This window comes from Saccostrea echinata, unplaced genomic scaffold (assembly GCF_033153115.1).
Source record: "Saccostrea echinata isolate AGI-Se365-2 ecotype Australia unplaced genomic scaffold, CSIRO_AGI_Sech_v1 ptg000054l, whole genome shotgun sequence".
Classification (NCBI taxonomy): domain Eukaryota; kingdom Metazoa; phylum Mollusca; class Bivalvia; order Ostreida; family Ostreidae; genus Saccostrea; species Saccostrea echinata.
In genome coordinates, this window is record NW_026889803.1 from 59,125,753 (window position 1) to 59,195,225 (window position 69,473).

Consider the following 69,473-nt stretch of genomic DNA (forward strand, 5'->3'; position numbering starts at 1 on the left):
CGGTCAACGGGGGATGCGTACTCCTCCATGGCACCTGATCCCACCTCTGATACTTTCAGAGGGTCGTGTTTGCTCTGCGCACAAATTGTACTGTTTTTATCGGACTTTGGAGCATGATTACTCAGTTAACAAATTATGTTATCTCATTTCATGTACAGATTGTCTTTCTGTATTTTTCAGTTGTACATTGTATGATGGCTCGACAGGTCCACTTGTAAAAGTTTGACTTTGTTAGAAACCACAGTCGGGCTAACACACAACTCACTGTCAAGGTAACTCAACAAAAAACGCTGTCGTGCTTATGCAATGCGTGTATATGTATTAGCGTTAGCGTGACAGCGTGTTTTTTTATTAGTACGACGGCGTGATGTGTAAGGCGGCTTTTATTGTCTAAGCACTGTTACACATTTGCAAACAGTCGTATAGGGACATCATAGCAATGTTTCACTCAAATTAAAAAACATGTATAATAGTTCTCATTTTCAGGCTGGTCTGGTTATAAAGCAAAATATAAAAACCCTATAACTTGATTTATTTTACAGTCACAAAGAGTTTTGTTAAAATTATGCAGAATTCTGCAAGAAGAGAAACATTTTAGAATTTCATCGTTTATGAAAATTTAAAGTCACGCTGTTCTGGACTTTGACCAGTTACAATGAAAGGTTTATATGATTTAAAACATGCCCCAGAGTCTGACACATCTGTTTCATATTTTGATATTTTATTAGAAAAAGACTTGAGTGGTAACCTAGCAACAAAGCTTTATGATAAACGTGATGACTTCATTTTTTCGATCGTCAACTACCCTTACTTATCTAGCAATATACCCTTATCATCTGCATATGGAATTTTGTCTCCCAGTTGATTGGATACGCAAAAGCATGCTATACGTATGAACAATTTCTAAAACGAGGCAAGCTATTGACAAACAAGTTGATGAAACAATGATATCAAAGTCTCGTTTGAAATCATTATTTCGCAAGTTTTATGTTATACAATGATCTTGTCAGCAAATTTTGATAAAACCCATCATTAAATCAAATGCTGACTGATGCTTTTCATACTAATTGTTAGGCCATTATTTACACACTGAATTTCTACGGATTTTTCCGTTCTCCCGGAAGCAAGGAGCATACGGCGGGTGTGATCGGTCGGTAGGGATACTCACTCCTCCATAGCACCTAATCCCGCCTCTGATGGTTTTGGAGGTCCATGTTTGCTCTGCTCTTCAATGTCAGTTATCCTAGTCGTGTCTTCTTCTACTTTTTATCAAAAACATTAATATAAATTCTCAGACTTAGAAAATGTTATACAACAAACTTGTCAATGACACGTCACTGAAGACAATAATGTTAATTAACAAGCGAAAATCCAGTAGTCCTCAAAATCAACAGACAATTTCCTAGATTCTTACAAGATAATCAAACTCATTGAAAAATGCAGCAAACTTCAGAAATGAATCATTTACCGGAACTTAATTGAAATAATTGTAAGCAACGTAAAAGTTTTCAAAATTTTACTGATTGGGCATATTAATCAATGAATCAATCAACCAAAACTTAACACGAATTTGATTTGTCTTCCTTTCCTTCTTTACTTACATACATTCAGAACCCCATTTATCTGTATACATGTGTTCTTAAATCTAGCAGGAAATAAATGTAAAAATTTTGCAATTCATTGCTAACAGTAGAATCCGCCGGGACGGGAAAAGTTTGATTCGACACGAGGAAACAAAATCATTCGCCTAGTGTGTGATTAGCATTGTGCGTACGCCTACATTTACACTAACTTTAGGGCGGAAATTGTGACCATAGATTAATTTTCTTGTCAATTAACCAAGACTCTTAGTGATTGATTTTCTGTAAAAAAGATCTTTTTTTATTTAATTTGTTCTTGATAAAATACATTTTATTGGATAATTAATAACATAAATCTACTGATAAACGCCGTTTTGCAGACATCTTTGTCTTTAAACAGGACAATATGTCCCGTACTTATTTAATCAAGTTTTTCAAGATAGGGGAAATGTGTCAAGGGTACAGTTTTATTTCGACTCTTGAGGTATTTTGTTATTTTTTGAATTAGGGGATTAATTAGAAGAGGAAATTTGCACTTTGTAAATTGTTACATTTACTCACCATGATTTATCTGTGTTCGACTTGCTACACATTACTTAACAAAATGACAAATTTCTGTATAGTAAAACTAAAAAATTCTTATTTCCTTTTAAAAAATATAGCTTTACAGGATAAAGTGTCTCCACAGCCTTGATCTTAACTGAAACCATTTTGGACAATCAAAGTTGTGAGGAAAAGAACATGCCATAAAGGCTTCACACGACTGGTCACCGAAACTCATAAGGCCACACACGGTTGGTCATTGAAACCATGCCTCACACGATTAGTCATTGAAACATCATGTGTAATTTTCAAAAAGGAAAATAAAGCTGATGATGATGAAGACCTGTATCACTGTAAAAATCATAGGAGTTATAGGTTAAATAAATTAAGGGAGGATTTCGGTTCTGTAATGAATGCTACTAGCTGTAAGCAAGTGGAAATTCGAATTGAAAAAGTTGTGAAAATCCCTATTCCCCGACTAGCTTTATTGTTAAGTTAAAATTCAAAAACGAAATCCCTACCAAAAAATTCTGAGAAAATATTTGGTTGTGCATAAAGATACTTGTTATATTGCTGGGAGGCTTAATACACATTCTTGTTTGCCATTACCCTTTTTGGTATACTGTCATACATGTATTATAATTTTTGTATTTACTACCACCTGGTAAAAAAAGTACAATATCACAAAACTTTAAACAATATGTTGGTTTGTATGGGGGTGAAGCGATGTAAACAAGATATGTTTGTGAAACACTGATGCCCCCATATGGCAACTTATAGCAAAGGTTAAACTTTCTCAAATGCAAATCAAATACATGTATGTTGGTACCCAAAGTAAGGTCTTGTCTCGAGGAAATATACCTGTGAAATATGAAAGCCCTAGCAGCAACCATTGAATAGATATAGAAAAGGTTAAAGTTTTTCAAAAGTAAGTCAAACATCAAGGTCAAGGTCAAATGGTCAAAATTAATGGTGCCATAGGAAAGGCCTTCTCACAAGAAATATACAGGTGAAATATGAAAACTGAAGCACCAATCGTTCAAAAGTTATGACCAAGGTTTAAGTTTTTCAAAAACAGGTGAAACTCCAAGGTCAAAGGGTCAAAGTTGTTGGTATCCAAAGGAAGGTCTTGTCACAAGGATTACATATATTAAGTATAAAAGGCCTAGCACCAACGGTTCAAAAGTTATGACCAAGGTTAAAGTTTTTCAAAAGTAGGTCAAACTCCAAGGTCAAGGTCAAAGTTGTTGGTATCCAAAGGAAGGTCTTGTCACAAGGATTACATATGTGAAGTATGAAAGGCCTAGCACCAACGGTTCAAAAGTTATGGCCAAGGTTAAAGTTTTTCAAGAGTAGGTCAAACTCCAAGGTCAAGGTCAAATATGGTGGTACCCAAAGAAAGGTCTTGTCACAAGAAATACACATGTGAAATATGAAAGCCATAGCTCCAACGGTTCAAAAGTTATGGGCAATGTTAAAGTTTTTGCGGACAAACAGACAACCAATTGTAATCCATTGACCTTGACCTTAGAGTTTGACCTACTTTTGAAAAAACTTAAACTTTGGTCATAACTTTTGAAAGATTGGTGCTTCAGTTTCCATATTTAACCTGTATATTTCTTGTGAGAAGGCCTTTCCTAAGGCACAATTAATTTTGACCATTTGACCTTGACCTTGATATTTGACTTACTTTTGAAAACTTTAACCTTTTCAATATCTATTCAATGGTTGCTCCTATGGTTTTCATATTTCACAGGTTTATTCCTCGAGATAAGACCTTACTCTGGGTACCAACATATTTGATTTGCATTTGAGAAATTTTAACCTTTTGCTATAAGTTGCCATACGGGGGCATCAGTGTTTCACAAACACATCTTGTTTTCGTTAAGCGATAACTCAAACAATTTACAGAGAAATATTTTCAAATTTTGTACAAAAGTACAAAACTATGAGAGAAAGACATCTATACATTTTGGTGTCCTAGCTCTTTGTCTTTCTATCTGTACATACTGTAAGTTCTTCAAGGTTAGGATTAGGGATTGGTCTGACCAAGAAAGAATTAATTGAAATAGCTATTTCTTGATTATAAACCAAAGGTTATTGACACTATTGTACGGAATCTCCTTGTAGATATCAATAGCTCATCTAGATGAATGCTTTTCAAAAACGCTATTCATTGGAATATTATTTGAGAAAATCTATTCCTTGCATTTATAAAAAGCAAATTAGCAAGATAAGACTGTCATCACATAATTTGGCTATAGAAAGTGGACGCCAAAAACATATTTTACGCAAAAAATGTGAACTGTGTAGATCTGAAATTGAAGACGAATTCCAGTTTGTTTTAAAATATATACGATATAAGGACTTAGGTATAAAGTATATTTAAAAAATTTACTGGGAAAAACCATCTATGTTTAAATTCATATAATTGTTATGTGCACACTATGTTAAGAGCCTTTATAATTTGGGAAAGTTTCTGTACCATGCATTTTAATTGCGTAATGAATGTCACAATGTCTTATAAATAAATTTAAAAAAAAATAGTTTGTGCGATTACGCTAAGTTTCCATCGTAACGTTTTAAAATGTTGTACAGAAATACTTTACTCTCAGGGGGAATTGAGTCAGTTTGATCTTTGTCAGTCTGTATGTACATTATTGAACGTATATTGGTTATCTCAAAAACTCTTTAAAAAAAAAAAAAACTTTTTAAATGCTTTATTTCGAAGCCTTTTTTCATACCTATATACAAACACACACCAATTTACACCCACTCACCACCACACTAACACACACTCACACAGTATACAGTACACTTCCTGTTTAATAAACTAATGTAAATGATTATAAATATATCACAGTTGATCATGCAATTTGTCCAAAAACGAAAAGACCAAAAAATAAAGATAAAGAAAATACAATTTTGATTTTTCTTCACTTGTACACATTATCATACAGGGCCCATTTCTAAGTATTTTGTCCTTACACTGAATTATGTTTTCACAATAATATTATCTGTTTCTGTAATACTTAAATAAACTTACTGCATCAATTAATGTTGGCTTAAAACCTTATGATCTTGAATAATAAACTTTTTTACAACTAATATGAGAAAATTTCTGAGCAACAATGACATTAAAGCATTGTACAAAGTCATTCCAATATCATGTTGTAAATTTTGCATTTACCTCCCCCTAGTAAATTCAAAACTTTTTTAGTCAAGAAGTCTATTTTATTAAGTATAAAAATAGAAATTTAAATTAGATTTCTTTATTAATTTCTACATTCTTTGAATCTTTTAATTTTTGAAGGTATTTTTGAAACCAGATGAAAGTACAGTGTAGTTTAAAAGATTATTAGTACCAAGCACATCTTTTATCTCATTGAAACATTTTATTTTTCCATTTTCTGACACTAGGTTGATCAGGTTTTGACACCTTTTTCAACTCATGTTGTATAAAATTCCCACTTATTGACCTCTACATAATTTCTTTTATCTAAGTACAAATAATCTAATACGTGTTCAGGACTTCTCTTAACTCTTATCAATGCTTTAATAACATCTTTCCAAAAATTATTATCAATAATTTAAAGAAACTCAAACAGTTTGTTTCAAACTATTTCAATACCATACAGAAGGAATTGACCATAAAAAAAGATGCCCGAAATGGGTCTACCTGTTTGTCTGTCAACACTTGTATTGACGTGATAACTCAGGTAAGAGTCCCTATCATCCCTATGTGGTATATTGTGTTATATTTACATTTCCAAGTATTTTTCCTTAACGAGGTTCGCTCCTGAGCTTTTGAGCAGATTTTTATTTTAACCTATATTTAAAAAAATCTGCGTAATGTTTTAATTCTTACAATAAATTTGGATTCTACAATGACAAATAAACTATATTCAGTTAAAACTCCAAGATTAAATTCTGTACCAAAAGCATTAAATGAGGAACTATATTTCATGGCGGAAGGTTTTTTAGAAGAAAATGATCATTTTTTCTCTTTCGAAGTATTTAAAGTATGTTAAGTTTGGATTCCTATTTTTACATGCAGTCTGCACACAGAATTATTTTGAGCAGTGAACTGTTTTATACTGGTCCTAAATTATTTATTTAATAAACTGTCATGAATTCAATCATCATATCTGATAAATAAATGAAATATATTGTGAAAATCAAGAGAAAAAATAGCCCTTAATTTAAGCTCAAAAATAGCACTATTTTAGTAATATCTAAAAATTAACATCACAGACCCCCACTTTTAACTTTCTTTTCTGAATATACAAGATACTTTTTATCATTCTTCTTAAATTCAGTAAAATGTCATTACTTTTAAATGAATTTTTTGCTTGTTAAATTTGTAATGCTAGCAAAATGAAATTTTTTGAGTGCAAAAAGGTCAAATAATTGAACGTGCGGAGTAATTTAAAAAAAAATTTCGTTGTCAAAAATTTTAATGGGTCCCTTCAAGATGAAATAAAACTGTGTTTGTTCCCATAACTTATTTGAATAAAAAATATCGGAGGAAAAACTTTAAAAATTGATTCATGCGTAAGATTTTTTACAGTGCAAAAAGGTCAAACTAAATGCTCTGTAGCGCCAAAACAAGCGCATTGACCCCAATTTTTTGTTTTGATTTTTAATTAAGCTATGTGTATAAATTCTAAAAATATACTTGATAAAAAATTCTCATTACTTTTGATGTCAGGATCCAACCTCCTTAAGATTCTTTGCAAATTAAAAGATTGTTCTCATGAACTACCATGAGATGAGCATGAATATCTCTATTGTTACGTCATAATACCGTACTTGACGTCAAAACTATAGTGCAAACGGTTTTGCTTCAAAAATGACAGTTGAATGGTGTAACTTGTGGAAACGCATCAAAACAATAATGTAAATATAAGAAATGAATTTCATTTTTGAAAATTCATGAGGTACATGAACTACAACGCTTCACGCCGGCATATTTATCATGAAGCGCTAACGCGCTTCATGAAATATGCCGGCGTGAAGCGTCGTAGTTCATGTCCTCATGAATCTTCAAAAATGAAATTCATTTCTTAATTAAACACTGGAATAAAACGTACAGTTGTCCTGTGACAACCCTAAATGGGGCCCTCGCTGACTGTGTGGATTTTCTAGTTCTAGTAGGAAAGCAGGGTTAGCAATTAATGGACAGAATTAATATGGCGTAAGAATTTTGTTGTTTGTTTTTTTTTCAAAGCAATGAAAAGAAAGTTGGTCATGAGTATATGTAAAAAGGTAAGGATTTGTTTAAGAAGTTTGTGAAAAAAGGCTGCTAAGCACGTTTCTCTCAAACAACTCTATATTGATTTTAGTACTATGTAAATTCATTATTGTTAGTAAACAATTGCTTATGTTGTTGATTCGAAAATAAAAACACTCTCATATTACTTAAATACAGATAAAAACAAAACAAGTGACGTAATCTTTAAATCAATATTTAGAAAATGCGTAATTAATTTTAAAAGAAAACAAGACCTACTCATATAAGTTCGTGATTCATTCTTTTTTATTAGTATATTGTCGTACTCGTCTTTTGTTTGCCTGGGAGTCGGTGCACATGTTTACCTTGTTACTCCGTGCAATGTCGTCAGTATCTTCCAATTACCTATCAACATAAAAAAGTATTTAAGGCTTCAGGTTTTGTATCGATTCCGGATCAGGTGGCCCCCCTTTAATTAAGCGTGGTCCTTTTTTCTACGGGTGTACATATTTATGAATGACACATGAGGAACGTGAATAAATAACCGTTTGTATTGATTTTTTCCCCTTTATATTAAAAGTTCAGCAACGTAAAATTGACCAATCAGCTGTCAGTGCAGTTTCTTCGCGGCCGTCTAAGCAATATAAGCTCAGCCTGTCATAATAACCTCGCAATTTCATGGAGTTTTTTATGATAGTGTTTATTATTTGAGCAAATATTTATTTTCCGCATCATACTTTGTTTTAACTGATTGTCTTATTTTAATATTTTGTATATTTATTGCCTTTTCATAAGTGAACTCTGTCCACAATAAGTTTTGCATACTAACATGTGCATGACGATTTATGTTTCTAACTTTGAATAAACACACAACTTTAGGAGTGTGATTGGCAGTTAACTTTCGCAGCATTTACGACAAAATGGAAACGATGTGTTTGTTTTGATCTAGAAATCAATGCCAATGAACGGATTAAGCATCACTGACAACGACAGACACAAGAAGGTTACCAGTCCAGCCATGGCGGAGATTGCAATGAGGGCCCTGCACGTGTCACCAAGACCGCGCGTGCGATCTACGTCAATGAAAAAGCCCAAAGTAAGACCGCCTGAGGACTTCGAGCTCGATGATATGCGTCCTAGAACTAGCAGTTTGCCCTCTAAAAGTAACTTTAAAAAACCCAACCTTTTAGCAATCAAATCAGCGGGGATCTTATATGAAGATAGCGAACATGATTTGTACAGACTCAGAAGCTTTGAAAAGACAGCCAAAGGTTTGGTCAATCGTGGGGACTCCCTGATATCAAGGAGTAATAACAGTATTTTTTCTTCGGAAAGTGAATATGGTGCTTTGTCCCAAACATCGAGCTCAACGTCACAGACAAGTCTAACGGAGCATCAGAAACCTTATCGGATCCTAATGATGGGAGCCCAGGGGGTGGGGAAAACAGCCTTAACACAACAGTTCATGACCTCGGAATACCTCGGTGGCTTTGATACGAGTGTCGGTAAGCTTGCTTTGTTTATTGTTTGTCTTTTGGCATAGCAGTTGAACTTCATATATAACTTACTGTTGAATTTATTTCCGTTAAATTTATTTTAAAGAACTTTTAAAGAAACCAAATGTTCGAGGGACATCAGAAACGAGAAGGAGCCTAATTCCGTGCATTAGTATTCCATGTAGAAAATGTGATATTGTTTTGATTCAAATGTTTAAGATTATCACAAATTTGGTGGACGTGATTGTAGAGTTTAAGCGACAATATAACATTACCTTAAAAATTATGAAGCGTAGGGTAATCGTGTTAAAAAATCCAGACTTGTAAGTTTGTAAATCCAAACTTGCAATCGTTATCAGTTTCATAGGCTACATATGTAAATAGGTAATATTCCGACATCCAAACATGTAGTTTTGAAAAATTTAATACAACTGTGTTGACTTTGAGTTTATACTATGAATGTGTGTATTTTTGATGTTGTAAACTTTGTTTTCCGGAATATATTTATCATAGCTTTCTTTCTTGGATTGTTTCTCAATGAGTTCACAATCAAAATCTGTTAATTAATTACCCTGATTTTTATTGAAAAATTACATATCCTAAATTTTGCAGACAAAAATTAAACTCGAGCATTATCTTAACACCACTATGTTTCGATAATGCAAATTTACATAATTAAATGTCGAGGATTACGAAATTCAATAATGTCCCATTACCATACCACAGTACAAATTTAGTCGTATTTTGATCACAAATTACGAAATTTAGTCGCCCGCGTGGCGCAGTGGTAGAGCGTCTGCTCTAGAGTCGCGGAGTAAGGAGTTGATCCTTACGTCGCGGGTTCGAATCCCACTGTGGGACGTGGAGACCGGTCCTTCGGATGAGACCGTAAAAACCGAGGTCCCGTGTCGCAGTAGGTGCTGGCATGAAAAAGATCTCTCACTGCTCAATGGCCCTAAGTGCCGAGCATAGGTCAAAATTTGCAGCTGTCCACCGGCAAGTGGTGGCGTCTCCATGTGAGTGAAAAATTCTCGAGAGGGACGTTAAGCAACAAACAAACAAAAACAATTACGAAATTTAATTTTTCATACTTGGTATAAACTGAATTTAATATTTCGATCACTGTTCTGTCGCACTTTCATATCATGTTTAAACTGAGTATTATCAAGATATTATCTGTAAACAATAAATTAATCAATTTCAGACGAAGTAAATAGCATGTGATATATAATATTAAGTAATACCTGTGTAAATATCAGGAGGGAAAACAATGAACGGATGTAATAAAAAGATCTAGGGAATCAATTACCGCCCCTTCAAACATGGACCAACAGAAGATCAATATCGATATATGTTGCTAAACATACATGAACTTCATCTGAAGCTCAAACAAAGCGCTGTACTTGTGGGTCGCATTATCCCCTTTTATGTCTTTATGTTTCATCTTGTAAATATTAGCACAGAGAGGTACGAAAAAGGTATATTTATGTAAATGCATTCAATTTATTTTTTTTTCATTTATAACACACAGATACCCACGCAGACAAATGGAAAAAGGGCTAATTCGCTAAAGATTGTACTATGCTTATCCGTGTTAAAATCACACAAAGACAATATGTTTTAAACAGAAATAATAACAAATTATTACCATCCAAAAAGATAATTTTGTTTTACTTAAATATAAACTCAAAAGATAATAATTACTTAGTTGTTGAAAAACAGTCGTGTTTTCTTGGCTTTTGTAACATTGCAGACAAATAAAATGATTATACGTTTTACAAATATTTAACATACACTTTGTCATCGTGTAAATATATGGCAACTGGATTGTAACAAATCGCACATTAATTTCTTAAATATCAGTTTGAATTAGGGCTTATATTTTTAACATAAAGAAGTACGTGTAGATATGATACATACTACGTACATACTTATTAATTGCATTCCATGGCTTAGCTAAACTTTTACAACAACTAAGGCGACATTCAAGTTTATCAATCAAGACAAGGATAAAGCACACAACATGGGACAACTATTTTCTAATACTTAAATTTTCAGAGAATTTTCGAAACTTCTTCTCGGGGATGTTCTAGTATTACATAATTCCTGTTTTACAAGTATTGTGACTGATTAGATCAAACAGCTCCTCTAGAGGGATTGGGCGACAATGTCACATTGCAGACAAGTAATGGTAGCGACATGAACTCTGTAATTATCATTAATAATAGTGAAAAGCAAGTAGGGAGTGAAGAAAAGAACACGACAACAGATACTATGGAGCAGCTGAAGAGAAGATTAATTGTAAAATCACCAGGGTGCATTTCCGTTTCATTTTGATCAGTTCAAGAACATTCCATAAGACAGTTAGACTGATCAGTTAGTTCTAACGTAAAAATGGTGTCAGGTTTGAGTAATAAAAAAAAGAAGAAAGGCCATGTTTCTTTTCTAAATGTTTCTCACAAGGCATATGATCGATGAATGCCCTCCACATGTGTAGATTTTGTATCCACCCCTCTCTCCATTCCGAATCATTTTTTTTTCAGTTGTTGGTGTAAATGCTAACTGAAGAAGTAAATTTTGGAGGAGATGATTCTAATTTCTAAAGAAATATTTTAGTTGCTCCTCTGTGTTCTAAATACGTACATTCTACATCTCTGATTCAGTCATTTATCTAAGAATTAATTAACTTGTTCCTATATTGGATCCTGTTGGTACAATGATAATGACTGATCAAGAGCACTCCATTTTTGAATAAATAAGAGAGCTTCCATAAAATTCAGTGAATTTAAATGCAAACTGAATTTGACCAATGCCAGTTTGCAATTGTTTGCATGTTTAAGATTTACCAATTGAAATATGTGTACATGTAATACATGCTATTCGTTATTTAAAAAAAAGGTTTTATTTTTCCCATTACCTCTCTAAACATTAAAGAACAAGGAAATGGGTCGTTATTGGTCATTGTTAAGTCATAAGACAGTGCCATAGAATAATCAAACACCTGTGATTATGCAAATTCAAAAATGACCATTGATTTTAAGTGCAAAACACCTAACGATCACCATAACGCCATGACTTTTTTTTTAAAATCCACCTCACCCTACCCCAACTCCAAAATCCAAATTCTTTTTGTTATGTTTAGTTCTGCTTTAAAAATAATCGGAAAGATGCATTTTGCCTTAGAAAACCATAGAGCGCAAGCTGACATTTTTTTCGTAAGAATTTTTTTATGCCAAAAGGTAAAGTGCATGTTGTGTTTAACTGCGAACTGTGTTTTCACCAGCAAAAATGAATTGAAAATGAGGAAGTTCATTAGAAATGAGAGAAACACAATTCTGAAAAAAGGACTGAATTTGCATTGACCCTTGCTTTACTGTAACTTGTAAGTTCTGGGAATGTATAAGTTATGTTTGATATGGAAGACTGTAGACATTTCTACCATTTGAAACGTTGATACATACCAGAACAAGCTTCTTTATATTTGTGAATCTGTAAGATCTTTCAAAATCAAATAAAATGAAGTAAAATGACACAAATCGAATCTAGTGGTCAAACTCCTGGGTGTTTACGCAGCATTTCTATAGTAACATATGATATCGATAGAGAATGGAAGACAGATTCAGATTCAACCAAATTGAAAAAATCCAGAGTTTAAAGATGTATGGTGATCTTTCTTGCTTTAAAGAAATTGTTTTCATGCACTTTTATTCTGAAGGAAAGACTGGAATGTAATGCATTTATCTTTTTGAACACCTAAACACTACATGCAAATATGCTGAATTATTGATGTACAGTGTATTTGACTACGTAAGCTTTTCAAATATATAAATTTATTTGATGGAAATACATATTTTAACCTACACCCCCTGAGGAAAAATCAAAGTATAGAAACTAAGGTGATTACTATTGATTTACGATGTGGTTTATGTTCTTGGTGAAAATATTTTTTGTGTTGCAACATATACGGGAACCGTGTGTGAGAAAAGCCCTAATACAGTTAGAATATCTAAGAATTTTCACAGATGTTGCACGTCATTATGCAGTAATTAGAGCATCGGATTGAGAGTAAAATCAGCAGCTGAGCTTTCACAAGAAACTTTCTCTTGGGAAATTAATGTGGATTAATCTTTTATGTTTGGTTGAAATAACGATATAAATTAACACAGAAAATGCAAATATTTAATCAAATGTCTTTTCAGAAAGTTTTCGTTATTGATAAAAATTTAAGCACGTTCAGTTTCATAATGCATACAGAATATATTGAATTTTATCATAAAATTCATACCTACATAATCTTAATATGATATATGGGGGTTGAAATAGACTTTTTATGGTACTGGAGTCTTACATTCCACATCGATTTGTAGATTGCAGCGATCTTTGACAGCTGTTTTTCCTGAGCTGTATATAAATAAGGAATCTATCGATTGGAATAATTTTTCCACTTCAGAACACGTAAAAACATGATAGAATTTAATATCTGAATCACGAGAGAGGTTTCATGACATATCTAGTCAGATGTACAGGCTTAAGTACTGATAATTCTCGGACAGTTATGTCAGTATTAAGTGTTTCGAAGCATTAAATAACACTTTAAACAAAAAGTGCTGGGGGATTAGTACTAAAATTGTACCCGTGAAATATATGAAAATTACCAGGAAAGAACAAAGTTCACTTGGGGGCTTTTTCGGCCCTGTGAATGTCTGAAAAATTAAAATTGCAGTTTTAGATACCACTTGGACCCTTGTTTATAAAGATTATAAAAATGGTTAATTTTTGGATCGAAGGATGTGCTCTTATTTCAATTTTTTTGCTAAAGGTTCTCAAATTTACGTTTTCTGCAAATTCAAGAACATTGCAAATTTCGTAAAGCCTGTTTTCCGATACCTGGAATCTCAGAGGAAACTTTCTTATAGGAAATGAAAGAACTAAGACTTTACTTTATATTGAAGTTTGAGCAGGTATCTAGGGAATAAGTCAATTATCGAATTAATTGGTATATATGGACATTACCATGTTATGCCTAAAGTGAACTAGACCTTTAAAAGAATCTTGGAAGTGAACCTAGATCATTAAAATATCCCCGTTTTTGTCTGTTGAATATAATAATTCTATTTATGAGGAAATTCACAGAATAAATCTGCTTTTTACAGCTTGATTGAAGTGGCCGTTTGGACAATGTTTTTGTCATGCTCAATCGGGAAAAAGATGAGTTCTGCTAACGAACCATTAAGAATAAGCTTCCACTTAATTTATTTTTCAGTTACTTCAGTCAATCAAGAAAAAAAATTGAAAAGGCAGGAGCAAACATTAACGCAATAACTGATGTGCACTTAAGGTTTGATTGTGATATGTCTACCTATAGTTTGGACCTTGGAGGTCCCTCTGTCACTTTCAACCGTATGTGTATTTTATACAGGAAAAGGAAAAGAATCATAAATCCTAGCCATGAGTCCAAAGTCATGATGAGCCTTGGTCCAAAGTCATGATGAGACTAATGATTCAAATGTCCCGCTATCAGAGGGATTTAATTAAGCAGAATTAATTTAATTTTTTTGACAACCTGCAGAAATTTCATTACTACCACAGTCGCCACCTTGACCAAAGGTTACGTGGATGGTATATGGATCAAGCCAAGATACAAATTAGTGTCACCTTAAGTCGGTACAGCTATTACACCTTTTCTGATAAGGTATCTTCACGTTTGGAAGTAACATACATGTATGTATCCACAAAATTTTCAATTAATGTTGCTGTGTTACGGCGTAGTAGATATCTCGTCAAAATGAGATACATGTATATAAATTTGTCTCGATGACAAGAACACATTAAGCTTATATACACTGTTTTGCAAACTTTACACCAGAAATGCATAGCAAATGCTCTGTAAAACCACATTCTAATGCGTCCATTTACATACTCTCTGCTTTAAAATCGCTGCAGATTCGAGAGAGAGAGAGAGGGAGAGAGAGAGAGCACTTATTAACCAAATAATAATCTCAAAATAACATCAAAGGATGGATATTTCTTCAGTATATCACATCTGCATACGTTGGTTAATTTGGTGTTCCATATTCCCACAGGCACTGAGCAGAAATTGAATTTTCCTTAGTTTGATGAAGATAATTGGCACTCATCTGCATGACACACGATCAACTGACGTTGTACATAATAACTATGAGGAATGTTTGCCTGCTTTTTGCTAGGTATAATGAAATAGGTGAAAATAACGAACAGTGATCATGTTCAAAAACCTACAAACAATACAAATTTGTGAGCAGAGCATAATACACGGACCCGTGAAATTTACAATAGTGGGATCAGGTGCCAAGAAGGAGGAATAAGCATCCCCTGTCGATCGGCCACACCCGCCGTGATGTATTGTATGTACTGGTCAGGTGGACGAAGAAATCCGTAGTCAAATTAAGTATAAAACAAAGGTCTAAAATTGGTATGAAATATATGTCCGAAAAAACGACCCAATGATACGTTTTATTTGCTAACAAGGCCATTTAACGACCATAGAAGTTTTGAAATGCAAACTTTAAACAGGTTGCTGAAATCCCTGAAAAATCAACTTATGTATCAGTAGTCTGCATCATTTGAAAATTTATCGTATTCGGAGCATGCTCTTGAGTATCGAATAAGCTTGGAGACATAAACACAATATGCAGGTGATAGTGTAATATAATATATACATAAATAAGGAAAAGCTGAAGTCATCTCGTTTGTCATACAGTTAAGTTGTTAGTCTTAACAAATATAGTCAGTAAAACATCCAAATGTAAGATAGTTGTGACAGACTCTGTGTTGTCTTTTAGTTCACTGGAATATTTCGAGTCGACATATGAAGTAACTATTGTTAATTGATAAAACATCGTTTAAGACAATGTAGAGTTGAAGGCCAAAACAAGTGTTTTCTTTACTTCATGTAGAAGTCTTTTGAATAAATTCTGCTTCATAGGAATATAAAATCAGGTCCGCTAATAAAGGAACACAATTGTTCCCATCGTAAATTCAACAGTTTGTTGGAAGACCTGGTCTCCATAGACTAAAAAACTGTTGTACATGAGGAACTCCAGCATCCTTTTAATATCAGCTTCAGACTATTTGTTTGTAGAATCAGAGGGACTTTTTTTCGAACTGGTTTTAAGGATGAGCAGTCACAAGATATGAAAGATTATAGATTCCATTTTTATTGCAGAAGCTGTTGTTTATGATATCGAAAAGCCTAGTTTTTAATTTATCGTGAAAAATAGTTGTTTAAAGTGTAGAAAAGTGATACGTTTTGATGTTACTAACTTGAGAAATTCTGTGAATTTAAATTTTCTAAAAGTTCTTTGAGTTTTGAGAATCAACATTGGTTTACACCACTTATCGAACATTCTGTAGTACAGTACGTCTGAAGTTTTTCCTTTAGAGCGGTTAATATTTTAGTAAAGAGTAAAGATAGAAACTTGGTAGAACATTTGGTGGACCCGCAACGTATCCTTGTTTGTAAGAATTTTTATAAAAAATGGGAATCAAGTATAAATAGGGTTGATCAAAATCACTTTGGATGACTGGTATGTTAAAAGTTTTAAAGACTGAAATATGATTTTGAACATTTTCATCATTAGAAAGTGAACTGAGAGTATAAGTTGGATTTCCAGACGTAGAATGAAAACCAGTTTTTTTTTCTAAAATAAGTAATTAATATGAGCTTTACAAACAAAGACGATATTGTTATACAGCCTTGTCTGTTGGAAACAATATATTGTTCATGTAGTTTTTCTAATTCTTCTCATTTCCGATTTAACCTTATATAAATATCGGTAATTCGATATGGTCAGGTAGAAAATTGGTTATTCATAATTATATTTTGCACCTAGTGTACGCGTAAAAGCCTTGTAGATTGGTGGTACAGAAAAGGGCAGATATCTGCCTGTCTTGTAGCCGACGTACATAATCATGATAGTACAGCTGAGAATATAAAGACCCTTACATCTTATTGTCGATTGAACTTCATATTGCCAAAGAACGACGGCTTTCTTCTCTCAAATGCTGGGGCAATCTTGACCAAACGATATGTGGACGGCAACATCTAAGATCAGTCGAAATACACAGTATATAGCATCTCAAGACGTAACAAGCAATCGTGGCTTATCAAATTCAGTTCTTTGAACTTGAAAAAACGAGTAACTTGTCAATCTGATACTGGCAGTTTAAGGCAATGTCGTGAGTATTCAGTGAAAGTTTAAACAGAAATAACTGTACAGTAACTGATGTTAAGTTATATTCACAGTTTCGTTTATATTTAGAAAAGAAACTATAATATCAAAAATCAATTAAACACATGGTTATATACATATTATGATGGTTATTGTAGGTATGTATGTGAAGAAAACAACTGTACTCATGCTCTGAAGTCCAATTAATCATTACAAATTTAGAGCAGAACAAACGTGGAACCCTGGATGAATAAGAGATGGATGAACGAAAATGAATATTGTTAATTGATAAAATGTCGTTTATTTATCAAATTGTTGAATTGAAGGCCACAGCAAGATATTTCTTTTCATGTAAAATTCTGTTTCATATAAATAGATACCACGGGTAATAAAGGGGCAAAATAAGAGCCCATGGGAATTCCAACAAATTGTTGGGACACTTGATCTTCATTGACTACATAGATGTTGTCAATGAGAAACTCCATCATCCTTTAAATTTGAACTTTGGAATACTTGGGTTTTGAATCGGAATTTTTTTTTTGGCTCAAAATGCTTTGTAGGTGAACAATCACGATATGAAAATTTCAATTTTAACATTTTTATTGAAAAAGCAGTTGTCAATAATGTCAATGAGCCTATCATTCATTTATCGTAAGGAATGATTGTATAAAGTTTTGATGCTATTGATTTTGGCAAAATGTTGGTATTTCTAATGTCCTTATTTTTTTCTTTTGAGGTTCTTATTATCTACATTAGATTAACACAACCTCTCGAATATGTTATTGCACAGCATGGCTGAAGATATAGAATGTTTGAAAATGGTAAATCTTAAGCCATAAACATAAACTAATACTGATTTTATATCGGAAGCATTCCTGTAAATTGATTTATTTTTTTTAATTTTTGATTTCTGAAACGAATGTGTATCAGAATTCGAACCGTTACACATCCGCAAAAAACAGTAAGTTGTGAACTTCTTCATCAGCTGTATATAAATGTGTACATATTTTAATGTATGTACATGTACTGGTACCAGCTAACAAAGCAGGTAACAACATGGTTTTTGTTTGTAAGACTTATTATTTTAATTGTATTGTAGAGGAGCTGGAATTAATTGGTAATCCAGCTTATAACCATAGCTCCCTTTCTAAGAAGGAAATTCTAAAAAATCATGTATCAGTTTTAAATATTTTTAATATTCCAAGCAATCAAAATGAATTTGAATTACCATTAGAATTAAAGTCCAGGCTTTTTGACATCATAGCTGCTTTATCAGTAAAACTGGAACTCATAAATTTACTCACCTTGAAATTGATAATTTGCAAAATTATTTTGTTAAAACATTCTGATTGTACACACAATTATTCTGAAGTTGATATTAAAAAGATGCTTGAGTTTCTGATTGACAATATGTAGTTTTTGGAAATCAGGTCTTCCAACAATTAATCTGCCGGAAATCCTATGAATTCAAATAGCGCCCGACTATTAGCAGACCTATTTTTGTATTCATATGAAACAGAATTTATTCAAAAACTTCTATATGAGAAGTAGAAAACATTGCTGTGGCCTTAACTCGACATTTAGATATTCGACTACGTATTGTCAATTAACAATAATTACATCAATTCATATGTCGACTCGATATATCCCAGTGAACTTGAAATGGATATTTTACTTAAAAAAAAACGTTAATGGTAACTTACATGTAACAACAAAACTTTATGATAAACGTGATGACTTCAACATTCTTATTGTCAACTCCATCTTCCCTTACTTATGTAGCAATATATCCTGACCATCTGCATATGGGGTTTACATCTCCCAGTTGTTTCGATACGCAAGAGCAAGCGTCAGGTACGAACAATTGCTAAAACGAGGCAAGCTATTGAAAAACAAGTTGTTAAAACAAGGACATCAACAGTCTCGTTTAAAGTCATCAATTTGCAAGTTCTATGGTCGATACAATGACCTTGTCAGCAAATACAATGTATCATTAAGTCAAATGCTGGCTGACATTTTTCATATTTATTTAAAGGACATTTTTTTAAACACTGAAATGCCTACGGATTTTTCCGTTTGCCGATCATGACAATGAGCACACGGCGGTGTGATCGGTCGACAGGGGATGTTTCTCCTCCATGGCACCTGATCCCACCTCTGATGTTTTAGAGGCTCTGCTCCCAATTTGTATTGTTTCAATGGACTTCTGAGCTTGCTTGCTCTTCGTTATCTCCCTATTTTATTTTAACATTTAGAATATGTTTTTGGATTAACGTTATGGCATTCTTCTTGAACAGATTTTACTACTATATTTCAACACCCACTGATTTAGAAGATACGTTGGACATATGGTTTATGTTATACACGTTTTAACGTCATTAACAGGTTTCTTTAAGAACTTTGTTGGTCTTCCATTAGACCTGATGAACGAGGAAATGTCTTTGAACAGCTTCATATGACATGCACAAGAAAGAGTCCTTAACAGGTCAAACTGTCATTACGTAGACTATTGTATGTACGACCTCCTGAAGAGGCGGACTCTTTAGAAATCAGTAGATTTGTTTCTTCGTGCTCGATAGAAATTCTGGTAATGTCATCATGTAATTTACTAAGGCTTGTCAATATCACTTAAGTAATAAAGACAAATGAATTGATTTATTTACATCTGAAGCTTTACCAAGTAATAACTAGATAAACGGATTGATTTCTTTTACATAGCGAATTCCTTTCAGTTTCTACAGATAGATTTCTAGAAACTCAATCTATCATCATTACCACTTACTTTAGTCATGTTATTGTCAAAACCAACGTAAATGAAGGAATTATAAATATAAACGGCGTGAATCATAGAATATCGCAAAAAATTGAGGTATTTTAAACAAACTATTTTTCGACCAGTAAATTTTTTCGACGTGCACACATTCATATACAAATTGTTTTGAAAACATACAGGTATCAATGTAGGTGATGCTTATCTAAATATATATAGTTATTTATGAACCATTGTGGTAACAGATATTTGAGACTACATTGAACAATGGCAAAAGAATATGCATTCATATTTTTATAATTTATGGAAAAAACACCCCGTTTAAATTCTAAGATTTTTTTCAAAGTAAAGTACATATGTACATTTTAACCTATCTATCCATAAACATCACTGCTATATTGTATTGCCGGAAAAATTTGGTATAGAGGAGAATTATAAATTTCTGACTAAAAATTTCGAAATAAATGAATAAAGGGGGAGGGGAGGGGGGACAAATCCAGTAGCTTTTTTTTAGCATGGCGGCTGGGTCTGTGGTTGTATTAATTAATTAGTTTATGGTCCCCAGATTTAGTCATGGTCCCCAGATTTCTCTACAAAGTTAATTTTGAAGATTTCTCGGAAACAATACGGCGATTAAAAAAAAATTTAAAAAAGAGAGCTCTTTTCGGTAGTTGATGCCCTGTTGCAGTGCTTCTCAGGTACACTCTCATTGGTCACTGGGTTTACTGGTAGTACTAGTTGATTTAAGGGAAATTCTCATTGGTCAATGCTCTGTGGCAAGTACTATGTGGTTTATGATACACTCTTACTTGTCAATGCTCTGTGGCAGTACAGTGTGGTTTAAGGTGCAATCTCAATGGTCAATGCACAGTGGCCAGACAATTTGGTGTAAAGTACACTCTCATTGGTCAATGCTCTGTGGCAGACTAGTTGGTTTAACGTACATCCATTGGTCAATGCTCTGTGGCAGTACAATGAGGTTTAAAGTGCACTGTCAATGGTCAAAGCTCTGTGACATGAATACAATATAGGTGGTTAAAGGTACATTTTCATTGGCCAATGCTCTGTGGCAGAAATAGCTGGTTTAAAATACATTCTCATTGGTCAGTGCTCTGCGGCAGTATTAGGTAATTTAATGTGAACTCTCATTTGTCATTGCTCTGTGCATCAGAGAAATATATTCATTTGATTTGTAGTTTTCTTTTTCATGCAAAACTTATGGTTTGAACATATTTTATTGTTTAGATATTACAACAAAAGGATCGGACACAAGTTCTTAAAACTTAGAACGTCCTCTCCTTTATAAAAATTCATCACACAAAATAATGTTAAAAATTAAACTACACTGGAACCAAAGGTCAATACGATTATCTTACAAAGGTTGTGCATGTACAAAATTGACTTGATGTAGTATGTACAAATGAATTAAATATATAAATTCAAAAACGACCAGATCTCTTAATAAACAATTGCATATTTAAAAATAAACTTTCATTTTCAGAAATGCTACTCAAATCATCTCCCCATAACAGTACGTGAGTGTCTACAATACGTAAATTAATCATTCTAAAAATAGCATTAAACAAATCGTTTCTTGGGACAGTGTATTTCGTACAAGAAAAAAAGTAATGATATGCGTCTTCTATTTTTCCACAAGTGCATAATGGACTGTCAATGATGTTGCACCTAAATAAATCTTTATTCAGAACGCAATTGTGTCTTAATCTAGTATGAATTACATTCCAGTAACGATCACCAAAAAAAAAAAAAAAAAAAAAAAAAGACAGGAGTAGGTGTTTTTTGAGAGTTTATACAATTTTTGAAGGAACCTATAGTAGTGGATTGTCTTGTTTCAAATGGTAAAGAGTTCCATTCCCATATTGCCATTGGGACAAAAGATGATTTATAAATATTTAATCTACACTTAGGGATGCAATAATTTTGTGATTGTCTTGTTACGTAATTTGATTCATGTGATCGAATGTTTGGAAATATTTCTTTCAGATACTCGGGTACCATATTATGAAAAATTTTGTACATAGTTGTTCTTACTTTCGACATTCTTCTAATAGCAAGTGGTTCCCATCCAGTTTCAAAATAGAGAGAATCTCGCGATGCTAAAGAAGTTAATCCAGTGACTATTCTTGCTGCTGCTAACTGTAATTTTTCTAGTTTTTCGGAATCTTGACTAGAAAACCCACACCAAACTTCAGTTGCGTATTCTAACTGAGGTCTTATAAAAGTAGTATATAAAAGAGTTAAAGTTTTAGCACTTACCCTGAACTGCAATTTTTTAAGTAGACCTAATTTTTTATATGCATGGGCAACGATAGAATCAATGTACGCTGACCATGTAAGGTCGTGTGAAAAGAGAATACCTAAGTGGTTGTGTGATGATACAAAATCTAAATAACAGTCTTGAAATTTAAGCCTTGGTAGTTCGTCATTTTTCTTAGTACTAAAAAAGATAGCTTTGGTTTTCGAAGGATTAAATTTCAATAGCCACTGTTTAGACCACTGTTCAAGTTGATTTAAATCATAATTCAATCCTACTTGAATATCATGTATATTTTCAGAACAGTTCTGTAAAGAATTATCATCAGCATACAACCTGCTTAAACTCGACATATTTTCAGCAACATCATTGACATATATCAAAAATAAAAGTGGTCCCAATACAGACCCCTGAGGGACTCCAGCATGTAAAGGTTTAAAATTAGACATAGTATTCCTATGCACTACCCTTTGTGTCCTTAAATCTAAATAACTTTGAAACCATAGCAATAATTTATCGCTAACACCATAAGTTTGTAACTTAAATAGAAGACCTTTATGCCATACCCGATCAAATGCCTTAGACAAATCACAAAAAAACATACAACAGTGTTTTCCTTCATCTATGTAATTGTATGTCTCAATAAGCTGATAAACAGTTGAATGACCTGGTAAAAAACCAGCCTGATATTTATAAAAAAGATTGTTTGAATGAAAATAATTATAAACATATTTAAAAATGACTCGTTCCATAATTTTACCTACGCAGCTTAATAATGATACAGGTCTATAATTTGATAATAATGATGGGTCACCTTTTTTAAATAAAGGAAGTACATTAGCTACTTTCCACTGTTTAGGAAATACACATTCTCTTAAAGATCTATTAAACAGAATACACAAGGGAAATGAGACGCTAAAAATAGTAGCTTTTAACATTTTATGACTAATATTGTCAGGTCCTATGGCCTTGTTCACAGGGAGAATAGAAATTATATCAATAATGTCTTGCTCAACTATTTCAATATTATGAAGAACACTATTACACAATAAAGAAAAATCTGGTAATGCAGGTTCGACATCATGCGACGACGAAATCGAAGCAAAATAGTTGTTTAACGCCTCAACTTTGTCAATATCGCTATATGAAATATGCACATCGCCATTTTCTGTAATATCCTGCAGCGGTGGTATTTCGGATCTGACCTTTGTTTTGAAAACATCTTTTAATAGTTTCCAATAAATTTTATAAAACTTATATACTGTGGAGCAAGAGCAAGATCATATGTAGCTAATAATATTGGCGTACAATTTTTTTCGCAAGAAAGCGTGCCTGCACAGATTTATGCATGTATATGAACTATTTTAAGTTCTGGTCTGCACGATATATTACAATAGTACGGCACTACGGCAGATCATAGTGTATGAGACAGATATGAGTGTGATAAAGAGACTAAAACAGTATCTTTTTGTCAAGTAAATTGTGCATTAAATTTTTTTCCTCATTGTAATTAATATGTACCATAAGCCAAATTGCTATCATAACTCTTTTTACCGAATTAACAGACTATTGATACTTTACAATATTACTTACTGGTTTTAAATATTTTCAAGTCTAAATGTCTAACATTATTATTTTTGTCGAACCTAGTCATATTTTTTCAACTTGTTAGGTTCATGTATATAATATTAAAAACAAATTTGGGATATCTTTTCTGTTTGTATAATATTGTTGAGCAGTTTTTTTTATTTCAAAAGTGCCAAAATTGTCACGTTTTTATTCAGGCCTATTGCAGTCTCTTTGTGGTAAAAAAGAAATACAATGTGATAACGAAGAAGCAGAATAACTGTCTTCGCACAGAGAAGTTGAGGCGTCATTTCCCATGAAAAAAAAACTCTAGGAAGATTGTTTAAATTTTCTAATCAATGGAAAGCGATTGCTTTTTTTCTGAGGGGATATTTGAAGGCATATTCTTAATCTTAATTACGTTATGTTTACCCAGATAATTAGAATTTGACTTTCAAAAGATGTACTGAAGGTCAATGAGTGACGTAAGCGGAAATCCAATGTTTGTCACGTGCTCTTTATCCATGGGCATCGTAAGAAACACTTGCTTAAAAACGAGTTTTAAAGCATGATGCAGAAAGGTAATATCATGATATCTAGAGTATTCAGGTATCTTTACGCAGAAGGTATGCCTCGGAAAATGGTGGTCTTGTAGATGTGTGTATCGTAATTATTTTAATCCGGGAGGCCAATGGGGGGGTGGTGTTCAACAAAAATTGGTTCCCAGAAGTGTATAACATTTTATGCAGAGGTCAAATTATCACTTGGAATATTAGTGGTGTCCAGTGGAATAAGGATTTGGAATTGGCCGAAACTGTAAAACGCTTCTTTTTACCGAAGATTCTTTCATTTAAAACTGCCTTTCAAAACAAAATTATTGCTTTATTAATTTCTCTAATTTCGGGACTTGTAATAGATTTTATGATTTTGGCCATATCTTTATTCATCTTATAATTATATAATAACTATTTAGCGATGGAGAGTGCATTTATGAGCAAAAAATTTGTGTGCGGGGTATTTGTGTTTTTGACATCATTTTGTTGTTTAAAGAATTAAAAAAAACACCATGTGCATCTGAGAAAAAGTTCAGTTTCTTCTAATCATTTTTATGTTTTCTTGATAATCTTGAACTTTGCAAGTTTTAATTACTCGTAGTAATATTTTGTTTCACTCAGTTAATTCTTATGTTGAAGAATATGAATATGTAAGGGAAGTGTGTAGTTAATTTCACTTCTGTCACAATAGTGCTTGTCAGTCTAAAACATTATCTTTCCTCCATAAACACTTTAAAGTATTGGAAACCATTTCGTATAATAACACCCCCCCCCCAAAAAAAAACAAAACAAAAACAAAAACAAACAAACAAAAAAATCAACCTCTTGTTGCATACTCCAATTAAGGTCGGTATTCCTCACTGAGGGTTGTAAATCATTTATATACTTTATATATCTAGAGGGATCTCGTGAAACGACGGATACATAAAACTACCTGTTTAGTGTGTCTATGTCATTGATAAATGTTTAATGTATGTAGGACTTGCATATTTTCTCCCAAAAATATGAAATGAGGTTTCAATTTTGTATTTTAAGGTAGGATTAAGTAGTTTACCGTAGATACACATAAAGAAATTGTCCCCCCCCCCCGTTTTTATGACTATTTTGCTAGAAAACATTTCTTAAAAGACACCATATATTAGATTTCACATCAGAAGTCATAATTATTTGAACAGACACTATTCATAAAACCGTTGTCCTCATTCTCTTATAATATTCTAACATGGGTATTCTAACTTGGACGGGCTTGATAATGTCTAAAAGGTGACGATTATGTACAGAGAAAATCTCATAAATCCAGTAAATAAAACGAATCGTAAATAAACAGGGCAAAAACACGGCCCCCTGGAAACAGCAGAGGTGGGATCAGGTGCCTAGGAGGAGTATGCATCCCTTGTTGACCGGTCACTCCCAACACTTGAGCCTTTTGTATTGATCAGGTATACAGAGTACCCCGTAGTAAAATTTAGTATAAAAACAATGACCTAACAAATGGTATGAAAAATGTCAGACAAAATAGAACCCAACTAGGTTGTATTTACAAACAATGTCATTATATCGACCGTGGATTTTGCGAAAAACTAACTTTAAACAGGATTGTTGGAATCATTATAACATCAATTTATTTGTCAGTAGCTGGCCTTGGTTGGAAATTGATCGTATTTAGAGCATGTTTTTGTGCATGGTATCAGTTGGAGACAAAAACACTAATGAAGGCGATATTGGAATATTGCTTCATAAATAATTTGACGATGGAAAGGTTGAAGTTATCCCGTTTGAAATACAGTTTAGTTGTATACAGTTTGGTTATTCGTTGGCCATTATCATCTTTAGTCAGTAAAAAATCCCAATATGAAACAAATATGGCAGATTCTTTAGTGTGTGGTTATATCGAGATATATCGAGTCAACATATGAAAATAACTATAGTTAATTGACAAAACATCGTTAAATATTGAAATGTTGAGTTGAAGGCCATATCGAAAGTTTCTCGTTTTTGAATAAAATCTGAATTCCAAAAGATTTTTGGAAGACTAATAGATACATATGTTACTCCAAAAAAGAAGCTCAAGAGATATTGAGATCGAATCAAAAATATTTAGATGTCGCTGATAACTGTAAACACAATGTAATAGCTTTTATTGAAAAAAATGATGACTTGTAGTTGAGCGTGGTTGATAATATTGTCTATAATGAGTATTATTATCAGACGTTTTTCTGTGTTATCTTCATCTCTATGCAATGTCTGAATTGTAAAGCATTGTTGAATATTGCCGGGGATTAAGTACTTCAAAACTGATTGTCTTTCGTCCGATTTGATAAGGCGGTTTGACACATTCATGTAGAAAATGTGAGCTACGGAAATTCTTCGCTTTAATCTACGTCAAAATGCTTCCTTTCCAAATGAACAAGAAATGATAAAATCTTACACACTTGTCGGTGAATGAAGCCCATATTGTTCTTCAGCCCACTCGGGTTTTCTATTACATTTAAAAGTAGTTACCTCGTATTTTGGCGATCTCCGGTGACGATGAATTTTTCATGATGATATCTTTGATGTAAGTTAATTTTGTTAATTTGCCTTGATTATTTAGCGTATTGAACGATTTACCACCAAAGTACAGCTTAGCTTATTCATTTGTGAAATTTCTGTCGGAAAGTCTGTCACGAACCAACAAAGGCACTCACTAATGCGGGTTAATTAGTTTAAGGTTTGAAACATCCTGGTTCTATTCATCACTGTACTGTAATAGTACGCTTACTTTGTTCCTTCATTGATCACAATTAAGGAAAAATGCAATTTTCAATTTGGATGTCTTGTATTAATAAGGTGGGGATCACATTTATCCCGAATGATTTTGGAAGATTCGTTTTGGTGTCATAGGTGAAATCATGGCAATATGAAACTACGAATACATTGGTCATCAGAAGAGAACGAATCGTACCCTGTACCCCTGATTCAAGGAAATAAAAGGAAATAGTGTTAATGACCAGAATTTCTTGTTGGTGATGTGAGTTGTGTTTTTACTGTTTCAGATGGGGAGGAGGAGAAGACAGTGTCAGTATTACTTAACGGTGAGGAGTCCGTGCTCTCCTTCATCGATCCGGATACTGAAAATGTCAGTTTGTTTCTCGTTCATTAAATAGATTTTAATTCCAAGACAATAAAATATTTACGCACTATATTAAATCACTTTATACAGCAATCAATCCCACGTTTATTATTTGTAGGTAACACCAAGATGTGCTCCAAACTGTTCCTGTATCGATGCTTATGTGGTCGTCTACTGTATCGATGATCGATCATCGTTTGATCGGGCCGTCGATATTCTTTACAACCTACGGAAGGAGGAGCACTGCGACTCGGCGATCATTTTGGTGGCTAATAAATGTGAACTAGCGAGATCCAGACTTATCACAGCTGAAGGTATTCCTCATTCAAAACATACTTTGTTTTTAATTGTTGCTCCATTCCATAATTTGGGCATTTAGTGTGTTTAGCATTCAAAATTAAAAAAGAAACAATACAAATGTTTAATCGTATAAAACAAAGAAATAATTATTATTTTCTTTGTTTTATAACAATGTAAATTTTCGTGCTGTTAGAATAGTTCTTGGATAAAGTATTGGGAATAAATATTTTATCCACCTCAGAAACCGACTTCCATTTAATTAAAATACCATATATCCGGTTTTTTCGAGTGTTGCAAATTTTGCGAAAAAGGGTTGATTTGTACAGTTTTTATTATGCGCAAGTTATTTTTTGCGATTAAAAAAAAAAAAAAAAAAAAAACGGTAACGTTTTATGGTACTCAATAAGTAATATAATTTCTGCGTGTTTTATTATTTGCGAATTAAAAATGAAAACGAAAATTAGATCATCGCGAAAAAAACCCGGATATACGGTATGCACATAAGACTTGGTCATTCGAATTGTCCGAATATCTACTCCGTGGGAAACCTTATCAAGAAAATTTAAACTCATCTTGATCGAAAACTTATAAAATCTTAATGTCTACATAATAAATACAGTTACCAAATCTTATGTGCCTCTACTCCATTTGGCTTTCTACTTGTACAGTTACCTAATCTAATGTGCCTCCATCCCCATTCGGCTCTCTACTTGTACAGTTACCTAATCTAATGTGCCTCCATCCCCATTCGGCTCTCTACTTGTACAGTTACCTAATCTAATGTGCCTCCATCCCCATTCGGCTCTCTACTTGTACAGTTACCTAATCTAATGTGCTTCCATCCCCATTCGGGACCATTCACGGTAGCTCAGTCGGTAGAGCGCTCGCTCCGTGATCGGGAGGTCGTGAGTTAGAATCTCGGTCGCGACTGACCTAACTCGATAAATAATGGGTAGCAGCTGTTCCTTCGCCATGCGCTCGGCACTTTGAAGTGAAAGTTGCGGGTCCTTCGGATGAGACCTTAAAAACCGAGGCCCCATGTCACGGCAGGCGTTGGCACGATAAAGATCCCTCACTGCTCAATGGCCCAGAGCGCCGAATAAAGGTCAAAATTTGAAGCCCTTCACCGGTATATGGTGACGTCTCTATATGAGTGAAAAATTCTCGAATGGGACGTAAAACAATATACAATCAATCAATTCCCATTTGGCTCTCTATTTGTACAGTTACCTAATCTAATGTGCCTCCATCCCCATTCGGCTCTCTACTTAACTTGTACAGTCACCTAATATCTAATGTGCCTCAATCCCCATTCGGCTCTCTACTCAACTTGTACAGTTATACCTAATTTAATGTCCCTCCATCCCCATTCGGCTCTCTACTTAACTTAATCTAATGTGCCTCCATCCCCATTCCGCTCCTCGAAATTCTCAGGTCACAAAACGTTTGAACCAGGAAAATATGAAGGTCGTGTGCGAATCTATACAGATGATCTAAGTAAAGTAAATAGGCATGAATTTTGGATTTAGGGATTATTGGTGACAATTTATTTATTCGGTTTCATTTCCTGTGTGTTACATATATATGTGATCAGTTTTTAGGACTTATTTAGTTCACGTCAAAAGAGAACTCATTCTGGATCCTAGCTTTTTGAATGAGACCGGAAGTAAATGTTAAATTCCAAGGCAGAACAGTTTATTTAAGGTTGTTATATAATTTAACCTTCGTAAAGTGCATTTTCCCTCTGATTCTAAAATTTGTTGCATCTATTTAGCTGCATTACCACCGCAGTTTGCGCAATTGCATCTCCAAGCATGCTGCACTACAGCATTTATAAACGTGCTAGTCTATAGCCTTTTCTCTGTAATACATGTCTTTTCATTGATTCACTTACAAGCTTTACATCGTCCGCCTCTGCGTTGCTGCTGCGATTCTTGCATCTGTTGACCGACATGTGTGTAGTTTGTTATGGGGGAATAATCACGTAATATTCCATTGTAAAACTTTTCTTTCATAAATAATAGAAATAAAATCAGTTCACTAAGTTGTCATGACACATACAAACCTAAATTGAGTTTTGTATATTCCTAGAGAACTTTGAAATAATGCATTGTCTTCAGAACGTTATAACCATTCATTACAGAATACGTTGTTTACGAAAATTTTGCATAGAAAATAGGCTTTTCAATTCATCGTTTGTAAAAACCATGAAAAGCTTTAAAACTCGCGACAATTCAATTAATGCCTGATTCCTGTTTTCCTGTAAATTGTTCACACATAGTAGAGATAATGTAAGTTGATGAGTTGTCTATCGAACACAGATTGTTATTTTGTCATTCCCCAATGTTTACAAGGATATTATTACTTTTTTCTGTGCTTAACATGTACAGAATGACGGAAAACATGTGGAATTTTTAGAATTTGTTTTTAGAATTATATGTTAAAAGAAGGTACATATGATAGTTAAATATTTTTTGCAACTCAACACTTCAATAACGAAAAGAAGGTGGGAATATAAATCGATGCAGATTATCTCAATTTTATGTTGATTTTTTTTTTTATTATTATAACATCGTAAACGTCCAAATGCAATCGGTTACTAGTAATTCAGGAAGAGCTCCTATCAGAGTATCATATAAATATCCAAAATTCAGCACTAATTTAACACTAAGTAATTAAGTCAAACATTTTTCCTTCGTTTGTATGAATATAAGATACATTGGACGATTCTGCGATGTTGGATTGTGAGAAAGAGCTATTAAACAATTGCAATGGCACCATGTCATATGGCGGTGATGCGATTCTTTTATTTAACACCATCTTAATATTGTAACAACGTATACCATCAACATCGTGTCCTCATGGAATACCGTTATCATCGTTACAAGTTTAAGTAACAGCTACATCATCGCTTCTCTCATCTTTTTTTTCCAATAAAGAAATGTATTTCAGATGCTTGGGAGATATTTAAAATAAGAAAAGGTAAAGCCTAACACATCACTCAGGCATGTTACAGCCTCATGTCAATTATGTCAAGGTAAAAAGTATCTGGTCTTTTAAAACTAAAAGTCATTAATATTCTATTCAGACACCAAGAAATTGACAAACTGTCCAGGGTTTATTTTCTAAGTTAAGCTAAGTAGCTAGTCTGACCGCAATGTTACTCCTCCTCGGCTGTGGTGTATGAGAATGTGAATTTCTTTTAAAGGAATCCAAAAGAAAAATCGCGTCTCATTTAAATATTGGTGGTGCTTAGATTTGAAAGTGAGTTGCAAAGTCTGTTTTCCTACACATTTGTCACTCTTTTTATCTTAAAGCCTTTATACTTAACGACAATGGAGGCCTTGTAGAGCCAGTAATCATCTAATTAAATACGCCTTATCTCCCATCGATTTTGTGTAAATTGTCAAGGACAAATTAAATATGTTAATTCCCAGGCATTAATTGTATTTAAAAAAATGTGTTTCCTATGTTCTTTTTATGCTTCTGTGCTCAAGACTTTGCAGAATAGGAAGAATTAGATACAATTAAGCTCACAAACGAGTATTGTAGAGAGCAATCCGAAAACGTACACAGATCAAGGAGTGAAAATTTATTTATGATCAACAGGGTGATTATGATTCAGATTGTTTTTTTACTTCAATGACCAAATAGATGAGCCTTGCTAGAGGACAATCTTTGTTCCCTAAAGCACAGGAAGGTGGGAAGTGTTTATGTAAAACAAATACCACTTAGACTGATGTTTTTGTGCTTTATCATTGAAATGGGTTCATTGAAATTCAGCTAATGATAGATTGGTGTGGAAATATAAAGCCTGGATGAAGCTAGAAAATTACGCCTTTCTATTTTGTAGAGTGCAAATATACATCTAAGCCAAGCCTTTTTTTAATTTACAAAAAACAACAACAAAAAAAGCAAAAAACAAACAAACAAACAAACAAATATACTCGTGCCTACATCATCTATGTTTATTTGAATTTGTTTGTAAAAATGAAAAATAAAATCGTTTCAAAGAAGAAATATGCTTAAAGGAAGATCTTAGCGAGGCTAGTTAATGCGAAGCAAAACTCAGCTTTGTATGTATGTATGGAATATAATAATACTAGTTAGTCGAATCGATATTGAGGAGCGTAGTACTCATATATCTGTTTACTCCAGGTATGTGGAAACCCCCCGCCCCCTTGAAAGGATTAACATTCTAATTGATACTAATGCACAAAATTTTTTTTTATCTTCACACTTTTAATAGCTGAATCAAAATTTTAAGAAAAGATTAAAAGATTTACTTTTAGTTCCAGAATTGAAAAGAATTCTTACAAACACAAACATACTTACATATTGTGGATTGAAATTTGGAAACTGTGCAATGACTAACTAACCCTCTGTGACCACATCTTGGTGCCATTTTGTTTCCAACAAACTCTTGTAAATCACAGTAGAACAATGTCATCCGTTCTGATAAAAACGAATTTTGATGATATTGAATTTTATAAAAGTTGGTAAACATTAAAAAAAAAAATATTTGAATCATCCTATTTAAAAAAATCTTTTCAGTCGGTGCGATTTAATTGGGTCGGTCGCGTTAAGGGAAACAAAGGTATTTTTTATTTTGTCCTAATAATATACTAATTAGCTCGCATTAATAGAATTATAAAGTCTGTAGAAGAGCTTATTATTGCATTCTTATAAAACATTTCATCCAAAACTTTTAAATTAGTTGATGAAAAGAATTTTCTGTAAAAAGTGAAATCATGGTCGTTTCAAATTCTTAGAAAATTCATAGGAAATCCGAATTTTAACATTAATATTACCAACGTTGCAGACTCAAGAACTTTCACCACATATATTTGGTTCAACATAATGGTCATGGATTACACTTTGGGAAAACAGGCAAAATAAAACAAAATAAAATAAATTAATTAATAAATGAGGTTTCTGATCAATAGTATTGTTGATTTTTTTTTTATCATACCATGATCTTTGATAGCAAAATTTTATTTATTTCAGAGGCGCAGGCAGTAGCTAAGACCTATGATTGTAAATTCATTGAGACATCGACAGTTCTAAATCACAACGTGGATGAGCTTCTAGTGGGCATCCTTAGTCAAGTCAAACTGAAAATAAAACAGAACGAAAGATCCCACAGTAGACTAGAACATCTACAAGGATGTGTCAACAAGAGCAAACAAATACTGAACAAACTCTTCAAAAAAGAGGGAAACGCCAAATCCTGTGAAAATCTCTACGTTCTATAGATCTTTAGACCTTTCATTTAACGATTTTTAAAAACTGCGACGTAAAATCAAAACTCCTGCATAAAAAACCTGTAATAAAGAATTGTGGTTTTGAAGTACATTAAGTATGTTAAAAGGCCAGATGGCGAAGTACTTTTCATGCTAAAGAATAGCTTCTAACTACACTTGAACTTGAACTAGAAATATCAAATATTGAAAATGGATGCATGTGAAGAGATGATCAAGACAGTTACGGCCCGTCATATCCTGTTGATAAACGTTGGCCTTCAGACATTGATGACAGCATTACAGTTTTTATGAAGACTTTATCCTGTTATTGATAAGCGTTGTTATTATGAAAGAAGTTAAAGATCTAAGTGAACGTTTAGTTCAGCCTTGTGACAGATTCCTGATATTTGCAGACATTAGGTGGATTTGGTTCCTTTATGTGTGTTTTATGTTATGACATGTGTCTTTAATTCTGTAAATCAAAAAAAAAAAAACATTCCATTCCAGAACACAATATCTTATGATTTGAAATACATCCTATTGCGTCTTTTCGACATGAATGGAGTTTTGGATTGTACCTTTTATTTGAAAACCGTCATCGACTAGATATAGCTTTTCACTTTATAAGAAGTACAAGTAATAGACATAAAACATTGTCTATCTTTCATACGAACACATTCTCAACTTACTGCCACATGTTGCTTATGTGTTTAAAATGAAATACTGCTTGTGCCGTGTACAACTGATACACTGATAAAGTAAAATTACTCTTTTATGGAAGTATTTAGATATTAGACGGTGATTATTAAAGTAACTTCTTGTAAGTGATATTTTGTATTGTTAGAGAGCAGACTAGGTCCCAGTCTCGTAAAATCATGTTAAGGATGGTACTTCCTTATTTAAAAAAAAAAACTCATTCCGGGAGCAATCTAAAGGTTAGAAATTGTATAGTTCTACCGCTATAAAATGACTTTGTAAATAGATAAAGGTTTTACATGGATTATACTTTGATGCCTATTTATTCTTGGTTGACTGTGTGACTGTATCATCATACATTATATGGACATTTTTATGTCTATTCCTGGTAAACTATGTGACTATGTCACCATACATTGTATAGTTATTTTTTATGACTTCCTGATTGGCTAAGTAGCTATATTATTATACATTGTATGCTTGTTTGTAACTGCTAAACGTTTATTGTGGTGGTCAATACTTGTATGTACAATGTGCCTTTTTAAAGCATAAGTTTAATTCATTAAAAATCTAACTCATTTATTTCTCATTCGAAAAAAAAAGACCAAATAAAAGTTTGAATGAACTTTCCTATATTTTTTTCGCACTCCAAGTGTCATTGTGTGTGGTGTACGGTCTCTTTAACAAAGTAATGCTATTCATGACTTAGTGAATGTAGTAAATGACATTTTTTCTTTGAGATTCTTCTTTACTTTTTGTAAAAATATGAATTTTTGGTTGGAGTATTTCAGTATTATGTAAAGTCTGAGGATATTTTCCTCTTATATCTATTTCTATGTAGCATACCGAAAACGTTTATAATTATTATTATCTTATGATTTCTAAACTGTTTTCAAAATATCCTAAAAATACAATACCAAAAACAATGATATCAGGAATCCAAGTGATATCCAATAGGATTATATAGGAAATACCATCTCTGGCATCTTGCATGGTAATGTGCCTGATCTTTTTTTGTGAGGAATTTTATTATAAAATGGCAATACTTTATTCACGTCGCCCGCGTGGCGCAGTGGTTTGAGTGTTTCCTCTAGAGTGCCGGAGAAAGGAGTTGATCCTTACGTCGCGGGTTCGAATCCCACTGTGAGACGTGGAGACCGGTGCTTCGGATGAGACCGTATAAACCGAGGTCCTGTGTCGCAGTAAGTGCTGGTACGAAAAAGATGCCTCACTGCTCAATGGCCCTGAGTACCGAGTATAGGTCAAAATTTGCAGCTCTCCACTGGCAAGTGGTGGTGTTTCCATATGAGTGAAAAGTTCTTGAGAGGGACGTTAAACAACAAACAAACAAACAAACAGACTTTATTCACAAATTATTGGGATAATTATATATTATAAAGGAACGTGTCGTATGACTTAAATAACAGAAAAACAATCGGAATTATTTCTGAACAAAAACAAAATGAAGGCATTTGTGTTTCTGCCATTTTTTAATGTTATCTTCAGCGTTTTGAATAGTGTTACACTTTTAATAACTAGATATTTATTCATTTTTTGCATACTTACTAAGTATCATCAAATAAAAATGATTTAAATGTACTCATGAAGATATAAAGTGCAGTTCATCAAGAACAAACATGTTTGGTTCCTGGTAACGTTACAAATTAAGTGTGCGCCATTGGAGTAAAGGTCTTTAATGTAAATATTCTAGAAGATTTTACCACATTTTATCTTTCTTCAATTTGTATTCATATGAAGCAGAATTTATTTAAAAAAACTTCTACATGAAAAGAAAAAGTCTTTTGTTGTGGCCTTCAATTTGATATTTAGAGATATTGACGACATTTTATCAATTAACAGTATTCATTTTCATTCCTACGTTGGTTCAACATATCCCTTTGAACTCAAATAAACCCACACAGTCTGATACATCATATTTGGATATTTTACTAAAAAACAGCTAATGGTAACTAAACAACAAAACTTTATGATAAACGTTATGACTTCAACTTTTCTATCGTCAACTTCCCTCATATAGATAGCAATATACCATTATCATCAGAATATAGAGTTTATGTCTCTCAATTGATTCGATAAGCAACAGCATGCGCTACATACTAAAAGTTTCCACCAGCGAGGCAAGCTATTGACAAATAAGTTGTTGAAACAAGAATATCAACATTCTTGTTTTAAATCAACATTTCGCATATTCTATGATCGACACATTGACCTTGTCAGCAAATACTATCTATCATATATCGAATATTGATTGAATTTTTTCCATACAAATTGTTAGGCCATTATTTTCAAAATGCATTGTCTATGGATTTTCCATTTGTCTGATCATAACAAGGAGGACACAGCGGGTATGATCGACAGGGGATGTTTACTCCTCCATGGCACTTGATCTCACCTCTGATGTTTTTCAAGGCCTATGTATTTTTGTATCCTTTTAATGGACCTTTGAGCTTGATTACTGTTCATTATCTTCAAATTTCGTCTTATAAAGTACATGTACATTATTTTTCTGTGAATAGACTTCAGATATATTATAGGCTGAAAAAGTACAACATCCCCTTTTAAAAAGATATTATATCTTTATGTAAAAATTTTCATCCGTCATGATACCTTGTCGTGGATTGATCTCACTGTCTTATGAAGCACTGGACTTAAATCTGACGCTAATTTCTCCAAGGCGAGGATAACGACCAAACAGCTACATCGTAGGTGTATATCACCAATGAACTGTCTCCAAATGCATCCGTATGATTAATTATATTGATAGAGAAAATGTATCATGGTGAATTTCCTATTACTGTTTGTTTTAGAGATCAATGCCTTCCATTTTTTCTGATTTTTGAGACACCGCAGTAATTTTTGAATACATTGACAAACTATATTATAGACTGTATTCCAATCTACACTGTAAAAAGAAGAGAAAATTACATGCCAGACGAGTGATATTTGTAAAAAGAAAAGGGCTATTTACCATGAAAACATATTAACCAGGAAATATCTAGATCTTAATGCCAATTATCACAATAAACCTTGTCATTGTAAGATATATCCACTCTCTGGGGTGTTTCAAACTGAAGCTAGCTTTAAGTAAAATTCACTGGTCTGACGAATTATCTTAGCAATAAAAAAATTGTTCTGTTCCAACCACTATCGAGTTGAAGTGAAAAAGAACATATCCGTTGTGAACATTTATAAATTCCGAAGATCTAAACATAACATGACTGTAGGATCTATTGCATTTCTCTGGAATAAATAATTATATTTTATTTTATAATTTACCTTAGATTTTCAACGGCGAAATGCCCGCTTGGCGCAGTGGTTTGAGCGTTTGCTCAAGAGTCGTGGTGTTGGGAGTTAATCCCTACGTCGAGGGGTTCGAATCTCACTGCGGGACACTGAGACTGTATAAACCGAGGTCCCTTGTCGCAGTAGGTGCTGGTACGAAAAAGATCCCTCATTGCTCAATGGCTCTGTGTGCCGAGTATAGGTCTAAATTTGTAACCCTCCACCGGCAAGTGGTTGTGTCTCCACATGAGTGAAAAATTCTCGAGAGGGACGTAAAACAAAAATCAAACAAAGAAATCAACGATGAAATTCGAAAAATTATCCATTGAATAGTTTGGCTATTTTCATAGACACGTGTTATTTTCAAAGTGTGAAAATAACAATAATATTTTCGCAGTGTGAAAATAACAACTGGAAACATTTAGGTATCAGGTTGAAAAATACCGTGGATGTTATTGACAAATAAAATGTTTTGTAATTGGACGGGAAATTTATTGAACATCTAAATCAAAATCCTCTTTTAAAAGTGTTTTTGTTCTTCTTTCAACTACAGTCCGCTGGACACCTCATTACCGGTGATATTATATAGTATTGTTAAAAATGACGAACTAAAAGCAATCGTCTTAAAAGTCCTAAATACAGGGAGCCCGATCTTTCCCTTCATTTTTATTATAAATGCTGTCGAAAATTATGCGAGACGTTGGGCGAAATATGATGTGAAAGACCTGAACACTTTGTCACAATGGGTTAAAAGTTTTTTTGAAATATTGTCAAGAATCTTATTAGAAAGTAAAAATACAATATGCGAGCCATATCCTTCCGTTTTCAGTAAATGAGGTGATAAAAGAATTAGACAACATGAACAATATGTTATGGTTCCAGCAGACAGGGATTGTAACAATATCGTCTTTATTTGTAAGTTTTAATATTATGACTGACTCAGGGTTCTCCACAAGGGGTTTTACCATGGAGGCCCGCCATGGTTAAATTTATGTGCGCCATGGTTAAACGAGCTGCGCCATGGTTAAAATCGTTTGCCGCCATGATTAAATTTTTATTGCATTTTAGTGTTGACACCTACTTTTTAATGAATTGAGTAGTTAATTGTGTTTATACAACGACTGCCAGTGCACCTGGCATGCCTCGAGGGAAAGCGGACAATGCTAATCAAACACGGTCGTTGATCGGCGATTATGCTGTGAAGCGTGACAATGGAGAGTCAATCAGCTGATAATCAATATCTTCATAGTTATTTATCCTGTACACTTGTAATTTCGGGGAATTCCAACGTGTTCTCAATTAGCTAAATACGATAACAAATTTAACAGATGACATAGAAATGAGCAGTAACAACATGAAAATCGACAAGCGTCCGATTCAAGTTTCTGTGCAAAGAAAAAAAAACAATGACCCTATCAACATGATCAACATTTCATATTCTTTGTATTTAATCAATTCCATATGCTTTCTTTCTGATAAAATGTACATCAGTGCCAATGGTAGTATTACTTTAAGAGTTACCTCCCGTTCTTATGAAACGTCGCGTGGATCTATTTTTAGCACTGGAGCACGTGGAGAAGTAAACAAAAGAGGAAAATCGGAGAAAATACAATATGTAGAAAAAAAAAAGAACGTTTAGGATTAAAAGAAAAACAAAAAAGAGAAAGCAAAATTACAGTTATATCAAATTTATGCCCCTGGTTATATTTAGTTACTTTTACCATGCATGCCATCATTAAGTTTTCATAGACCATGCAGTAAAAAAGCTGAGTCATTAATTGATAGGATGTCGGTGTTTGTGAGTCTGTTAACTTTTAAAAAATGCTATCCATTCATTAGTTTTATTCATATTTAAATAAAACGTTTCATACAACAGGCAACATCAATTCTGTATATATTAATTTTTAATGTTGCCATGGTTACTCTATCAATTTTTTTTCTTTTTGGAATTCCTTCAAATTGTTCCTACAGTCTTGGGATTTTGTTACACATTTGTAAAGAAAGATACATATTAATCTTTTTTATCATGTTTATTCTTATTTATATTTTTTGATTAGTTGTTTCAACTTTTTGTGTTGCAGTAATTATAAGTTCATTGATTAACGAAGGTTAGGAAGTCTAACACGCATTCGTGTTTCAGTCACATCATTACTCGTGTTTCGCCTTCGCGCAGCTTCCTCCATGGTTAAATTTTCAAATGTGGAGAACCCTGGACTGTATTTTAGAAGAACTAAGTTTAACTTCTACGTCAGTCTGTATAAATCCTACTTATACTCACAGTTCACGTTCTAAGGATGAAATTCTTTAAAGTCAGGTTTCAGTCATTAATACTTTTAGGTTTGCAGTCAATCAAGGTGAGTTCGAGAGTTCGATCTACCCTCCATCCCACCTACACTTGATTCCTAATAATCATAAAAATATTTACAAAGAAAGATACATCGTTGGGTCCAGCAAATTTGCTACCAAGCACCTATCTTTACTCTTCATGAATATATTAACTGCTGTAAAGGAGAAACTTCACCGTACTCTACAACAGCATATTCTAAAAGTGGTTTCTCTGCGCACAATTAATATGTTTTGATTGTACTATGGGCATAATTACTGTTCGTTATCTTCAAATTTCATTGTAAGTGATTGTAAGTGAACTGTGAGTATGATTACTATAAATTGAATTAAAACCAAACTCTTCTAAATGCACATGTAATAATGCACCTAACAAACATACATGTAGTCTTAATTTGATACAAACTTTGTCATCTGGAACTAGAATTCCTTATCACTTCCGATCTTCTGAAAACGGAAGGAGGGATGATTTGCATTTCGCCCTTTAAATTCTAATGCGATTCTTTCATATACTTCTACAAATCATATTCATTTCATCAGAGTGTTTAGGTTTCTCCTTCATATTTTGCCCATTGTCTAGCATACTTTTCGACTGAATTAATGTTGGCCAATCATTAAGGACATCAACTTATAGATATGTTAGCTATTCATTATAGACGTCGAACAAAGAGATATATATATATACCAATTCTTAAGGACGTTAACATGTAGACATCTTAACCAATCATTATAGACGTCAACACATAGAGATGGTACCAAATTATTTAAGACGCTAGGTAACCATTATCCCAATAACACAGTAATGTTAGCCAATCAAGACGTCATTACATGGACGACTGTAAGCCTTTGATTAAGGTTGTCAAAATATAGCCATCTCACCCAATCATCAATTAATACATAGACATGATATTGTTAGTCAATCAACATATAAACCGATTAACCTATCGTTTTTGTAGCTGTTCAGGTCCTGCAGCGTCACCGTAAAAGCCATGTATCCAAAATACACTCACATAGCTTCTGACAATATTTACAGAGGGATCGTACAATGTTTATCAATATTGTTATCAACTGATTTATCATCACAGAGCTCTCTCTCAACAATTCTGAAGTCGTCTTCTTATTGGTTATCAACACGTGCAAGTGTCCTATAAACAAAAGTTATTGGTTTTCAAGAAATATTTTATAGTATACTTAAGAAAACAAAAGAGAATATATTCATTATTATACATTATTAAAATGAAATTGTTGTAATATGCTTACACAAAACTCTATGGGGGTTTGCTATCATTCCACATTTGTCTTGGAGGTATAAACTATTCACACTCATATGCAAACTTAAAGTCTGACGATACGTTGCTCGAATATCTGTTTTGTCTCTCTTCGTAATATATATCAAATAAATCATAATTATCATTATCTTGTGATTTTAAACTGTTTTCAAATTGTATTAGTAGATAAAGACACAAAAATTGTAATATTGGCAGTAGTAGTGATTTCCAATAGGATTATATAGCAAATAACATCCTCTGGTATCCTTAAAAAATGCCTAGAAAGGTACCTCAATTTTTTGTGAGGAAACTTGTTTAAGTAGCGATACTTCAATGACAGATTCTTGAAAAAATATATATATTATTGAGGAACGTGGCGTCTGACCTTAAAGGTAGTAATGGGTAATAGTTCAGATGAAATACAATATGATGACCTTCAAGATAACATCAGTGTGTATCATCTATTATTCAGGGCCAATAAAACAATTTAATGCAACTGTGCCATTTACATTTTGTTAAAATTTAATGACCTTTACCTTTTTCTTTAAAGAATTCTATTTTTCATGTTTGTCAGCTACCCGAAAAGATAATACAAAAAATGAAATGATTTGTAAACAGCAATTTCCGAAGTTGTCGCTCTAGCATAATAAGCTTCTAAAAATAAATGATTCTGAAAAAAGCAATATATTACCTGGAGATTTATTATCTTATAAATACTTAACCATCCTTTCGATTTCCTGGAACATTTTGGATAATCTCTTAATGACTGTTATATGTCATAGATGGAGTAGCAAACCTTGTAGTTTGATAGAGATCGATAAATGGTGAACAATATTAGATTTTTCACCAGTATTCAGAAAGGCATTTCATATTACACAGATATTAGAGAATACAACGAGTCGTTAAAGAAAAAAAGCTGTATTTAAAAGAGATATTTATAAATGAATTCTTGTTTGCAATTTTTTGTTGCAAAATTAGAAGACACAATTCTTTTACTTCAGCTTCAGTGAAAACGGCGAAGATAAAGAACAAGATCAACTTCACAAATCTTATAAACACTAGAGCAGGACCAAAAATTCCTCTGGAATCAAGCAGAACAAGCTATAAATCTATGTTTTTATTTTACTCATGCAAAGGGGACTATAATTTTCTCTCCTTTGTAGCGAAGAACGAAAAAAACAACAACAACATTCTTCGCTATTAAAACATACAGATAAGGAATTCATTCTTGTAGAATTTCTTGAATTAGGGATAAATAAATTTCGGTTATATATTGCTAGGGTTTAAAGTTTGAATGAATAAAGTTGACACTTTAATGAGTTTATCTTTGTTAATCTCCCTCATGTAGGACATTTTAGATGCCACTGGAGTGTACCAAATCCTGATAGATAACATATAATTTGTGATAATGTTCTAAAGTGTTTTTTTACTATATTGTTTTGTTAAAATGTTCTATAGACTATAAATGAAAAAAGTACTGCAATATACATGGTTATTGTAGGATTTAAAAAGAATAAAATGCTAATTGTCAGATTAGATATTACAATGTAAATCATATACGGAACCAATTTTGATGCACCAGATGTGCATTTCGACAAATTATGTCTCTTCAGTGATGCTCATGCTGAAATGTTGGAAATCCAAAATATTTGAATAAAAAAAATCGGAAGAGCTGAAAAAAGGGGTTGCCAAAGACTGGATACGTTAAAATACGTCGAAGGATCAGAGCTATGTATGAGGGAGATAATCCTTAATTTTGAAATAAATTTGTAAATTTTACCCATCAATTACACACACACACACACACACACACACACACACACACACACACATATATATATATATATATATATATATATATATATATATATATATATATATATATATATATATATATATATATAATATATATATATATATATATATATATATATATATATATATATATATATATATATATATATATATATATATATATATATATATATATATCCGTATTTTCAAGCTAGTACCTAAAACGTAGCTACTGGGCTGTAGCGACCCCCAGGGACTAACAGTCCACCAGCAGAGGCCTCGACCCAGGGGTCATAATGTAAATCTTTTATGGTACCAATAAAAATGATTATTTCCTAAACTGTAGACATTGATTAAAAAAATTACAAAGCTTAATTCCCTCAAAGAATGATCTATGCCTCACAGTGTGCAAGATACTGTTTCTATTATAAAAAAATAATCTATTTTCATTTAACCACAGGTCTATTTTCCGGAAATTCTCGTATACTAAATAAAAAAAATCAGTTAAAGATAAAAAAAAAAACACTTATTGTTACAAAAGTTGAGAAATAAAATGGGATCTTGAATAGACCTTGGTCGAGGATGTCACGCGAATGGTTTCATTTTCATGTGAATTTTAAGATCCTGAAAATACAAAAACGTCATGCATGTGACAAGATTATAAATCTGTTGTCTGAAAATTGTTCTGATTTTACATTCTTAGAATTTTTTGCATTGAAATTTAAACTTTGTTACGAGATTGAATACAATTAAAATATTTTGTACCTTTAATATGTGGAAGGAGTACTCTTTCTCATACAGCACTGGAAAACAAAACTTCAGGTTACTAGTGATTCAACCAATGAAAGTTCACATCTTCATTTTCTATTCCTTCACAATAAAATCATTCACTAGATGGCCTGTATCAAAATCTTTATGCATTGCTTCCTCTCAGCATGTTTAAGTGAAGAAAATTTCATCCCCAGTTTGCATTTCAAACTTATCAACAATGTAGCTTATTACCGAAATGCTGAGTAGTTTTATTCAAGCCTGCATTCTTGAAAGAATTGCTTCAATGGTCATTAACAATTTTGTCTTTTGTATAATTTCGGTTAGTCTCAGGTAAATCAACAGATGAAATTTAAAGGGAAATGTTTTAAGTAAGATATATGCTGAAAACGGTTCTGTATGAAAAAAAAATTACAAGTAGTTTTTGGCCCTTCTGGTACTCAAAATGTCCGATATTTTTTCATACAGAACTGTATTCGGCATCTATCCATTATATATCAGATATCTAGAGTAAAAAGTTATTAGAACAATAAAATACACGTCTATATAATCATCATACGATAACACGTAAAGAAATAGTTATTAATTACATTCATAATTACAATCATAACGTATCGAATCATATTTATTCTACCATTAGAATAATGTGACCCAAATGGTTGAAACACTTAATTTTTACATAGTATATAATAGCTGTACACATTTTTTCTTGACATGAATCAATAAAAGAATACGAATATGATGTTACATAGTATTATCCTACGTCTCATTGCATTATATAGATATTACAGAACACTTAAGGTTTTATCATTTTTACTATAACACTAATATATCAATATCCTTTACAATAAAATGGGGATTTTAAATACTTTACATTAAAATATCTTTTACAAAAGCAAATTAATCTAATTACTTATACACTTATATATTACATTTCCTTATATTAAAAATATGATCTTAATGGAAAAAAATATGAAGGAGCAGACCTCAACATTCTGTCAGAATGGATAAGATTATAAGAAATATATTAAAGAATCGTATTATATAATTAAAGGATAAAATACGAGCTATATATCCTTCCGTTTACAGTAGACCGGAAGTGATAAAGGAATTATAAAGACATGAAAATACAGTATGGTTCCAGCTGACAAAACCTGTTACAATAAAGTCTTAGTTTGAGAGTTTCACTATAACAACAACAACAATATACTCCTAATTACTATATCACTAAAATGTCATATTTCCATACAACAGAAGTATGACCTTAATTACTATTCACCATAACATTACATTTCTTTAAAAGAGGTATATGACTTTAATTACTTAAAAGTAAAATCATATTTCTTAATAATTGAATTATGACATGAATTATTACATGTATACTGCATGAAAATATTTCTGTTGAAAAAGAATAATATGAATTTTCTATAATGCATTTAAAAGAGGCGATGGAATCATTGGAAAGAGACTATGGAAATGTAATCAAATTCATTTATTACTTTTATTTTTATTGAAATGAGAGTAATAGGAGTTCCAGATGTCTTTTACCAAATTAAATAAAAATACATAGCATTGTAACATTGCACCTATCAAATGTATGACGAAGATAAAAAATAAATACTTCACTGAAAAGCAAGAGGGACATTTTCATTGAGGATGATAATTTATAAGTTTCGCACAGAAGCATTACATTTCTGTTTTAAAATCATCAGAAATGAGAGAGAGAGAGATCGAGAGATCGAGAGAGAGATCGAGAGAGAGATCTTGTTTAAAATTTATAAGTTATATAATCATTATTCCTTGTTTTATTTGCTTATAAATTTCATTTATTTCCCATTTAAGTGTGTTACATAGATATCATTAATAAGGATCAAAATTCATTTTTTGCTTTTTCAAAATACAAATGCACTTAGGTTTTATTTTTTAAACAGTTAAAGCAAATACACTTAGCATTTTCAACTTGTTTTTGAGAAATAAAAAGAACAGCGAAACAGCCAGATGGTGTTTATTCACCCATTCACAATTACTCTCTCCTTGTGTAGATACATGTATATTCAATTTCTTTATCAAAGTTGTGCATATGCCATATATATTCGAAGATATATGTATGAATATGTTAGGAAAACACTAACATTATATAAATCATTGTCCCTTTTCTTGTTTATTTGTTTCGTAAAGAAAATGAACTGTTTAGTTTATATTGGCTTTACTTTAGAGCACATAGGCACTGATACATAGATGGCTTCGTCAACAGTCCACTTGCGAATTTGACGTCCACAAATCATTTCTTTTATAAGATAAGGAAACTACAGAATATAAATGTACAATCTAAACTAGACAGTTAATTCTTAATTATTTGTAAAATGTATAATAGTAGAACCAAGTTTATTTTCCCAGCTTGACAGTGATAAAGCCTCTATATATATTGACTGCAGCCACACAAACATATCATTAGTTTTATTTTGAACACTGGATTCGTGCTTAGACCTAGTTTGAACATAAAAATCGTCTGGAAAATTTACTTGAAAGTTGAAGTGCAATTCTTTTTCTATGGATTTTGTGAAACATTTAAACCAATCTAATCGTATTTGTGGTTGTCAATAGCATTTTACTTTATGACAGCTATTTGTTAATTGATCATTTGTAACCTTTTTGAGAATAAAAGATGAGGACTGTATTCATATAGAAAACGTATTCCTAGTTGTTTCAAGTAAACGCAGATAATAAGTATCCTATATAGAACAGTTGATATCAAGTATCAAAGAAATAAATTATTTTAGGAAATCATTTAGTTGTAATTGCCATATGATATTTCATAAAAATTCACACAAAGAATGCAATAAAAATGATTGATTGATTGTAAGCTGTATTACGTCCCATTCAAATTTTTTTCACTCATATAGAAACTTCACCATATACCGGTGAAGGGCTTCAAATTTAGACCTATACTCGGCACTCCCGATCATTGAGCAGTAAAGGTCTTTATCTTCCACCTGCCTTGACACGGAACTTCCATTTTCAGCTCTCATCCAAAAGACCCGAAACTTTCACTTCAACGTGCAGAGCAATTGGCAAAGGATTTTTTCATCGACTTAGGTCAGTCGCAACAGGGTTTGCACCCACGACCATCTAATCATGGAGGAGGCGCTCTACCGACTGAGCTACTGTGACGGTAAAAATGTTGATTATTATGCAAGCCAATTATCAATCTTAGACATTTGTGAAACAGACACTTTTGTAAATGTTCGCGTTTTACTGGGACAACCAGATATTGAAACCAGTATAAATATTTTACATTTTCTGTTTTGAAAACGTTAAAAATATTAAAAAAAAATGTTAAAAAGCGTTGGCAACAAATATGAAAATATTTCCGACTTTAATTTTAAAGAATTCTAAATATTTTTAATAAAAAGCTGTGTACACTCTATAAGAGAGTTAAAAAGCATTCAATTCACAATAAAATTATGAAATGAATAACAGACTATGATTAATGATTTCTTCTGAAATCGAACTTTTAATCAAACATGCATTTTTCATAGCTATAGTTATCTTATCCAGCTTTCTGCTAAGTAAATTATATAAAAAAAATATTCTTAGAATATTAATTTAGATGTATATTCAATATTCCTAGCATGTAATAAGGAAAACAATTCTGTGATTAAAAAATAGGTAGGGCGAAATGTTCAAATATGTAGATTTGAAGAATTTTCTTCTAAATATCCATCTACCACCAGAAATAGTCCCCAACATTTTTTCTCTACGATTTTGTGAGCAGCTTTAAAATTGAATACATTGTAATGTTTAATCTAAATTGTTTAATTCAAGTATGTTTTAAAGATTGAATTGTAATAAATAAATTTGAAGTTAGAGGTTCTAACAAAACTTTTCTCAAAAACTGACGAGTGACATACCTTAAAAGGTGAATCTTTATCTTGTAGTTTCTATAACCATGCATTGAATATCATGCTTAAGCAAATACAAGTTATATATATATATATATATATATATATATATATATATATATATATATATATATATATATATATATATATATATATATATATATATATATATATATATATATATATATATAAAATATATATAAAATTTTAGTCCAAATTTTAATTTTTATGTTAAGTCTTTGTACATGTAGTTCTAAATGTCACATAGTCCACTATTTTTCAAGGTGCAAGATTAACAAAAAATAGTGGAGTAGTGTGCAAGACTAACCCATACCAGTTGAGTGACGTGCACTTTAAGCCATATTGGACTGAAGATACTACGGATCTGGGGACCGGTAAAAAAGTCTACCCATTTTATTCGATTGTATTTTATATCGTTTAGTTTACAAATAATAATGAAATTTTTAATATAATCGATCGCGAATTAAAAGTCTGCATTTCTTCTTGTATATAGTAAATTGTGTTATTCAATGACCTGTAAGCCACGATTTTTTTTCTTATCCACTTGAATCATTCTCTGATCAGTGTGTCATATTTATAAATGAGAAAACGATTACTTCTACTTTCTAATCTTTACTTAATGAGTCTGAGAGCAGAATGCAGATTCAAGCTCATTATTTTCCATTATTTTCATTTTGTATCCATTACCAAAAGAAGTCCTTGAACATGATCTGCGTTCTTTCAATAAAACTCTAGTAATAAATCCCTGGCAAAAAAGACTTGATAAAAGCATCATTAATGATATTCTCATCGTCCGATTCTTTATGAATAAAAGATAACTAAATAAAGTAATTGTTGTAAAAAAAACCATTTTCATAATGAAAAAGATATTTCAAATGGAAATATAATGTACAGATTTTTTTCTTCATTCCATGCATTCAAAACTCAAGAAAAATAAATTCCAACTTCAGGTCAAAACTTAAGGTTTTTTTCATATTGAATCAAAGCATATATTGAAAATCCTAAGCTCTATCAAAACCATGGCAAAATGAAATAAATTAAAATGTTTTAACAACATCAATAAGATGAAAACATCCGACTTTTCAACACTTTATGCAACCATTCAACACGATAAATAAAAGGTCAAGCTTTTTAACATCATAGACAGCTGCTTTTTAAAAAAAAAAAAATAAATAAAAATGGAACTTGTAAATAAACTTACCTTGTCAATGGTCATTTACAAAATTATTTTGTTAAAAAGGCGTTCTGATTATACACACAAGAATTCTGAAGCTGATATCAAAAAGATGCTAGAGTTTCTGATTGACATTATCTAGGTAGTTTTTTTTTAGATCAGGTCTTTCAACAATCTGTTGGAATACTCATGGGTACCAATTGCGCCCTGTAATTAGCAGATCTGTTTTTGTATTCAGGTGAAGCAGAATTTATTCAAAAACTTCTACATTAGACGAGAAAACACTTGCTGTAGCCTTCAGCTTGACATTTAGATAGATCGATGACGCATTATCAATTAACAATAGCTACTTCCATTCATATGTCGACTCGAGCTTGAAATAAAAGATGAAATATATGGAGATAACGAACAGTATTCAAGCTCAAACGTCCATATAACAAAACATCAGAGGTGGGATCAGGTGCCATGGAGGAGTGAGCAATCCCCTGCCGACCGGTCACACCCGCCGTGTGCTCCTTGTCGACAATTCAGTGTGTAAATAATGGTCTAACAATTAGTATGAAAAACGTCAGTCAGCATTTGACTTAATGACAAATTGTATTTGCTGACAAAGTCATTGTATCGACCATAGAACTTCCGAAATGATGACTTTAAACGAGACTGCTGATATTCTTGTTTCATCAACTTGTTTGTCAATAATTTACCTCGTTTTAGAAATTGCACATACGTAGAACATGCTCTTGCGTATCGAATCAACTGAGAGATATAAACCCCGTATGCAGGCGACGAAGATATATTGCTGCATAAGTAAGGGAAGTTGACGATCTGTTTCATATTTGGATATTTTACTAGAAAAAAAACTTTAATGGTAACCTTACAACAAAGCTTTATGATAAATGTGATGACTTCAATTTTTTAATCATCAACTTCCCTTAACTATGTAGCAAAATACCCTTAGAACCTGCATTTGGGAGTTTTGTCTCCCAGTTGATTCTCTAAGTATAAACAATTTCTCAAACGAGGCAGGCAAGCTATTAACAATCAAGTTGATGAAACAAGAATATAAACAGTCTCCTTTGAAGTCATCAATTCGCAAGCTCTATGGTCGACACAATGACCTTGTCAGCATATACAACCTAATATTAAGTCAAATGCTCACTGAAGTTTTTCATACTAATTGTTGGGCTATTATTTACACACTGAATTGTTTACAGATATTTCCGTTTTATCCCGATCATGACAAGGAGCACCAGTCGGCAGGGGATTCTCACTCCTCCATGTGACCTGATCCCACCTTTGATGTTTTTGGAGGTCTGCTCTGCTCCCGATTTGCATTGTCTAAATGGACTTTGAGCTTGAATACTGTTCGTTATCGCCACATTTCATGTCAAAATGTTAACAATTTATTAAATCAAAATTAATTAAAATGTTGTACATCATGATCATGAGATACCTTGCTCATTATTTTAACGTTAAAAGATATTTGAAGCATTAACAAATATTTTAAGTTGTTAAACATTTCAAAAATATATTTGAAGATATCTGAATTGTTAAGTTTCTATAAGATTTTAAACAGAGATTAATAAATCTTGATTAAGGTGCCTGATTTTAATAACAAGATAAGTTTAAGGAAATAGAATGCACATTCTCCAACAGAAACTATGATAATTTTAGCATTCAACACGCAAAGCAAATAATATTACACATACAATGAGGTGCTAATCATGTAGCCTGCACTTATGATAAATACATATTAATTTTTCCCTCCAAGGCTAGACAGATATCATTATCGGCATAATCAATTAAATGTGGTCTTTCATATCAGTTATTGACTTTTATTAAAGATAGTTAATATATTCTGTAGATTCGTACAAAAGTTCGTATCGGGAAAGTGCAATACATGTATATGTTTTTTTTTTTTTAATAAAAATATTCACAAACATGAGTAGTGGTGCTTCATATCCATACTTTCTATCATGTTGTGGACTCAAAATTATGGTTTATGTACATTTAAAATTATAATTATTTACATCCATACAATTTACAAAAGTTTAAGAGTTCAAAAAAAAAAAAAAAGGTTTGATAAATAATCTCAGTATTGAAAACATTGTGTTTGAATTTCATGTATCATGAATCACACAGGTTTCCATAGTAATAGAAATATTGCGTCTTTGTAAGTGTAAAAAATGTGTGCCAACTTCTGTGGAAAGTGAAATGCAAATAAAATTATTTGACCTTTTTGGTAATATTTTTTCATCGCTTTTATTATTAATAAGTTTTCCTGTTCAATATTACCATCTCACGGTTAAATGGGTTTCATCACGATAACATCGTATCATATTTCTGAAGCAATGTGTGCTTTTTTCATTGATTTTTTAAGGAAAACAAATGCAATTTGACCCTTTTACGGGTCTGTGACACGTACATTATGAAAAATCTGAAAAATACTATTTCAACTTCTGTAAATATTACTCTGTGGAAGTAACACCTTCAATAGAACAAATTCGAGGCTTCAATTTATATTTCAAATCTATCAAGACTTGTTTTACGGGTCAAAATGAAAAGTTAGAAGAACATGTATTATCTAAACAGTTGTAGTAAAGAGGTATATTTAAGAAAAAAATAAGTACATGTATACGACTAAAACGCATAGAGCCAATTAAATATTGTGCATGTATATTGAAAAAACTCAAACAAATCGATTATTTAAACAAAGAACTTATTTTTATTTTAGTGTTTCATATAAAAAGAGGTCACTAGCAGTTCATTATGGATATAATGTCACTTGTTTAATAATGGATTAGAGTTTGTTTTATTGTTTACTTGACATTTTATAAAAAACTGTTCCTGCTGAATTATAATCAATATTTTAAGAAAGGCAATATCTATTTTTTACTAGGGTTCTAGGAGTCTTTACATATTATTTTTTTTACCAAAGCTATAGGAGTCTTAACTTATCAAAAACAATGCCAACTATTGGTTATTTCTTAAACAGACATCTGCTCTCAAAATATACAAAAACTCTAGAAAAAAATCTAAAACGTATTATTTCTTCTTACACACAAATCATAATCAACCGTTTAATATTCAAGATGAAATAAGAGATTCAATAATCCACAATGTTCACTTTAAGAAAAAATTTTACTTTCAAAATTTTTCAAGGGGTATTTTATAATGAAGAATTTTTATTAAATTCAATTAACACATTTTATTAAATATGTTATCTATTAAGAAACATTTTCAAAATCAATATAAATGCATAGCTCGAAGAACAATAAACCAAAAAGCTAGAAGACATCGCCTTTTGGTGTGCATGCGAGATTTCCATAAACGTTTTATTTTTTAAAGTCAAGGGGACGCAATTTAGTTTAAATGTTTTGGATACTCCAGTCTTCATCAGAAGGCAGATAGAATGATGCTAATCCATGAAACAAGTTTTGCGACCTCATTAATTGTCTTGTAATTGTCGATTCTATATCTGGAAGTGTCTTTGTGCAAGCAAACAAATCTAATGTCTAAATGATGAATTTATTACTTGATATTTCACTGTATAATTTGGCATTTGAACCTTTTTTCTTGTATGTTACAATGTCCTGTTTAGGTCATATGAGTCATTCAAGTGACCTATTGCAATCCTTTTTTGTCCATCGTCGTGACTCCTATGTCTGTCGTAAACATTTAAATATTTTCATCATCTCTTGAGCCACTGAACCATTTTGAATAAGTTTAAGCTCATAGAATACATAGGAAAAGAGGTACAAAATTTGTGAATTTCACGGTCCCTCGCCACTTCCCTCCTGTACATCAATCAGTCAAGCTGTTGGTATAATTGTAATAAGATTTAGGCCTCTAAAAAATAGTGTTTGATCCAAGGGTCAGGTGTTCTGGAGTTAGGGTGGGGTGTATTGATAATACCTTGAAAATGGATTATTTCTATGAAATCTTCTCTGCTCCTGGGTATTAGGAAAATAAACAAATTGCATAGTTATAATGTACACAGATACCTCTTTGTAAATTTAAATTTCATGCCCTCTGCATGTTGGGGATTCTGGTTTTAGGGATGTACTCTATTGATTATATAGTGAAAATGCATCAATTCTTTGAAAAATGTCCTCTGCTTCTGGGTATCTAACAGATACACAAAGTGCATGGTTTTGATGATCAAGTGTCCCTCTTCCAAAACTGAATTTCATGGCCCCTGGATCTAGGTTTTGGTGTTTGGTCAGGGCTCTAAAGACCAGATAGTGAAAATGCATAAATTCTTTAAATATCTTTCTCCCTGCCCCTGGGTATATAGCTGATAAACTTATTGCATGGTTATGATGAGCAAGGGAGGCTTTTCCAAAATTTATAAAATTCATAGCCCTTTGGTAAGAATTTCTGGTGTTAGTACCGGGCTCTTATGAATACATCGTAAAACGCTCTAAACCTATGAAAATCTCAGCCCTAGGGTATTTATCAAACATACTAAATGCATGGTTATGATGAGCAAGGGTACCTCTTCTAAAATTATGAATTTCTTAGCTCCTGGAGCAGAGGCGGGGCTGTATTGAATCTGAAAACGTATTATTTCTTTGAAAGTCTTCTGCCCCTTTTCATATATAGTAGACAGACTACAATGTAATAATAAGCTAGGGTATTTTTTCCTATATTTTTGAAACTTTGGACCACTTGGTCAAGTGTTCTGGTGTTGGGTAGGGCTCTTTTAATTAGTGTTCTACTGAGAGAAATTAAAGGTCAATTGAATGAGAGAATTATACAAGAATTTTTATAATATGCAATACAAAAATTTTTTCATAGTTTTAATGGCCATGTAGGCTCGTATTTAATAGATAAACAAAATGAGACAAAAACACGCTATCTTTGTGCATTAAATGTTCTTCAAGGAACAAGAGAGGCCAATCTATGAGGGAATGAGAGGGGTTTACTAATAGTGCCTAGCACTAGTATTATGTTTAGTCTACATGATGGTTGTGAAAAAAGGAACAAAGACAGGCAAGTAAATAAAAGTGCTTCAAAATATGTCACCGAGTACCAAATTAACTATTTTATTGATCCCCAATCATCCTACTTCTCTTGCATTTGGACAACATAGCTACATCCATTAGACTAGTTTGTCTTATTTATACTTTTATGGATCCTTTACAGTGTTGTAGTATACTAAGGTGATCGTTAAGGCCCTTGGACCTCTTTTTGATTTCATTATGTTCATTATGCTGACCGACTTTTTTCATACTAATTGTTAGGCCATTATTTACACACTGAATTGTCGACGGATTTTTCCGTTACTTCCCGATCATGACAAGGAGCACACGGCGGGTGTGACCGGTCGGCAGGGGATGCTCACTCCTCCATGGCACCTGATCCCACCTCTGATGTCTTAGAGGTATGTGTTTGCTCTGCTTCTATTTTGTAATGTTTAATGGACGTTTGAGCTCGAATACTGTTCGTTATCTCCACATATTTCATTCAAGAACTATTATCTGTCATTTCCTTCGATTTTTAAAATTTCAAATGTTCTAAATAGCCGTGAAAATTTATAAACGTGATGCACTTTGCAAAGGGCAAACATATTATCATTTTCAAATTTAATCCAGTTCTTAATGCCATAGAAAGTAGAACTAGACAATTTTTTTGAATATTTTTAATTAACATTTGAAATTGTATAGACTATATGTATATGAATAAGCTTATTTAATCCCAACAAATTGTTTTATATAAATAAATTAAACATGCTAATTATTTTACACGAGGAAAGTCTTTGTGACGCAGTCAAGAAACAAAAGCCACATGAATGAATTAACTTTCCTCTGAACTTAATTTTTTTCGATACACTGATGGACTGGAATATTTCAGAGTTGAACAATTTAAAATACTTGCTCACATAGACAAAATATGTGCATATACAATACGTAACTAATAATATTATGTTTAAAATTCAAATTATTAGAAACTCTACTTAATATAAACACTTAAAAAATATTACATCCCGGTTTTCACATGCACGTCACATTATGTTAGATTCATAATGAGATGACATCCAAAGTTTGGTTTTTTGAATTCCAAAATTCAATGAAGATTTCATACGATTATAATTCTCTGTGAAACCTCATGAAACCTTGATGAAATGAAAAATAATAAACATGCATTTATATAGTAAGCATAACGTTCTTTAGCAGCGAACACATCTAGTCCAGTATGTTTAAAAGTATATCATGGATAAAATCTTAATAAAATATCAAAGCTTGTCTTATTTATATTTTGTTTTGTATTCAATTGTATGACTAACAAAAAAAAAAAAAAAAAAAAAAAAAAAAAAAAAAAAACATATTCGTAAACAAGCGTGTCTTTTGTTCCATTAAGTATTGTATCTAAATACATAATAAGAAATTTACTAATTTTTTTAACATGAAAAATTCTTATTCTTATTGAGAATTTCCTTTTTTATTACATTTAGTGTTTTAAGAAGTGCATCTTTAAATTCTCATCAATTTTTGGGACAATTATTTCTCCAATATTAAATATTAAACTTTAATTTTATGGAAAGAGTTGATTTGCTTTTTTTTTAAAAAAAGAAAAAGAAATAAGTTGTTTGTGTATACATGTACTTTAATTTCAAACAGAATACAAATGAATAATCAATAATGAATCTAAGCACATTTAAGTACTGCGCCTCCCAATCACTTCACTTAAAGCAATATTTGTTATCCACTTGTATCCTGCCGTTCTCTGATAAAAATGCCATAGCGAGGTCTCATTATTTGTAAATGAGGAACTAATAACTTCTACTTTCTAATATTTAACGTAATCAGTCTGAGTGAGGACAAAGACCACTAATCTTTTCTGTCATTTTGTATCCATTACCAAAATGACCTTGTCCAGAGATGGTCTCCATAGCGGATTCAAACCTGCGACGTAATTGATCAACTCCCTACTCTAGAGCAAACGCTCTAACGACCGCCTAACGCGGACGGTAGGACTGAAGTTAATGAGTTCCAAAGATCTCTTGTTTCTCAATTTACAGTGAGCGTTTTAAATAATCTTCAGGTTTATTGAACAGATAAGTCTAAAATTTGAAATGATTGTGATGAAAAACGTTCAAAATTACGAACAGCGATCAATCCTTTAAACAATATAAACTATGAACATGGCAAGAAAACTGACCCCTGAAAACACCAGAGGTGCATGGGATCATGTGTGTAAGAGTAATATATATAAGCATCTCCTTTTGACCGGTCATACCCGTTGTGAGACGTATGTATTGAATGGGTAAATAGTATAATCCGTAGTGTAATTTAGTAACAAAACAATGGCTAAACAATTGATATGAAACTTGTCAGTCAAAACACCACCAAACCACAGGCTGTACTTTCAAACAAAGTCACTATTACGACTATAAAATTTACCAAATGATGAATATAAACAAATTTGTCGAAAGCCCTGTGACATCAACTAGTATTTATTAGTATCCTGTCTCAGTTTACAAATTAATCATTATCAGGACATGATATTGCTTACTAAAATCAGTTGGAGTACATCAACCATGTGGACTTTGACTACATAGACAGGGTGGAGTTATCCGGTTTGTCATCTAGTTTATTAGTTAGGTTGCCGTTACAAACTACTGAATGAAATGAGTATACTAGTATTTCGGAAAATAAATTTTTGCCGAAAGAAATGTTCTTGGGTTATACTTATTAATCTAAATTTATCAATAAATCTAGAAATAAAAAGAACTATTTTGAAGGAGTTTTCTGGGAAATGATTTTACAATTTCGATTTAGATGGTAAATGGGTATGAAAACCTTTGAGTCCAATAATCAAATACCTTTGTTGATGAAAGACACAAACTTTGTGGCAAAAAATATCTGCCTCACACAAAAAAAGTGATACTTTCAGCATTCAACACGTTCTCATAGTTCACGTTTTGGACAGATTTATACCAAAGCTATTTACGAAGAATTCTTTCCTAATTACTTAGCAGACATCATTATCGACACGGTCTTAAGTGGTCTCCCAGAATAATAGCTGAATGTGACATTGTTAAAGAATATAAATTTCGTTTTTTATTCTTATATGCAAATTATATTTCTTTAATCCAGAATATAAATGTAGTGTAATAGCAAATGTAAATAGTTACTGACCTTTTTTTTGCTTGGTTCTAGAAAAGAGAGTAAAGGTAAAAATGTCGATGCAAAATGTTATTACAATGTGACCGGTTGACAGGGGAATACGTACTACTTAATAGCGTTTCCTTTGCTTAAGGTTTGTATTGCTTTAGTGGACTTTTGAGCTTGAACACTCGCTATCTCCATATTCCATGCTAAAAGATTAATGATTCATCGTTATATTCGGTAGATTTAAAATAAACTAAACAACAAAGTAGACTTGAATTTAAAAACTAATTATGAAGAACGATAAAAGTCACTTTATGTTAAAAAACAAAATCAATTTTTCATTTTTTGAAATATAAGAACTTCAAAAACATTTCTATCCTTAGAATTAAAAAAAAAGTTCACAGGCAGTTCATAGAAGATACAATGTCATTCATAGGAGATACAATGTCATTCATAGAAGATACAATGTCATTTGTTCTTTATAGGATTTATTTCAATTTTTTCCCTTGAAATTCTAGAAATTACTTAAGATTGTTTCTGATGGATGATAATCAATTTTTAGCCAAGAAAACTTCATACTGACTATATCGTCGACAATGCTAACTATAGATCATAGAAAACTTCATACTGACATTATCTTATCTATAGATCATAGAATGGGAGTAATTGTTAACCAAGTGTCTGCTCAAGAATTGTTAATAAAAATTAATATATTTCTAGAAGCCAAGTTTTTTTTTATTCATCTTAAAATTGTTTCCTTCTAACATATACAATTTAATTACCCGAGTCTTAATCGAACCAATATGCAGTTACTATTTGCGTTGAATTTTGAGAGAAATGCTAAATAAGAGACCCATGGGCCACATCGCTCACCGGAGCACTTTTTTGCTAGGAAAAAGCAGAAATCAGTTCAGTATCGAAAAGTTTAAATATAAAAGTGGTCCCGGGGAGGGGTCGATTTGAACAAACTTGAATCTACACTACCTGAGGATGCTTCCGTATTTCTTTGACTAATCATAGATTTTTCATGATTTTCCCTATACATTTGAACTTCTATTATGTCCTTGCCTTAACTCTCGGGAGACAGGATTTGAACACACTTGAATCTACACTACCTGAGGATGCTTCTGTTGCTGTTCTTGATTTTTTTTAATTGAAATATCCTTTTTATTCATTTGAAAACTTTGATCCCCTGTTGTGGCCCCTTTTTACTCCGGGGGGGGGGGTATAATTTGATCAAATTGAATTTACATTACCTGAATATGCTTCTATAATAATATAACTAAACATGGCTTTGCTGTTCTTGAGAAGGAGATTTTTATGATTTTTCCACAGAGTCTGATACATCTGTTTCATATTTGGATATTTTACTACATAAAGACAATAATGGTAAGGTAACAACAAAGCTTTATTATAAACGTGATGACTTCAATTTTTCAATCGTCAACTTCACTTACTTATGTAACAATATACCCTTATCACCTGCATATGGGGTTTTTATCTCCCAGTTGATTCGATACGCAAGAGCATGCTCTACGTATGAACAATTTCTAAATCGAGGCAAGTTATTGACAAACAAGTTGATGAAACAGGGATATCAACAGTCACGTTTGAAATTATCATTTTGCAAGTTTTATGGTCGATACAATGACCTTGTCAGCAAATACGACCCATCATAAAGTCAAATGCTGACTGACATTTTTCATACTAATAATTAGGCCATTATTTACACACTGAAATGCCTACGGTTTTCTCCGTTTTTTCCCGATCATGACAAGGAGTACATGGCGGGTGTGACCGGTCGGCAGGGAATGCCCACTCCTCCATGACTCCTGATCCCACCTCTGACATGACTGGAGGTCCGTGTTTGCTCTGCTCCCGATTTGTATTGTTTTAATGGACTTTGAACTTGAATACTGTTCGTTATTCCCATATTTTATTCCTGTGCATTTCTATGTAAAGCTTTGATCACCCATTGTGGCCCCAACCTACCCCCGGGGGTCGTTTATTATCTTACATCCCTACTTAAATCTACTACAGTTTATTTGATATCTAAAGATCACAAGCTGTAAGTGAAGTACTGAATTTGCAGTTATGTTATAATTATAATGTTACATACTCCATTCCTACGATACCGGTGGTTCTACGGTACCGGGGTATCTTTTTTTTTTTTTATAAATTCACTTGCTATAGGCGACACCTAGCGGTCAGATATTTTTAGAAAAAGATTTTTTATACTTAGTTGTCATCATTATTGCTTTAGATCTTAAAATGTTGCAACTTCTTGTAAGTTATCAAAAATTTCATTGGATGGACACATTTTTCAACGTTACCTGTAACAGTCCTCATACCCTGCATTGTAAAAATTTCACAAACAGTCAATTTATAGGCGAATTTTACAACTGTTTGGCACATTTGTTGTCGTCTGGTTTATTTACGTTAGGAATGGGGTTATATGTCATGTGACCACCGTGGAAAAGTTATGTATGGAACGCAGTTTCAGCAAGATATATTTAAAACAATGAAAGAGTCAAAAATATTTTTTAGATGACTGCAAATAAGCTTGAAGATTTTTTTAACCTGACTCATCCTCCAGTTATATTTTTTATTATTTGTAAAAAATTAATTATCTTCTGTTTTAAGGGTGCAGCAAAAATAAAAAAAAATCAAAAGAATTAAAATAAAAATACAATAGATAAAATCTAAAAATTCAAAAAGGCATATAATGCTACTTTTAAAGGAGTGTCAAGCAACAAATGAAAATTCAGCATAAAGATCTTTGCCTCCAAGATAAAAAAAAAAAAAAAAAAAAAAAAAAAAAAAAAAAAAAAAAAAAAAAAAAAACCAAGATTATGGAGCAAATCCCAAATGACAATAGATCAGTAACATTAAAAATATATCCAAAAGTGAAATGGGTTGCAATTTGTATTGATTATGGTGAAATTTAACTTTTGGAAATGATGATGATTTGTATGTACATGTAGACTGTGGTACCAATAGGAGCCAAGAATGATTATTTTTTGTTAAATTGGAAAAGATTTATTTGTGTGGACATTGATCCCATTTACTACTCTGCTGTAAAGTAAAGGAGATGAAAGAAGGAGGTTCTTTTAAGTGTTTCTTAATTATGAAAAAAAGTATCAGTTTCTTCAGTTTGTGAAATAAAATATTTCACAAATGATTTTTTTTAATCAGAATATTGTTTTTTCCCTTAGCTTTCTCAAAAAAATGCACTTCAAAGATATTTAATCTCAAAATGATTTACATTTTATAAATAACGTAATTTATTCACTGAATTTTATGAGAAAATTTTGCTTAATTGTTACGCTGGTAGCGCACCATACATATACACATGTATCAGAGTAACGTCCCTTGACACTAGCAACTTACGCGCGGTATAGTTTTCATATGTATTTCAAGATTTAACGACTAAGCAAAACCATTTCAAGCTGATACATTATTGAAACACACGTTTCATTGTTGATGAGTAACATTTATTGTTTACAATTCTAAGTATTTAGTTTTGTTTTCAACCTTCATCAATAAGTACACCGGTACCGTAGAACCCCGGTATAATGATATTACTCAGAGTAATCATCATCGTGTCATGAAGAATAGCTACAAAGGACTTTGCAGTTCAAATACTCTAGATAAAGGACACAATAGTATCTGATGGAATGATTGTCATTATGAAACATAAGAGATTTTATTAGTCCATAATTTATTAAGACCTTGAAATTGTAAATGTACAATCAATTGAAATGTAAATCATTTCAAAGTTAGTGTGACAGTTTCAGCACAACTTTCTAGTGTGACCATATCATACAACATTTTCTACTGTGACAGTGACATGAAGCATCCCTTAGTGTGTCTCCATCACGTACAACTCCTGAATGTGCCCGCACCGTGCTCCAGTCCTTACTATGGCATGCACCATTCCTGATAAGTGTCTGAATTATACATTACTCCAAATTGTATCACGTACCACTCCTGCACCATGTATGAATTCTTTAGTGTAACCGTGTCATGTTCAGCTCTGTAATGTGCTCGTACCATGATGCACTCTTTATAATTAGTGTGACTGTATCATGTACTATCCCTTAATGTAACTGTACCATGTACCACTCTTTAGTGTAACCGTGTCATGTACAACTCCTTAGTAAGTCCGTTTCATGCACCCACCACTCCTAAGTATAAATTTTACCATAAACCACTCGTAAGTGTGACTGAGTTATGAGCTACTCCGTATTGTATCATGTAGAACTACTGAGTGTGACCGTGTCATTTCACTCCTTAGTGTGACCGTATCATGTTCAACTCTTTAGTGTGACTGAATTATACGCTTCTTCTAATTGTATCATGCATCACGCCTTATTGTGTCTGTATCACGTACTACTTTTTTAGTGTGTCCCTATCATGTACAACTCCTTTGTGTGACTTAATTATACTTAATTATACAATACTCTTAATTGTGTTATGTACCGTGTCTAATCATGGCTGTATTATGTATTACTCTTTTTTGTGACTGTATCATGTAACTTTGTTAATGTGACTGTATCATGTACCACTTAATCTTCTTAGTGAGAAAATATCATAGACCACTCCTTAGTCTAACTGAATCTTATACTACTCTTAATTGTATCATATACCACGTATTGTGGCTGAATCTTTTCCTCTCCTTATTGCTACTGTATCACGCCTTATGTGGTTGTATTATGTAACACTCCTTGGTGTGACTTTTATCATGTACCACTCATTATTAGTGTGACTGAATTATACGGTACTCCTAATTGTATCATGTACCACGCCTTAGTATGGCTGAATCATTGTGAATTTATAATGCACTTCTCCCTATTGTAGCAATAAATGAAACAATGCAAATTGTTAGCACAGCAAACATGGACATCTGAAAACGTCAGAGGTAGGATCAGGCACCATGCAGGAGTAAGTATCCCTGTCGACTGGTCACATCTGTCGTTTACCCTTTCTTATGATTGGGTAGTTGGAGAATTCCTTAGACAATTCAGTGTAAAAATAATGACCCCACACAAAAATGAAAATGTCAGTCAACATTTGACCTAACTACAGATTGTATTCATAATATCGACTATAGAATCTGTAAAATGCTGACTAAAAACAAGTTGTAGATATCCTTGTACCATCAATTTATTTGTCAGTAGCCTAGCTGCCTAATTTTAGAAACATAGTCGAACAAACTCTTGTAAATCAAATGAATGATGTATTTCTGCAGATATCAACATAAAATCAAATGATTGAATTCAACCAAGATTTTTGACCCAATTTTCTGTCGATTGGGGTCACTTCTGGTCAAACAGGAAGTAATTTCGAGACATAAACGCCATACGTAGATGATTTTGGTATATTACATGTACTACATAAATAAGGGAATTTGACAATTAAAAGTTCTCTATCTTTTTCAGAGAAATTTTTAAAGATATGCATTGTTTGTCTGGCTTCAGAGGTTTGAAAAAATTTGGATGTACATGTATGATAGTAAATCTAAAACAGAAATATTGAAGTAGACATAAATTTTCTTTTCTCCCTAGATAATCCAAATGTTCTTCATCAAAATAAAATAAAAAATAATTTCATTCAGATATCATAACGACACATGACCCTTAGGACCAATTTAATATCGATTAATTCAATTGAATATTTAATGCATAGATAATGCTTCTCAAAGCAACGATTCATATCGTGGATTTTAAATTCATAGATAGATATACACACAAAGTTTTTCATTGAGAATCATTCTTAGTGCAATTGCAAATATTATAAACAATATATTTGATAGTTCTTAAAAGTATCCTGACACGTCCATGAACTTTCGAAGCCGGAGCCATTAATTCTAACCAGTATTGACGGAAGCGCTAAAAACCATAGATTAATTCATAAATCGATTTCTATACGTCTTTGAAAAATTATATTACAAAACAGTTGTTTTGTTTCACATTAAGCAGAACTGAGGGGTCTCCTAAAATTTCTGTTGTTTTTTGTTTGATAATGGAAAGGTCATCAACATTGTAAACCTTACTTCACCCAGAGGCAGATGTTCACAGTCAATGGGATCTACGATACGCCACGCTTATTTACTATAACAGGCAGTAATTTTAGAGTATTATTATTGATAACATGCTTCTTGCATGCTAGTATTAATTCTAAGGCACTAATCTTAGATTTATAAATTTTATTCTTGCGTTAATAATTACTTTTATTTTAAAAAAACTCATAAGTAATATGGATATCAAAATGATATATCTCAAACGAACTATAGAGTTCCATAATAAAACTTTATGTAATTAATTAAAACCAATCAAAGTTTCACATAAAATAGAACGTGTCTCCTTTTTCTCTGAAAACTTTATTCAACTACTGTCACAGTTCGTTTAAAACAAGAAAGAATAACTAAATGCAGGACGATTTTATAAAACAAATAAACTTCACAGATTCTAATTATTTTCAAATGCCATCATCTTCCTGTATTTGACGGACTGACTGATCCTCTGTATAGATCACTGCCCTGGAACCTATCTTTAATATACATATTAATATCGCATAAATATTCTTATACAATATCTTTCTGTTGATTTATTTTGGCTTAAGTACTGAATGAATCGATGTAATTTGCAAATAAACAAAACGAAGCATGAAATGCAAAACTCGGAATGATGACAACCATTCTGTGTAAACACTAGGAATAAATAATATTTTATATGTACCAATTCATATATAAACAAATGTTTTGATAGGATTTATAGCATCTAGAAAATTTAATATTTTTTATCGACCCACGATCTATCTGAATACCACTAGGCATATATTTTTATGTTTAACATACGGCATGACTATGAACACATATCGGGATTGTATCTGGAAAGCTGAATTCTTTTGTCGACCCCTAAAGTAACCTTAACCTGAAGGAATAAGAGGAAAAACAAGTAAAATGGTTGTCAACGTAACTGCTGTCCTTATTTACATTGCTCGTTAATCGTTAATTCATTAATGAGCTTTAAATCCGTGACTGATGACTATATCAGGAGACGGAGCCCTGTTGTGATTTAACAGAATTGATCCCATCGGATTCCAGTTCAGAAATACTGTCAGATTTAAAGTTTCTAGGAGAAGAGAAAATCTTAGGGTCACACAAAGTTCATGTTATCATAGGTAAATTCCTTATTAATTAGATAAAATTGTTTCAACAAAACAAACACGCCCGGCAATAAAAAGTGTATATTATTGAAAAGAAGTTTTTTAAAAAAATATATAGAAAGAAAATTTAACCATATACACAATATAAGTTGAGGCAGTGAGATTCTTTATATAAATACATGTAAATGAACTTTACAATTTTTAATTGTGTAAGAAAAGTTGTCTAATTACTTCAAAAATTTTGTTTTTATTTTTGAAACATGTTCAAACACATGTCACATTATTTGTGAATCAGTAACATATACTGTTGTTTTAAAGAAAAGACAGAGGAAAAGGGAAATCAAAAGAAAATGTAATAAACAGAAAATTCAATGTTTTAAAGTTGGATATGGAATTAATATTATTTGTTAGACAAGATTTTTGATATTTTTTAGTATCAAAAATCTTGTCCCAACCGTGAAATAAATTACGTATCCAACTACAAAACATTGTATATCCTCTTTATTCTTCCCTCCCCTCTACATTATATACGACTCAATGCTTAATGATCATGTAAAGAAAGAGAGATAACTTGTGGAAATCAAAATGTTTCCTGTGAAACAAATCAAATTACTGCAGGTACTGATGAAAGTCGATACCCATTCAAATCAAATTCAACTTTAATTTAAATGACTGTAGATTTAATTTATTCCTCTTAATAATTTACGAATTTATAAAAAATATTGATATTTCATACTTAAAATAGAGATACGTGAGGAACTGGGGGAAATGTCCTGCCCTGATTTAAGGTTTCCTACATAGACAAAGTGGTTCAATTTGTTTAAATTTGAGTCTCAGATATATTTAAGCTACAAAATGAGGATCTTTTCAGTAATACTTTTATCATTTCAGTCATTGTAAGTAATTTCTACCTACCTACCTATACTGAATTGCTAAACTTTTTAAATATCCTTACAAAGATACATTACAGGGTCAAGAACATGCTCTACAAAGCCCGTATCTTTACAAGGATATATACTGCTGTCAAGGAGAATCTTCAGGCCTACTGTACTACAGCATATTTTGAAAAATTGTGTTATTCAAATATGGATTCTCAAAAACTCCAAAGACACTTTCAGAAAATTTAAAATCTCAATTTTTTTCTTCAAAATCTAGTCACATCAAGATGTTTGACTTTTCTACATTTCTTGAACACAATATACTGAAGTAAACTATAGTAGACAATAGCCTACGATAGTAAATCGAATTAAAGTTTCAAAGTCATCACTACGAGAATTTTTACTATAATGTCATAATGATCACCATAGTGTCATTGTCATCACTTTAGTGTCATGTGATCACTAGAGTGTCATAGTTATCACTATAGCAAATCACTCATTCAAAATATCACTATAGTAAGCCAGAGCATGAACGTTATCACAGTGTTAAAGCAAAGTCTTAGAAGTGATAACTGTAGTTATTCAAAATTGAAAATTTATTACTACGTATTCTCTGTGATGGAAATGTCATTAAATTTCACAACATAGATATTTTCCAGTTTTGCATATTTTCTCATTTTACTAAAGACATCTTTTGATGTCTTGTATTTGATGTACTCTGCATGCAATAACTATTATTTTAAATTTTATTTTTTAGTTCGATACCTTTTGAAACCTATTTTTCAATGACTGCTACTGACAACCATTTCTAAATGATAAAGGTAAAGATAACGTACAGTGATTGATCTCAAAAAATCTACAAACAATGCAGATATGTAAACATGGCCTAAAACAGGTACATGTGCTCCTGGAAATTCCAGAGATGGGATCAAGTGCTTAGGAAGAGTGGACATTCTTCGACCCGTGAGCCTATATCGATAAAATATACGGAATACTCAGAAAACAAATTCGGTATACATACAAAGGTCTAACTGTTTGTATGCAATATGTCAGTCAAAATACGATCCAATGGTAAGTTAGATTTGCAAATGATCATTAGGACGACCATATAAATTACAAAACGCAGACTTTAACTAAACGAGTTTTTTTGAAATCCCTGTAACATCTATTTATATGTCAGTGGCCTAACTCGGTTTTTAAAATTGATCATACTCAGAGCATGTTCTAGAGTATCAAATAAGTTGGGAGACATTATAAATATAAGAAGGTGAGAATAAATAAGAAAGCTGACGATGGAAAAGATGAAGTCATTTCATTTGTCACATACTTTAGCTGTTAGTCGGCCCTTATCGTTTGAAGTCAGTTTAACATCAGAATTTGAAACCGATTATTTTCACACTGAATTGCCAAAAGATTTTTTCATTTTCCCGATCATGACAAGAAGCACACCAGTCCACAGGGGATGCTTATGCCTGCGTTTCACATAATCCCACATCTGATGTTTTTAGAGGTCCGTGTCAAATAATTTGTATTGTTCCAATTGACTTTTGAGAGTGATTACTGATCTTTATCTTCAAATTTTATATGTTTTTATTGCAGTTTTTTTTATACCCATTAATTTTGCCATCGCTACCATTTTCAATCTCAAAATGCCTAATTTTGTTTTTATTTAGTTTGGGTCTGCATCACTACCACCATCACTTCCTCCTCCACCCATCAAGCCCCCTATTTGTAAAAACCTGGATCTGCTTCCTACTCTTTCAATTGTTGTCTTATTTGTGGACAATTATTTCATTGGCTGCAAAATATAATTAGCAATCGTCGTATATTACACAACAAATAGAGCTAAAAAAGTCTATTCTGTGTATCATACATGTAGCTTTGAATATTACTCCGGAAACAGGGGAGACATCATCTTTCACTGATACTCTTGATCAATGGTTAAGTTGGTTCATCTCAAACTTCAGTAGATTACTTTTAATTAGGTTGCATTAGGGATATCTTTTCTTTGATTGCTAATCAAAATATCTTTGATTGCTAATCTAAATAGTGGTGCACATTTTAAAGAACTTCGGAGGCATATGGCCTTGATAAACATTCACATGTAACCATAACAGACATGTGGCTACTTTATTCAAGTATATCAATTTGATTTACCGGTAATAATTTAAAATTTGAATGCAAATATTTAAACAGTAAAATATTTTATTTGTCTGTTTCTTTGGAGAGGAACGGTTGTTACATTGCAGAAAAAAAATAAACCGCGTCAGCAAGTTATGTAATTTTTTTCTGACATGATTGCTTCCGCTCATCCTCATATAAATTTGCCCAATGAATTTGTGTTAATCCGAAAGATAACTTAATCGACGCGGAGAGTTTGACGAAAAGGTGTCTGAACGCTACGAAGTTAAAGAGAAAATAGAACAGTCCAAGACAAATTATTACTAGACTACAAAATATAGACCTAAAGTTCTGGCTTTTTTAAAAATTAAGAAAATTTAAGAAAAATTCTGACAACAAAGAACATCAGTGTAAACGAGAACCTTACTAAGTATTGAAATAGGCATGTTTCAATGCAGGCAGCTTTGTAGATACAAACCCTTAAACAGGTCTGGTTCTACAATAGATAGATTCAGTGTCCCTGACCCAAACGACAAAATGTTCACAAAATTATCTTTACCTACTTCATCTAAATTCGTCACATCCGGTCACATCCGCCGTGTGCTCCTTGTAACGAGTGGGTAAAAGGAAAAAAATACGTAGACAATTCAGTATAAAAATTATTGCCTAACAATTTGTATGAAAAACATCAGTCAACATTCGACTTAACGGAATTTTGTATTTTCTAGCAACACAAGGTTAATGAATCTACAATAAATTTGCAAAATGTTAACCTAATACCAGACTGTTGATATCTTTTTTGGTAAAACATCCAAATATGAAACAGATGTTTCAGACTCGGTGGTATTTTTTAAATTACGAATTAATTATGGATATATCAAATCAACATACGAATGAAAATAAATATTGATAATTAATAAAACATTGCTGATTTTTAATGTCGAATTGATTGATTGTATGCTGTTTTACATCCCGTTCGAGAATTTTTTACTCATATAGAGTGAAATATATGGAGATAACGAACAGTAATCAAGCTCAAAAGTCCATTAAACAATACAAAATAGGAGCAGAGCAAACACAGACCTCCAAACATCAGAGGTGGGATCAGGTGCCATGGAGGAGTGAGCATCCCCTGCCGACCGGTCACACCCGCCGTGTGCTCCTTGTCATGATCTGGAAATAACGGAAAAATCCGTCGACAATTCAGTGTGTAAATAATGGCCTAACAATTAGTATGAAAAACGTCAGTCAGCATTTGACTCAATGATAAATTGTATTTGCTGACAAGGTCATTGTATCGACCATAGAACTTACGAAATGATGACTTTAAACGAGACAGCTGATATTCTTGTTTATCAACTTATTTGTCAATAATTTACCTCGTTTTAGAAATTGTAAATACATAGAGCATGCTCTTGCGTATCGAATCGACTGAGATATATATACCCCGTATGCAGGCGATGATGGTAAATTGCTGCATAAGTAAGGGAAGTTGACGATGGAAAAGTTAAAGTCATCACGTTTATCATAATTTATCATATCATATCATATCATATCATATTATAGTTTATCATATTGGTTGTTAGATTACCATTAACGTCTTTTTCAAGTAAAATATCCAAATATGAAACAGATGTGTCAGACTCTGGCATCTTTTATCTCAAGCTCACCGAGATATATATCGACATGAGAATGGAAATAGCCATTGTTAATTGACAATACGTCGTCGATATATCTAAATGTCGAGTTGAAGGCCACAGGAAGTGTTTTCTTCTTTTCACGTACAAGATTCTTGACAAATTCTGCTTCATATGAATACAAAAAAAAGGTCTGCTAATAACGGGGCGCAATTGGTACCCATGGAAATTCCAATAGATTGTTAGAAGACCTGGTCTCCAAAAACAATTTTGCAAATGACCAATGACAAGGTAAGTAAATTTACGAGTTCCATTTTTATTAAAAAGCAGCTGTCAATGATATCAAAAAGCCTGGACTTTAATTTATCGTGGGGCGTGGTTGTGTATAAAGTTGAAAAGTCGTACGTTTTTAAGCTGTTGATTTTGGTAAAATCTTGTGATTTCAAATTTTCCAAAAGTTCCTTGGAATTTTTAAGTATCCACATCTGATTTACACCACTTCTCGAATATATTGTTGCACAGTACTCTTGAAGTTTCTCCTTCATCTCATCCGAAGGACCCGCGACTTTCACTTTAAAGTGCCGAGCGCTTACCGAAGGAGCAGTTGCTACCTATTTTTTTTTTTATCGACTAAGGTCAGTCGCGGCCGTAATTCGAACACATGACCTTCCGATCACGGAGCAAGCGCTCTACCGACTGAGCTACCGTGACGGCCAATGTCGAATTGAAGGCCACGGGAAGAGACTTTTTCTATTAGGTAAAAGGTTTTAAAGATGATTTCTGTTTCATAAGAATACAAAAAAGGTTTGTTTTTAAGGAGGCTCATTACACCTCTTTTTGTTGAAGTACTACACAGAAAAATTTCGTCCGTTTTCTCCTGAGGGCGAGTTGTACAGATTCGCTTTGTATATGATCTAAATCTTTAAAACGCTCTAAAAATAGACTACATGCGATGTTGTAAACAATGAGAACAAGGAAACGGATTCATTATAAATCCAAAACGAAGAAGGGTCATTCTTAAGTAGAGACTAAAGAAAATGACAGTCAAATCTTCGCTACCCAAGTAGTGTACAATGTCATAGCGAAAGCAGCAAGTTCTACCACTGACATGTACTTAATTCGAGTTGAAATCTATGTACAACCTCGTTGACATAAATTATAACTGACGCGCTTTTAGAGTACTCTTCTCTTGTTGGTTTGTGTGCTTGTCTTTATTTCTTTGAAACATGTATATTTATTCTAGAAATTTTAGCTTATTCTGAATCTATGTTCAACCGTTCCTGAGTGTTTTGCAAGTGGACTTTTTATTCTAATTATTTTTTAAATTGGAATTTTCATTTCCTTAAAACATTTTTCATTCAATTTGTCATTTGTTATTCATTAATATACTTTCCTTGTC

General features: G+C 32.4%; 1 protein-coding gene across 1 annotated transcript; it reads left to right on the top strand.

Annotated features, from left to right (window-relative positions):
- Nucleotides 1–8,154: 8,154 nt before the first annotated feature.
- On the top strand, nucleotides 8,155–34,204 carry LOC133204977 (GTP-binding protein GEM-like). The gene is made up of 4 exons (XM_061340716.1): nucleotides 8,155–8,861; nucleotides 27,263–27,345; nucleotides 27,458–27,653; nucleotides 32,647–34,204. The coding sequence occupies exons 1-4, from the start codon at nucleotides 8,312–8,314 to the stop codon at nucleotides 32,892–32,894; spliced, it is 1,077 nt and encodes a 358-aa protein (XP_061196700.1). The 5' UTR covers nucleotides 8,155–8,311; the 3' UTR covers nucleotides 32,895–34,204.
- The last annotated feature ends 35,269 nt before the right edge of the window (nucleotides 34,205–69,473 follow it).

What these genes read in the sequence shown, in the direction of transcription:
- LOC133204977 (XM_061340716.1), top strand. Translation starts at nt 8,312, where the DNA reads ATGCCAATGAACGGATTAAGCATCACTGACAACGACAGACACAAGAAG. An exon ending in TGGCTTTGATACGAGTGTCG is followed by an intron (nt 8,862 to 27,262) that starts GTAAGCTTGCTT and finishes TTACTGTTTCAG; the next exon opens with ATGGGGAGGAGGAGAAGACA. An exon ending in TCGATCCGGATACTGAAAAT is followed by an intron (nt 27,346 to 27,457) that starts GTCAGTTTGTTT and finishes TATTATTTGTAG; the next exon opens with GTAACACCAAGATGTGCTCC.